Genomic DNA, 56,792 nt, shown 5'->3' with positions numbered 1-56,792 from the left:
AAAAATATAAATACGTAGGTCAATTTGTATATGGAATATTTTCCTCAGTGAGATTATTAATTACACCCCTTCAAAAAAAACATAGTAAAACCTATAAACATTTAAAGCATTTTTTCTCTAAAGAATTGGAAAAGGAATCTATTATGAACACTTAGAGGGAATAGGTTGGAAATATGACAGAGTACAGTACTAAAAACAAATTAAATTAGGCTACGAAGTCTTGTATATTTTTAAGAAATAATACTTCATCAATATAATAACACATTTCTGATAGTAAGATTTTCCTTCCAAAAAAACATACAATTGGGATTAAAAATTCCTTTCAGATTGAATATTGTTTCATCTAAAAGAGAGAATCAATGTAGTTTTATCATTGCCTTTTTCCGTTGAATGACCAATCAATACACCATATTGGATTAAATCATTGGAAAATTATTAATAAATACCACAGGACTTCTAAAATGGCCATTGGAATCCTATTCTTGAAACCTCAAGACTCCATCTTCCCTTACACTTTACCTTGGGGGAAATCCCCATTCTAAGAGCTCCATACTGAACACAAGGCTGTGGTATTTAAGTCTGAACCTTCATTCTAGGTTCCAAATATCAACTTCCCTTTTAATAACCATTTCACTGCATTCTGCGCAGTGTGGCTACCTGATGAAATGAGAGTGGCAGTGACAGAAGTCCCAGTGTACACATTCCAAGAAACCACTTCTCGCTGGCATCCCTGCCCTGCACTCCTACCGCCCCCCAGTAACACTGGATGTTTTCTGTGTATTACCGGTGGGGGAGACAATGAGTACAGACCGAAATGAGAATGCAACAGGGGCCACACCTTGCAGTCTCTTCCACAGTCTCAAGAGGACCTCCTGTCCATAATTTTCAGCTTAGAACTGTCAAATGAAATTCTGCTATACTAAGAATGGGGATGGGGGCTACACTGGGCCCAAACTGATCAAGGCATAGCGCTGTCACAAGATCAAGTGGTCACAGTATGGCATTATCACAAAGAGCCCGGTCCCATTCAGTCACCTAATCACAGATTAATCACCTAATCACAGTCACCTAATCACCTAATCACTAGGCACACCACACACCGAGGCAGCCACGCATTCCCACGAGCATCTGACAGCCACGGGGTCCCAAAGTCCCACACTGGGTCCCAAGTTCCAGGAACTCGGAAGAACCACTTCCACTCGGACCCGGGGTCAGCTCAACTCAGCACACAGGGAAAAAGAAAGAGAAAAAAGATGACCACGACAGAGGAAGGGGATCCTGAAGCCGAGCTTTTCAGTCCCAGCCAAGAGGACATCGGTTCAGAAGCAGGGAGAGAGACAGGCGCCGAGCATCTAACGGGCTGCCCCAGAGGCTCCTGGGAGTGCGAACCCCCGGGATGCGTGCGCAGGCGCAGACGACTGAGCCGCGGCCGGGAAGTGAGGCTGCTGGCTACTGGGGCGACTGAAGAAGCTGAGGACCGCAGTGGATGCTCCGGATCCCGAGAGCGACAGAGAGAGCGAATCCAGATGGGGAGGCCGGGGAGGAGACCGGGAGGCCGAGCTGGGCCTGGTAATTTGGGGGGTAAGGAAGCGGGACCTGGACACTCTGAGCCACAGCACAGGGCCTCGGGCGTGGTCCGTGGGCGTGACCCTGAGGATGACTGCTGGTCACCGGAGGGCGCAGGGGTACTTTGCGTTTCTAAGTGCAAGGAAGCTCAGTGGCTGGGAGCAGAACCTTGGGCAGCACGAGCGTTGCCTGTGAGGATGTGGGGCGCATGTTGGGGTTTGTCTCGCCCCCCCCCCCTTTTTTTTTTGGTGGGGAAACGAGTGCGGTCTCCTTGGATGTGTGAAACATGGATGATGGAGACTTGCTTAGGGTTACTGCGCCTTGCCTCTATTTTTAGATTAGGTGTGACTCGTACTTGAGACAGGATAATTGAAAATTATCTGTGAACGTGATTGTGAGTGACTTTGCCTGGAATTGTACCACGTTCTGTGGTCATGAATGACATGCGAAGCTGTAGTTTGGTGGGTTTCTGAAGGATGTTTGAAAGGCTAGCACTAAGCGCATGTGTGTATTCTTCTGTTGTTTCTCATGGTTTTATGTTTGTAGTACCCTTAATATTTTCAATGATTGAGGTATGCTGTATGACCACATGTGTAATATTTTTTAAAAGACAGAGATTTCTTATGTATTCCAGCTGTTGGGCTTCCAGGTGATGTGTGCACCACCAAGCCTGGAAGTTACGTACTATTCAATTATCAGATTAGTAGCCAGCAAGCCTGCCTCACGAATTTCTAAGTAGGAGCTTAGCAAATATGACATTCATGTTGGAAAGGAATAGGTAAGATTTTCATAATCCCCAGTGGCGAAGCCCAGCACGATGTTAAAATGAATGGTGTTGCTTGGGAGCCTGCAGGAGGGGTAGCACTTTCTGCTCGTAGCCACCACTTTCCACATATTTGTGTAAGTGGATTCTTCTGCTCCTGAAAACTATAAAAATAGTTAGCACACTTTTACTTCTAAGACCAGCCTCATCCTAGTGATGAAAGTAACTCTGGCAACCAGAATTCCACTGGAGCAGTCAGCACTCCAGACTTAGCCCAATGGGAGCCTGCAAACTGGCAATGGTGGCCAATTTCTTTTTTGTGTCCCTACCTATACTACTAAAACGTGTTGTGCAGCATTTACTTCTAGAATTAAGTATTAGTAATAAGTCATGTTTATTTATATAACTATGCTTTTTAAAGATTTGTTTTCATGTACATGAGTGTTTTGCCTGCATGAATGTATTGCACCGTGTATGCCTGATGCCCATGGCGGTCTTAAGAGGTTATCCCCACTGGAGCTAGAGTTACCAGTGTCTATGAGCTACCATGTGGGTGCTGGAAACTGAGCCTGAGGCCTCTGCAAGAGCAGCGAGTGCTCTTAACCACTGAGCCATTCTCCAGCCCCTAACTATGCTTCTGAAATGGTACGATACAATGAAATCAATAAGGAGATAAAATGGGAATAGAAAATCCAGATATTTTCTGTCTGTGGGGAAATATAATACATGACCATGTTGGGGAATATTATTTTCAGGTGTGTGACTTTTTTTTACGCTGTATTTGTTTAACTCTGTGAAGCTGTGCTACTGTGCTTGTTTAAAACACATGATGGTCCTAACAAAGAGATGAACAGCCATAGCGAGGCAGGAGCAAGGATAGGCGGGGCTGGCCAGCAGAGAGAATAAATAAACATGGAGAATCAGGAGCAGAAGAAAACAAGGAGAGGAGGATGTCAGGAGCCAGCCACCTGGCCAGCCACGGAGTAAGAGTGAAAATAAGATATACAAAAGTAAGAGAAAGGTAAAAGCAGAAGCAAAAGGTAATTAGTTAAGAAAAGCTGGCAAGAAACAAGCCAAGCTGGATGTGAGGGCGATCTGGCTGTGACATCTGTCACCCCATTGATCGCCAGGATTGATTCAGCTGATCTGGCTGGCTAGCGGGTGTCCCCTTCCTCCCTCACCACTCCATGTGGTCCCTCCTGGAGCTGCACACTCGGTAGAAGAGGAGGACCGGTCTTTGGTCAAGCGTACACGAGTAGCTGTCTCCCCTGCTAGAACCTCCAAACACGCTTCAAAGAAACAAGCCACGCTAAGGCCGGGCATTCATAACTAAGAATAAGCCTCCGTGTAAGATTTATTCGGGAGCTGGGTGGTGAGCCCCCCCAAAAGTCAGAAGAGTAAAAGATCACACAACATGACCAGATCTTTTGAAACATGTGAAGAAGTATAATATGTGATGAAGGTGGCATTTACTTGCCAGGCAGTGGTGGTGCAGACCTTTAATCCCAGCACTTGGGAGACAGGGGCAGGCCTGGTCCACAGAGTGAGTTCCAGGACAGCTAAGGCTGCACAGAGTAACCCCGTTTTGAAAATTAGAAAAAAAAAGATGGCATTTACTATTAGTTAAGGAGACATCGATTATACAATATGAAACACAGCTAAACAGTTTACAGGAGGAGATTTTCACAATGAAAGCCAAAGACACGAAACTAATAAAAGTTATTTGACTCTCAAAACGATTTGCATCTTAAGCAGAAAATAGGATCTGAGAATATAGTTCAGTGATAGAACACGAGGGAAAAAAAATCAGAAGATGGAGCCAACCAATTAGGAAATACCCGTGGCAGAGGTATAACAAGCCAGACATCATTACAACACGGGAAATGGTCAACGTAGTAAAGAAAGCTGATCACAGTAAGAAATAGATCCCTTTAGATGGCAGTACAGATCTGATAAAGATTCGGGACTTCTCACCTGGATCCATCAGTGCTTGGGAAGGTAATGTTATGTACTGCTGGTGATGGCACAGGTCGATGGACAGGACGTGAAGAAGCTGTGATTTGGGCAGTGCTGAGCACAGTAGTCAGAGTCTTGCTTGTACTGTCAAGTGCTGTGCTCGGAGTCACATCCCCAGACCTGGTCAGCAAACCTGTGTGCCCTGGGAAATTGATGAGTGCAGAACAGAACGTTGCATTTGCAAGCTACAGCAGCTTCCACAGAATCCTTCCTAGCTCAGCAAGACAAGGTTTCTGGTTTGGGAGAGAATGCAGGACTTGTTTACTCCTACACAGACCTTTGTCCTGGGTTTTGGAAGTGCACTCAGAGAAGGCATGTGCAGAAACACTGGGAATGTATGCGGATCTAATGGAGTTATTCCAGGAGATCTAATTTGAGCATGCCTTTTTCCTGGCTCCTCACCTAACTCCATCTTTGCCTTCATAGGACTCTTTCCTTTTCCGAAAGAGGAGCCCAGACGACGAGGTTCATCTCTCACGAATCTCAAAGCCATGCCTAAGGTGAGATATTTTCTTTCTTTTCTTTTGGGAAATAGGAACATTTGCTTAGCAATGTCTTTTCTGCTGCCTGGATGTTAGGATTTGCTGCCATAAAACATTTTTTCAGTTAGGGCCAGGGTTTCTAGTTACGGTCTAGGCTGGAGAGATGTGTGACACCGTCTATAGTGCTGAAGGGGGTGCTTTCTCGAATAGTCTCCTTTAGATGGCTCACCTGCCTCCCCGATTCCAGTCAGATGAACTGAGCCTTCCCTAGGTATACCTTCTGTGTATGGCCATTGTTTACAGACTGGCTCGTTATATTGCTCACTGTCCCTTTGTCCACCTCCTTACGGCAGTACTGCTGTAATGAAAATGTCTTGATTTAGAGAGAAATAGATTATTGTACTTGAATGAATCCATTTTATCTTGACACTGACTTGAGATCTAAGTTGTGAGTGCCCAAGAAGCAGGCATGGGTAGGGGGTAAAATTGTTAGATCACATGGTTAGTTTATGGGAAGATGTCCTGTATGTGAGGGTTTCAGGGTAGACGTTTGAATATGAAGTGGTACAGAAAACAGAGGTTACAAAGCTGGCCACGGTGGTGCACGTGATCCCGGCACGAGGGAGACAGGTAAGAGAATCCTGATTCGTGGTGGGTTCCAAAGTGAGGCTTGTAAAAGACAACGATTTTAAGATTTTAGTGCTGACTGTCCTGGAACTCATTCTGTAGACCAGGCTGGCCTTGAACTCACAGAGTCTCACCTGCCTCTGTCTCCCCAAGTGCTGAGGTTAAAGGCATGCACCACCATCGCTCAGCTTAGATTTCTAAAGAAATGTTTTGTTTGGGTGTTTGTGTGTGTACCATGTGTGTGCCTGGTGCCCTTGAAGGTCAGAAGAAGGTGTCCATCCTTTGGAACTGGAGTTAGAAACAGATATTAGCCTCCATGTGGATGCTGGAAACTGAACCCAGGTCCTCTGTAAGAACAATAAGTGCTCTTAACTACTGAGCCATCTCTCTAGTTCCTCCTCTCTAATTTTCTGATTCTTGTCTGTCCAAAATGTCTACCAACTGTGACCTGCCAGGAGAAACCTGTTCAGTATTCGACACTTTTTGTTTGTTTGTTTGTTTGTTTGTTTGTTTGTTTCTTTGACACAGGGTTTTAGAGCCTGTCCTGGTACTCGCTCTGTAGCGCAGGCTGGCCTCAGTCTCACAGAGATCCACCTGCCTCTGCCTTTCGAGTGCTGGGATTAAAGGTGTGCACCACCACCGCCTGGTCAGTAGTTAGTACTATTACAGGTTTATTAGTATCTTTTATCTGTCTTCTAAAATTTTGCATTCGCTTTCAGGAGAAGAAAATGTGTTGCTAGTCATTCTTGAAGTCGTTTGTCCTGGAGTCAAAGGCAGGACCTTGTCCTTGTCCTGTTTCCTATCTTCTTTCATAATATTCCTCATCTCCCAACCTTTAAAGTGTTGGTTTTCCCCGTTTTAATTGGCTCACTTTTTTGCATCCTCTTTTTCTGTATACACAATCAGAATCACTTTGGATTCACAGATTCTGTGACTATCAGACCCCTCTGTCCATGCTAGACGTCTGTCTGGACAGAACATCAGAACCATGTGTTCAACATGCAAGGACTGGGAGTGTAGCTCAGTCAGCAGTGTTTGCTTAGTGTGCATGGAGCTCCGGGCTCAGTCCACAGCACCACATCACCTGGGCATGGAGCTCCGGGCTCAGTCCACAGCACCACATCACCTGGGCATGGAGCTCCGGGCTCAGTCCCTAGCACCACATCACCTGGGCATGGTGGCACAGGTCTACAGTCTTAACATTCTAAAGGTGGAGAGAGGAGGATCTGTAGTTCATCCTCAGCTACATAACAGGTCTGAGGCTCACCTGGAATACGTGAGACCCTGTCTCAGAAACAAACGACCCCATAGCAATCAGCACCTATCCATTCCATGCTCATCAGTTCCTTTATAACCTGTGATCCAGCTTGTTATTTCCTGTTTCCTGGTTTGCTGGGGTTAAATGTGCCACAGTGCTCTGTTGAGTCTATTTCTAAATTTGGTTATTTTAATTTGTGTGTGTGTGCGTGTGTGAGTCATGTGTGTGCACCGTATATGCTCTGGGAGGGCAGGGGAAGGTACTGGAGTGCCTGGAACTGCATTTAACGGCAGCTGGGAACTTCCTAATGTGAGTGCTGGGAACCAAACCCAGTTCCTCTGAAAAAGCAGCAAGTATTCTTGACCGCTGAGCTGTCTCTCGTTTTTAAGGTCAGTGCTTCCAAGGAAAGTGGTTCAGTATCACTCCTACTGCACTCACGGCTGCCTTCCTGTAGCCTTTGCTTTTTTCATCTCAAACTCTTTCCTAGCATGCTGTCCCTTTTGCTGATTTTTAACTGACTAAGTGGTCTTCTTTTTCCTGTGAATTTTTATTTATTTAACTTTTGTTTTTTTGAGACAGTCTGATTGTGTAAATTTGGCTGGCTTGTCTTGTAGCTCACTCTGTAGACCAGGCTGATTTTGAACTCACAGAGATCTACCTGCTTCTGCCTTCCAAGTGCTGAGATTAGAGACGTCCCATGAGTTTTTAAAACCTAGTGCCTTTTATTCCTATAATACAGACTTAATCTTAAGTACAGAATTGTATGTGCTCAATGAAGCTTCAAACTGCAACATGACATTTTCTTTGTTCTGTGACGCATTTTTCTGTGTAAATTTCCCCTCTTCATGTGTTTGACGCCTGTTGGGTGGACGTTTCTCATATGCTTCTCTCGTAACTTCTCATGAGCAGAATCAGGGTTTTATCTGTCGGTCCACCAGTAAACCAGCTGCATTTGGGACAAAACTGGCTGGTCTAAGATTATTTGTATTTTTAACACGAGATAAAAGTCAATATTATTACTGAATGTATTTTTAGAAAGTGTGTTTGTGTGTGTGTAGATGTGTGTCTGTGTGTGAGAGTGTGTGTGAGAGACAGAGTGTGTGTGTGTGTCTGAGAGAGTGTGTTTGTGTGTGTGTGTGTGTGTGTGTGTGTGAGAGAGAGAGAGAGAGAGAGAGAGAGAGAGAGAGAGAGAGAGAGAGAGAGAGAGAGCGCACAAACAGCACAATTAAGGGGCTGGAGAGGTCGTCCAGGGATTAAGAGTACTGGTTGCTGATGTCAGGTTGGTGACACACACCTTTAATGTGTGTCTGACACACATTAAATGTCTGACAGCACTCAGAGGCAGAGGCAGGGCCAGCCTGGTCTACACAGTGAATTCTAAGACAGTTGGAGCTACATAGAGAGATTAGTCTCAAACCTCCTTCCTTCAAGAAGGATCACTTGCTGCTCTTGCGGAGGGCTTGATTCAGTTCCCAGCACTCATGTAGAGGTTCACAACAGTCTGTAACTCCGGTTCCAGGGGACCTAACACCCTCTTCTGGCCTCCTCAGACACTGCAACTGTGTGATGCACATGCTATATCCAGGTAAATACTTCTACACATAAAATCAGCATAAAAAACTACCTCAAAATAAACAAATCTTTTTAAAAGATAGAATTTTTAAAAACTAATTCACCCAGTGATCATTCCCAGACTAGCCCCCAGCATTTAATTCTACCCCATTTCCAGTAACTTCAGGATGAACTGCTACAGTGTGCCCTTACAGGGACCCGTGTCCTTCAAGGATGTGACTGTGGACTTCACCCAGGAGGAGTGGCAGCACCTGGACCCTGCCCAGAAGGCCCTTTACAGGGATGTGATGTTGGAGAACTATTGCCACTTCGTCTCTGTGGGTAAGTGTCTCTCATGTCCTTTCAGGAATTCCAAAATCAGGCCCTCACGCTTGAGCAGCAAGCACATCACTAACAAACATTTCCTCTGCCAGAGTGACTCTTTTAGATAGCAAAATAGACTATTTTGTTTTTGAGACAGGGTCTCTCGATGCTACATAGACCAGGCTAGCCTTGAACTCACAAAGATCCTTCTGCCTCTGCTGGGATTAAAGGTATGCACCACCACGCCTAGCCCGATATACAATTTTTAAAGACTTATTTAATGTGTATGAGTGTTTATTTAATGTATATGAGTGTGTATTTAGTGTATATGAGTGTTTTGCCTGGATGTGTATATGTGAACCATGTGTGTGCTTGATGCCTGCAGAGGCCAGACATCCAATCCCTTGGAACTGGAATTAAGGAAGGTTGTGAGCTGCCACGTGGGTGCTGGAAATTGAACCTGGGTCCTCTGGAAGAGCAGCCAGTATTTTTATCTGCTGAGCCATCTCTCCAGTCCCAGAATATATGATTATTAACTGGTAGGACATTAATTTATACCCCATGTACCACCCTGAGGTTGTGTTTTTCTTAGTAGTTTAGAGTCCCAGCAGTTTAGATCAAGTCTCACTTTTCTTTTTGCCCTCCCTCCCTCCATGCCTTCCTTCCTTCCTTCCTTTCATTTTCTTCATTATCAGGATTTCACATAACAAAGCCTGATATGATCCGCAAGTTGGAACAAGGAGAAGAGCTATGGGCAGAGAGAGTTTTTCCAAATCAGAGCTGTCTAGGTGAGTCGTAGACAGAAAACTTGTGTGGGATGGGTGAAGACATAGCTCGGTGCTGGCGCACCTAAGACATTCAAGGAGCTGGGTGTGGTCTCTGATGCTTCACAGGAAAATGGGTCCAGTGGGAGTGGTCGCACAACTGCCAAAGCCCAGACAACACATCCTCTAGGCGCTGATCTCAGCGTCTGACGGCTTTGAATGTCGGGAACTGCAGTAAGGTGCAGTTTGCCGTGGTTAGCGACTCAAGCACCTGGTTCAGTGGCGTGCGCTACATCCGCGTTGTGTCAGACTCCAGAACTGAAACCCTGCCGGGCGGGGGTGACACTCGCCTTTAACCCTTCACTCGGGAGGCAGGGCCAGGCGGATCTCTGTGAGTTTGAGGCCAGCCTGGTCTACAAAGTTTACAGAGAGAGCTCCAGGACAGCCAGGGCCACATAGAGAAACCGTGTCTCAAAGAGCCATTAAAAAGAAAGGAAGGATGGATAGAGGGAGGGAGGGAGGGAGAGAGGGAGGGAGGGAGGGAGGAAATGAGGAAGGGAGAAATACTGACTCCTGCTATCTTACCAAGAATTCATTGTCAGCTTGTAGGTGTGATGGACATAGAACAGAATAGAGGACCACCGCATAGCTCTTCATCTGACAGATGTGTAGACCGTGTATTCCAAGCCCCAGCCAAGATAAAGAGTATTTCTATTAACTCAGTCATTCCCATCAAGTCTCTTGAGCATTTCCTCCCACTAAGTTTTGAATTTTACTAGAATTAGTTTTATCTATTCTAGACCATTTTCTTCTTTCCAGCTTTATAGTTGAAAGATTCATACATGGTTTTTGATGTTTAAGTCTTTTCTGGTTTTTGTTTGTCTTATAAAATGAGATAGAAAGCAACTCAGAAAGACAGCAGTTTCAACCTCTGGCCTACACACAGACACACATACACACATGTGCTCACTCACACCCACACAAACGTGCACGCCTACCCCATCCCCATAAAATGCACTTTTTTCAAAAAAATATTTATTTATTTATTATGTATACAATATTCTGTCTACATGTATGCCTGAAGGCCAGAAGAGGGCACCAGACCTCATTACAGATGGTTGTGAGCCACCATGTGGTTGCGGGAATTGAACTCAGAATCCTTGGAAGAGCGGGCAATGCTCTTAACCACTGAGCCATCTCTCCAGCCCCTAAAATGCACTTTTGAAGTAAAAACATTTTATTTATATTTTCAAGCTAGTGTTTTCATTTCCTTTGGGGTGTGTGTGTGTGTGCGTGCGTGCGTGCGTGTGTGCGCGCACGCGCGCATGCATGTTCATGTGTGTGAGGATAATGCAAACACTGGCAAGCGTAAACACACAGGAGATACAACACAGTGACCTCACAGCTTTCGCTCTGAAGATGATGGCAGGAACCAGTACAGTGCAGTACTGTACCCATCCTTCCTGGATGACAGGTATCTGCTCTGTTACGTGGAAAGCGTCTGTCAAGTGCTAGGGAGGGAACCCAGGGTACTCACATATGCCAGACCAGTGCTTTTCCACTGCGGTTCCTTTCACCGTGGAATCCTAGGAGCCAGATGTGGCCGTCTTCTCTAGGACCCATCGCTTTGAAAACTGTTTCTGAAGAGCTGCTTCTTCTCAGCACAAACAATTGTGTTAGTGATCCTGAGTTCTTTAGTGTTCCCCACAGGGTTAGGGAGCCTGAAGTCACCTGTAGCAGCTGGAGTGGAGAGGGGGTTCTAGCATGGATGAATAGCGGTATGAAAAGGCAGAGAATCGAAGTGGGACATAGTAGTGGAGTCGCGGGAGTTGAAGACAAGACAGAGGATGGTAAAGGAGGAAGCAGTGGAAAGGAGGGGGTGGGCGAGGTCGTGCAGGGGCTGCCAAGCCTGAGGACCTGAATTCATCTCCCAAGGGCTCCATGGTGGAAGGAGAGAACCAGTTCCCACAAATTGTCCCCTGATTTCCATGTGTAAATATGCACTCAGGTGCATGTGCACACAAAAGTAAATAAGTATAATTCTAAAAACTAACTTCAAGGTCATCTTTGGCTACATAGCGAGTTTGAGACTGCTGGGTAGTGTAATGTCGACTTGACACAAACTAGAGTCACCAGCGAGGAGGGAGCTGCAATTAAGAAAATATCTCCGTAAGATTGGGCTGTACACAGCCTGTAAGGCGTCTTCTTAATTAGGGACTGATGGGAGCAGGCCCAGCCCGTGGTGGGCGGTGCCATCCCTGGACTGGTGATCCTAGGTACTATAAGAAAGCAGGCTGAGCAAGCCAGTAAGCAGCACTCTGCCATGGCCTCCGCATCAGCTCCTGCCTCCAGGTTCCTGTCCTGTGTGAGTTCCTGTCCTGACTTCCTTTGGTGATAACAGTGCTGTGGAAGTGTGAGCCAAACAACCCCTCTCCAACCCAGGTTGCTTCAGGCATGGTGTTTCATCACAGCAGTGGTGACCCTAAGACAGAGTTATCTAAGAAAAAATGCTTCCAGATCAAGGGAGACAGGGAGTTTACCCCTTGTAACAGAACCTAGAATGAAGACTAGAATCACCCACATCTCCTTACTTAGAGGCAGATGCCACCATGCCCAGTTAGGAGACTCTCATTCCATCAGTATTGCGTTGGTGTCCTGATGTGTTTGTTCACGAAGGGACTGTCTTCACTCTTGTAGTGACACGTCTTTAATCTTAGCACTTTCCATGTATGCGTTGTGTGTGTCCGTGTGTGTGTAGAAAAGAATCAGAAATCAAAGTCACCCACCTTTGACTACATGTCAAGTTCAAGATCAGCATCTACATGAGACCTTGTCTCAAAAACAAAAAGATTTATTATATATATTTTATGTATATATACACATGTATTGTATATCCACTGCTTTTATATGTACATCTAGAGACTTAAAGTATTGCTAATTAATTATATTGTCTTCTAGAAGATGAAGATGTTTTGGTGAAGTTCAAAGACTGCCAAGACAAGCATTCTAAATCCATTGTAATCATCAACCACAAGAAACTAATTAAGGAGAGAAATAGTATTTATGGAAAAACACTTACACTAGACAAGAACCATATTATTTCCAAAACACTATTTGAATGTAAACCTGATGGGAAAGTTTTGAAAAATATTTCAGAATTCATTAATAGAGACATAAACCCTGTAAGAGAGAAGTTGGGTGACGGTGGATGGGAGAAATCAATCCCAAATTGCAGGCGTGAGAAAGCTCACCCTGCAGCCTCTCTCCACAAACCAGCGGAAAGGGCCCTGAGTTCCAGACAGCCGGCTCAGCAGCAGAACACCCAGCTTCCAGAGCAGCCTTTTGGATGTAATGACTGTGACAGTTCCTTCTTTACGAGAGGAATGGTGTTTCCAAATAACAGAGCTCACAGAGGAGATGCAAGCCTCAACTACAGTAGAGACGAAATGCCTTTCGTAGAAAAGCCAGACCTTGATATTCATCCACATAATCTTCTGGAAAAGAAATCCTCTGTGTACAACAAATACGGGAAATTCTTTTGCAGAAAGTCCGTTTTTATTATGCACCCCAGATCTCAAATGGAGAAGCCCTTCCAGTGTCCTTACTGTGGGAACAGCTTTAGGAGGAAGTCCTACCTCATCGAGCACCAGCGCATCCACACGGGAGAGAAGCCCTATATTTGCAGCCAGTGTGGGAAAGCCTTCCGGCAGAAGACAGCCCTGACGCTTCATGAAAAGACACATATAGAGGGGAAACCCTATCTCTGTATGGACTGTGGGAAGTCCTTCCGCCAGAAGGCAACCCTCACCAGACACCACAAAACACACACGGGCGAGAAGGCCTACGAGTGCGCTCAGTGCGGCAGTGCCTTTAGAAAGAAGTCCTACCTCGTCGACCACCAGAGAACTCACACAGGGGAGAAGCCCTACCAGTGCACAGAGTGTGGGAAGGCCTTCATCCAGAAGACAACCCTCACTGTCCACCAGAGGACGCACACCGGAGAGAAGCCGTACATCTGCACCGACTGCGGCAAGTCCTTCTGCCAGAAGACAACTCTCACCCTCCATCAGAGAATCCACACCGGGGAGAAGCCCTACATCTGCAGTGACTGTGGGAAGTCCTTCCGCCAGAAGGCGATCCTCACTGTGCACTACAGAATACACACAGGAGAGAAGTCCAACGGCTGCTCCCAGTGTGGAAAGGCCTTCAGTAGGAAATCCAACCTCATTCGCCATCAGAAAACCCACACCAGAGAAAAACCCTACGAGTGTAAGGCGTGTGGGAAATTCTTCAGTTGTAAGTCAAACCTCATTGCCCACCAGAAAACTCACAGGGCAGAGAATATTCAGTGAGTGCTGTGATTTTATTTTATTTTTTATTTTATTTTATTTGTTTTTTAGGTTTTTGAGACAGAGTCTCATAATGTAGCGTTGGCTGGCCAGAACGTAGACCAGGCTCAGCGGGCCACCTGCCTCTGCCTCCCGAGTGCTGGGATTAAAGGTGTGCACCACCAAGCCTGCAGAATTTTTGGTACTGAGTGCTTCAAGTTCGATTCCTTATGTTTGCTGCTTGTTAACCTGTCACACATAGAAATACCACTGGGTAAATTAAATTACCAAAAATGGAAAATAAAGGCTTCATTGTTGTATTCCTGGGTTCAGCAGACTAAACTGACCTCTGATGAACTGCTGTAACCATTCACATTTGCTTATTTCCCATCTCATGAAAGACATGCATTTCTTGTAAATCAGTAATAGACTACTGTCCAAATGCAGTTTGTCTGTATGAAGTAAAAATTGTTACCTCCTCAATGTTAACCACAGTTCAACTTGTAACATTGTAATTGGGTTTTACACATTATAAACCTTGATATAAAATGGATTTTCACTCAGCTCCATCCACTCATTGTCTCTGAGTCCAGTCATGAGTGCATGCGGCAGAAGGTCATCTTTTCTTCTGTATAGAATTCCATTATATAAGCATATCATTTGTACTCGTTCTGCTATCAGTGGGCTTCTACTTTGTTTACTGATCAGGTTCATAATAAAAATGTACACATATGCACTTTTCTGTGTATATTCATGGAACGGAATGGCTGTGTCTTAGGATTCGGTCAGCTTTGCTAGATACTACCAAATAATTCTGAACTTTCATAGCATGAGATTATTTTACTCAGAAGAAAGATAACTACAAATACCCCCAGTATGACAGAGCTTCAAATGACAGGATTCTGGACTCGAGGGACGGTTGGTTCAGTGGTTGAAAGGCTTGCAGAGGACTCAGGTTTCGTTCTCAGCACCCACTTGGTGACTCACAACAGGCTCTAACTGCAGCTCAGAGGGTCCAGTGCTCTCCTCTGGCTTCTGCAGGCGCCAGGCATTCATGAGGTTGCATACACAGGCGAGCAGGCAAAACAGTGATTCACTGACCCCCCCAGATGTCATGTGAGAAGGTAGCTCTAGCTGTACCATGGTGGAAAATGGGAATAGACATGTGGACAAAGGCTTCTAGTCATAGCCCGAGTCTTAATATAGTAATGTAATAAACTTGGGCTGCCTTTAACCACGTTAATTATTTGAAATGTACTAGATAGAGAAAGAGGCACATTCAGCATTCCCTTCCATCAACACAGGAAAATCTACAAGATAGTTGAAATTGGAGGTGGATAGAAAAAATACAGCTTGTATCATATTGCTCATATTCAAATGTTGAAGTGTGTGTGTGAGAGAGAGTGTGCATGTGTGCATGTGGTATATTCCAGAGAACAACCTCAGTTCTCAGAAGCTAGCTTGTTTTATGAAGAAGGGTCTCAACAGATTGGAGTTTAGCAAGTAGCTAGGCTGCCTGGTCAGTGAACCCTACATGTCTCCACCTCCCAACCACCAGGGTTACAAGCTTGCACCTCTGCACCTGTTTTTTTTCACATGGTTTCAGGCATGGAACTCGGGTCCTATGCTTGAATGGCAAGCACTGTACCAGCTGACCTATCTCCCCAGCACCTGGGAATTGGTGGGATTTCAAGGCCAGAACTTGCAGCAAGCTCAGGAATTGATGGGATTTCACATCCTGATCTTGGGATTTTCACTCTAGTGCAGGGGCTGGGTCCAGCTGTTAGGGATGTTAGAGTGCTGTGTGTAACATGAGGGGGCCAGCTTGTTGGGGTTTCTGTCCCGCCTGGTACCCCCCAGCTGGCAAACCCCAAAGAAAATCACAGACGGGACACCATAAGGTTATAAACTGATTGGCCCATTAGGTCAGGCTTCTTGTTAACTCTTATAACTTATATTAACCCATTATTCTCATCTATGTTAGCCATAATGGCTCCGTACCTTTCTCAGCTGGGCAAGTTACATGCTGCCTCTTCAGTGGTCTGCGCAGGAGTGGCTGAGGGACCTTCCTGCTTCCCAGAATTCTCCTGTTCTCATTGCATCACATCTACTTCCTGTCTGGCTTTCCTGCCTATACTGCCTGCCTGGCCAATCAGCGTTTTATTAAAATATGATTGACAGAATACAGACAATCCTCCCACACCAGCTGTGTGGGTGGAACCAGATGGCTGGAGGTTCTCAGGGGCAGGGCCTAACCACTCATGGGCCTCGAGGGGCTTACATTCTCACTAATGCCAGGGACCAGCCTGAGCAGAAAAGAGGGTCTCGAATCTGGGATGTCTGAAAGGCAGAGCAAGTACACGACCACAGGATTCTGATGTCAGCTGACAGGCCATCAGCTGCAGGGGAGGTTTCTCTCTCTCTCTGACCCTGAGCTTCAAACCTTAGTCTTTTATTGTAAATTTTACACAAGGAAATTGATTTTTTTTTCTTATCACAGGTTAATCATTACCTGGGCAAAGCAGTTCACAAAAAATACAAAGATCCCTTGAAATCAGAACATCATCATTCATTATGACATTTTCCCAGTTCCCAAGCCCATGCCAGCGCACTGTATTCTTAATTCTTAGCTGAGTTAATCATAAAACAACTTTTGAGGATTTCATCACAGAGGCTAAGTACCCGCAGTTTACAGAAGCATGGTTCAGTGGGTTTTACTCCATTGCCATACCTTTCCCATTGTTGTTCCTCACAATTCCACTTTTAATTTATAAGGCCATAGGCAGTCAACCCTAAAGCCCCAGGTTCTTCAGAAACCTTATCATAGCCAAGTTCCTTCCTGTTTCAGTATAATTCTTTTGCCAAGTTTCATAATCAGGCAAAGAACAATTTCTGCATTTTTTCCCCAAATTTCCCCAATTTTTTCATCAGTCAGGTTTACCCCATAACCTGCTTTACAGCTTCAATGCCTGCCCGCTCTATCAGATCAGGAAGACTCAGTATTGTCCAGCACATCCATATTTTCAGAAGTCACTGGTGTGGAAGGAGAAAAAGAACGTGAAGAACAAGCACACTGGTAGAATTGCTATAACCAGAATCCACTGTAACTTTGCCAAATGTGTATGCAGACGCCATGGAAGTGGTCCTGGGGCATGTAGGTGTTTTCTCCTTGGTCCTCAAGTAACATGCTCATTTAACTGCCACTGGGTTGTCTGGAGGGAATTGCTTCCTGCATCTCAGGAACAGTGCATCAAGGCGGGGCTGTGCTTTGCTGTCTCCAGCACACTGAAGGGTTGAGAAGGGATGATATCATTAGACTACTTCCTGTTAAATGGGGGCATCAAAGTCCTTTGGCCACACTTGACCTTCACCATCAAGGTATAATTGGGAGGCGCAGGCCTCTGCCTTCTTAGTTGGGGCTGGTAATCCTATAATAGCAATTGATTAAAAGTCTGGTTAAAAATCTTTTGGATCTGTTGTTGAAGAAATCTAGACAAGAAGTCTATAAGGTAGGGATGAACTAGTAGGATTAAGAAAAGGAGGTATTGTGGGATATTTTGATCACACCCTGATACTCCTGAGACTGCCCAATAACTTGATGCCTTGAGCCAGCGACTAGCTGACCAGAATCAGTCATAGAGAAGTCAGCATCGTGGATGGAGAAGAGACACAGGAAGGAAAAGGTGGGAACTTGAGTTTGAGCTTCCTCTCGGTTCTGGGACAAGAGACCTGTCTCTGTGGTGCATCTGACCAAAAACCAAGGTCAGCTAGTTGCTACTCAGCCTCTCTGAGCTAGCAGGTTTTCACCCCAGCCTTTGACATCTGAGTCTTATTGATAAACAGACACATTGTGGCACATGGTGGCCACTGCAGAACCCGAGCAGCAGAACCAGAAGCCCTGCCAGGCTGCCAGTAAAAGGCTGGCAGGGAACTGAGTGAGGGACTTTAGGGCGGCGGATGATAATTAAAATATCAACAGATTCATGTGCAGCCCCTAAGCCAACAGAAAAACATCAAGAGGAGAGAACCGGGTTGTGGAGGCACACACCATTAATCCCAGCATTCAGGAAGCAGAGACAGGTGGATCTCTGTGAGTTTGAGCCCAGCCTGGTCTACAGAGCAAGTTCCAGGACAGTTAGGGCTACACAGAGAAACCCTGTCTCAAAAAAGAAAAAAAAAAAGGAAACGAAGAGACTAGGGGTTAAGAAGGATAGTATCCAGTCCATATTGGACTGTCAATAATCCACTAGCCAAAGGCATCGAGCTTTTATGGTTTTGGAGATCCATCTGAACTTATTGGATCTGGTCTTTTGCTGTATCCAGTTGGTTAACACAGAGGCAGCATTCCTCCCCGAGGAAGAGATAAAGGCCACCTGTCTCTGCTGTTAGGAAATCTCATCCTTGTTGGGTTTGTAGCACTATGGCGGCCAGTGAGTCTGTTTGGCCCTAGAAGGTAGGGATGCTCTGAGCCACCTGTTGGCCATCCTGGATGAACTTACATGAAAGCTGATGGTAGATCGCTAGGGAAGTAGTCAGTCTCACAGCTCCAGTGGCGATGCCAGTGGTTATAGCCAGGATTTCAAGAAAGAGTGGGATCTGCACTATTTGTCATGCCGTACCACCGTAAACCCTGTGATGGGGATGCTGATCTTCACCAAGTACCACTCCTAATGTTGGAAAAAGAAACACCATGGTACAAGGGCCAGACCACCCAGCAGGTAGACAGTAGGAAGTCTTAGTGCCACAGCGGATAGAGGTACTGAGGACGTTCAGACATAAGGTCTGGGTGGCAGTGCAGAGTCAAAGTATGATTACAGTCTGAGGTATCAGTGTGCCCATAAAGTGTGCCCCCGAGGAGTTAAAACAGTCTGCAATATCAAAGGGAATCAGAGGCGGTCATGATATTTGGTTGGGAGCAGTTGGAGACAAGGTAACAGCGTCTAGTAGCCCAATGGGTGAGGCTATGGATGATGGTCAGGACTCTGACCCCAGAGGGACCCAAAACCAGCGTTCTCCAAAGCGACCAGGCAGTGTTATTCAGTAGTTGGTGTGCAATTAGGATGGCCCAGGTCTGTCCCATGGTATTTGCAGAATGTATATTGGTAACCTCTTGAAGTTTCTGGCTAAGTTTACAGTAATCTTCATTTTGGTCATACAGAAAACAGAAAGGGTAAGCCCTGGTGAAGGAGAGATGGATAAGGGAGTTTGTACAGGACCGAATCAGCCTTTGACAGCCAGATATAGAGCAATTTCCTTACCCTGTTAGGACGGGCTGTTAGTTAGAGGTGGGGGTCTCTTGGACAATAAACATCTATATGGAAGATCAACCCCAGGCAGGTGTAGATTGGAAGAAAACAGGAAATTGAGATAGATTTTCGGGTCATTTGTTTGCGCGGTGGCAGAAGTCACCGTTGAAAATCGAGTGCGCCAATTTTGGCCATCAGACCGTACAGAGGCCGAGCTGTTTATAGTGACAGACGGAGGCGTTACTATCTGAGTCCGTGGAGGAAGAGCCACAAATGAACTCCACCGGAGGGAGTTTCTATAAGCTCCAAGCGGGAGCTGAGAGACAAAGAAGCCCAGGAGGGCACAGAGAAGCTGTGAGACTTCCAGGGTGGAGCTGAGAAATTAGAGGGATAAGTGGCAGAGGCCCATTGAGATGGTTGTAAGGAAACTGTGGGGCTTAGCAGGCAACTCCGAGGGAGACGAGGCAAGGAAACAGGAAGGTTGGTTCCAGCAGAGGGAGAATAGGGTCTTAATAATTAGAAAGTTGCCCACATAGTGGAGCCAGAAAGGGGACACTTAGCAAGTAGGCAAGGAGAGATGGGTAGACAGAGCAGGCAGAGGGAAGGGATGGCTGAAGAGGCAGCGTCTAGATTTGGAATCCATTATGATGGGTGGCAGAAACCAGCAGAAGCAAATGGTTTGTACATGCGTTAGGAGTCAACTCAGCTGCTTGAGTCAGTTTGAAATGTTGAGGCGTGGGCAGGGCTGAAATAAGTGTGCATCCTTATTTATTATGGATGCTACCCAAAGGTAGAGAACTCGGGAAGGGAGTTGTGCCTGGAGGCCCTCGTTTGTTAGAAGGTGGGACAGGTGGTGAGGAGAGAAGACAGGAAAGGTGACCAGAAAGTTCATTTCTTTGTCTCACATTTAAGAAGATAGCTGCGGGGGCTGGAGAGATGGCTCAGAGGTTAAGAGCACTCGCTGCTCTTCCAGAGGTCCTGAGTTCAGTTCCCAGCAGCCACATGGTGCTCACAGCCATCTGTATTGAGAACTGGTGGCATACAGGACATTGTATACATAATAAATAAATAAATCTTAAAAAGAAAGAAGTTAGCTGCAGCCAAAGGTACAATCTTGATTATGGATGTGTGGAGGTGTAGCTTTAATATCTTATTAAATAAGTATTGTTTTAAAACTCTATCTTTGTAAACTGAATCCCAGTCACCAGAAAGCCCAGAGATAAATTCTAAGCTCCTGTCATCAAAGCAGACACAGCAAGCAGTGTTAGCAGGATTTCTTGGGAAGGAACTTTCCAGGTAGAGATTGGTGGGATTTCAAGCCCAGAGCTTGGGCTTTTTACTCTGTATGGCATGTGCTGGGTGCAGCCCTTATGACAGTTAGAGTGTTCTTGGGTGGAACCTGACAGATGGAGGTCCTCAGGGGTGGCACCAGGACACTCGTGTGCCTCAAGGGGTTTACAGAGGGGAAGGCAGGGTTTGCAGGGGAAGATAACGGTCAGTCTTTGCACATGAAAACACACATCAGCTTGCATATACGCCCAGGCTGGACACTGGCCAGCCCACCTGGCTGCGTCTTATTTTTTTTTTCTCTCAGGCCTTTAGAGATCCCTTCTCCTGCTCCCACATGCTTGCTTCAGACAGGATGACATATACCCCAGGCTGGCTTCCAACTCACTATGTCATATAACTCAGGGTGTTCTTGAACTCCTAATCCTCTTGCCGGCCCTTCCCAAGTGTTGTGATTATAGATGTGTGTCACCATACTAGGTTTGTAAGGTCACTCAGGAGCCTTTGTACAGATACGCTATGGTCATTTTAAAAGACACATAAGATCCCACGAAACATACCCATGTCACGTTTTAATTAAAAACAAAGAGCATGAGGCGATGGGGGATGGGCAGCAGCTGCACAGCATCCAGACGCAAGCCGCCCGCTGTTCTTAGCGCTTTGTGTCATCATTCCGCAGACTGTTGTCTCTAGACTGAAGGCTGTGTGAAGCTTTGCTGCGTGAGTGCTCAAAGCGGAAGTCTCTGCACAAATCCTCTGGTCTCTAGTTCCACAACCAAGCCAGGTAATGAGTTAAAGTCCACTAATATCAAACTGGTTTGGGGGGGGGGGCTTCCAGCATGAAGATATTACAAGAGTTTTGCAGTCTATCTATAAACTAACTCCATTCTCGATTGCTATGTTTGAATAAACATGTCTCTCTGCGTCCCTAGTCTGTCAGTGCACAGTGCACCTTAAACACAAACCTACCTTGTGAGCTGATGCTTTTCCAATGCAATTTCAAATGGACAGGTTTCCAATGCCACACTTCACAAGAAATAAGCAACAATGAATATTATGACCCTCTGTTTTTGTCTCCAACATATACAGTGTTAAATGAATATGAATACATTTGGGGGACGGTGAGATGACTCAGGTTAAAGCCCTTGCTGTCAAGCCTGAAGTCGTGAGTTACATCCCTGGAACCTACGCCACGGATGGAGAGAACTGGCTTCTGCCTGCCATCCTCTTCCATGCATGCTCCCACACATATGCACACACACAAACAGAATTCAAAGTTTTTGTTTGAAAAAGTATCGGGTTGAATGTGTATCCTGCATCCTAGAGGATCCTATTCTATCCTGGCAGTGCATAACGTCTGAGATTCTCTTTTAATGTATTTTGAGGCAAGGACTCACTCACCTAGGCTGCCTTCAAAACTTCTCGCCTCAGGATCTCAAGTTATGGTTTGAATGTAAATGGGTCTCGACAGGTCCGTGTGTCTGAACACTTGGTTTCCAGCATTTGCTGCCGTTGGGGGATGCAGTTTGTGGAACCTTGAAGAGGACTTGGTTGAAACTAACCCAGTGAGCAGAGAGAAGAAGCTGTCTTCAGATAGTTTGCTGTTACTTTCTCAGAGCTTACTGTACAGCCTCTGAGTGCATGTCAGAGTGAGGTTGGGCTGTCAGAGGAAGACTGGGAGAGCTCAGCAAGAGTGCAAATAAACAGGAAGGAGACACGTCCACTACCATCTCTCCATCATTCTACAAAAGCTTACCAGTGTCCCAGCTAGCCCAGGAGGAATACCTGTGGAGCCCAGTGGCAATACTGCAAAGCAGGGGCTGGAGAGACAGCCTAGGGGTTAAGAGCATTGGCTTCTCTTCCAGAGGTCTTGAGTTCAATTCCCAGCAACCACATGGTGGCTTCCAATCATCTGTTATGAGATCTAGTGCATGTAAGTAGAACACTGTACACATAATAAATAAAATCTTTAAAAACAACACTGCAAAGCAGGAAGGAAGTAGATGGAGTTGAAAGGCAGCAAATTGATAATGGACAGTATGTTTTTTGATTTTTCAGAGACAGGGTTTCTCTGAGTAGCCTTAGCTGTCCTCAAACTCGGAGATCTGCCTGCCTCTGCCTCCCGAATGCTGGGATTAAAGGCATGAACCACCATGCCGAATTTATTAACATATTTTTTAATGCACAGATATATTAAAAATGAAAGATCAAGGATAGTGATTCATTCCTTTAATGCTAGCACTTGGGAGGCAGAGAGGATCTTTGTGACTTTGAGGCCAGCCTGGTCTATACAGGGAGTTCTAGAACTGCAAGAGCTATATAATGGAGAGACTGGACTCAAAAACAACAACAACAAAAGACCCCAAAATTTGGCATCCAGACGGGCACTCATTCTACTGATAGCTGGCTGTATTTAGTCAGGTAGTGGAGGCCAGGAGTCCCCTGAGGAAGACAATCAAACCATGCTTTATTGGAAGTCGACTGTTAAACATAAATAAAGTCTGTAGTCTTCAGGGAGTGTTCCAATAGGCTCCAAAACAAACTGGAACTGCAGAAATGAAGCTCTGCTCCATTCCCCAGTCAGTATCACACCAAGTCAAGGCAGTCTTATGATGCATGACTTCAAATACATCACAGGTAACTACGGTCGCTCAAAAAGTCCCGCATCAGAGCCCAAACACACACCTAATCATGGTCTTATCACACAAACACACGCACATATGCACACACAAGCCTGAGCTTCAGCCCCGGTACACCCAGGGAGATCTCTGTTTACCGACAGCAGAGTTATACTGACCCCAAAACTGCAAAGTTTAAACGTGGCCCGGTGGTCGGTGGGAAATGTAGTTTAAGGTCCGCAAAACCCGGATGTGGGGAAGGCGCCTGCAGCCAGCGGCCCCAAAAACGCACCGCAGAGACCCCTGGGAGAGATCGACCGCGGCGGAGGGTGCAGGCGCGCCATAATGGCTCGCGAGTGGTCGGAGGTGAGCGCGGTTGGGTCCCCTGTGCGTGAGAAATGGGCGGGAGATGGGCGAGGCCGGCTGGGATGTTGAAGGGGGAAAGCGCAAGCCTGGGTTAGGAGGGATGAGGCGAGACAACCAGGCCTTAGACGCGAGCGGGGAGCGCGCACCCGAAGCCAGGAGTCGTGACTTTTATGGATTCTTCCCCGCGAGACTCCACTTGTGCGTCTCTGTGCTCCTGTCATGTTTTGCCGATTGTTAACCCGAATGGGAGGGGGAAATGCCTGTGTTTGGGTTTGATTGTAGGGAGGAAATTTTGTTCCTTGTTAAGGCTCTGAGATTGCGTTTGCCTTGGGGACCTCTGGAACGTTGACTACAACGAGCAATACGATTAAGTCTAATTTGGAAGTGTTTGTGTTCGAAGTCCATGAGAACTTGTTAAAGTTGCCCATTGAGAAAAACCTCGGTCTCGGCTACTTACCACAGTTTAAATTTTCGGAATAGTTGCCGTTTTATTTGCCTGTAGAATTTGGTGGGCAATTTAACAAGTATAATAGGTAGATTTGTTTTATTTTGAGACAGAGTTTCTCTGTAGCCCTGGCTGTTCCAGAACTCATTATCGGCATATGCCACCGCTGACTGGCTGATCTATTTGTGTATTTTATTTTACTTTTTTTGAGGCAAGGACTGACTATGGAGCCATGGTTGGCCTTGACCTTGTAGAGGTCTACCTATTTCTGCCTCCAGAATGCTGGGATTAAAAGTGTGTGCTGAGATTTTTGTTTTAATTATTTTTCATGAAAATAAAATTTTGAGGGAGTAGCTCTGTATATTGAGAAACCCCATATTGAATGATTGTAACATGAAGAGGAGCCGGCTTGTTGGGTATCTGTTCCGCCCGGTACTCCACAGCTAACAAGTCCCAAAGAAAATCTCACAGAGTCTACATTAGGTTATAAACTGATTGGCCTATTAGCTCAGGCTTCTTGTTAACTCTTATAGCTTATATTAACCCATTATTCTGATCTATGTTAGCCATATGACTTGGTACCTTTTTCAGCTGTCAGCTCACATGTTGCTTCTTCGGTGGTCTGGGCAGGAATGGAGGAATGGGCTTCCTCCTTCCTAGCCTTCTCCTGTTCTCATCACCCCTCCTCTACTTCCTGTCTGGTTGACCCGCTTATACTTCCTGCCTGGCCAATCAGCATTTTATTAAAATACATTATTGACAGAATACAGGTAAATCTCTCGCACCAAATGGTGACCAATGTGTTGAAATAAGCAGGAACACCTTTGAGAACATAGTTTTTAAAAAAGAAAGAAAACGGGTGGTAGTGACACACACCTTTAATCCCAGTACTTGGAAGGCAGAGGCAGGAGGATCTCTGAGTTCGAGGCCAGCCTGGTCTACAAAGAGAAAGGACAGCCAGGACTATTAACCAAGAAACCCTGTCTCAAAAAAAAAAAAAAAAACAAACAAACAAAACCAGCAGGTCATGTAACTCAGTATGGTAAAGCACTTTCCTAACATGGTGACGTCCACCCAAGGCTTCAGATAAACAAGAAGGGAACCCCTTACCCCTTCAGATAAACAAGAAGGGAACCCCTCACCCCCTTCCCTTTTCACTGCCACTTCAAACTTCAGTTTGTGTGAATTTTTTTTCTCCTACTGCTGTATGAATTCACAGAGAGCTCAATAATTTCTGCAAGGCATCTTTTAAAACTTTTTATTAAATCTTTGTGGATTCTGCATCATGCATCCTGGTCACACTCAACTCCACGTCCTCCTGCTTCTTTCCTCTCTGCCAGACATTTTAAGATTCTAAAAAAAATTGGGCATTTATTGACAGATCAGTTTCATGGTCATCATTTAGATACTCAAACTTGCTTAAGCTTTTTGTGTGAGCATAAGTGTGTGCCCTCAGAGACCAGAAGAGAACATCAGATCCCTGGGTCTGCAGGTACGGGCTATTGTGAACTGCCCACTATGGGTGCTGTGACCTGAACTCAGGTCCTCTACAAGATCATCAACCACTGCGTCATCTCTCCAGCCACTAAAACCCTTCTCTTTATGTACTTATTTGTTAGTTTTCGAGTAAGGGCTTCTCTGTGTAGCCCTGACTGTCCTAGAACTTGCTCTATAGACCAGGCTAACCTCAAAGTCAGAGATCTGCCTGCCTCTGCCTCCCGAGTACTGGGATTAATGTCATGTGCCACCACCAGGCTTAGTTTTATTTTTTTAAGGCAAAATCTTGCTGCTTTTGAAAGCCTACAGTGTGAAAGGTACATGATCTTCCCATCCCCCAACGCTCCAATCTCCATTCTGTGCTTTCTACAGGTGAGAAGTCTCCAGCTCAACTGGAGTGGTAGCTGGGAAAGGGAAATCAGAGGGTAAAGAACAATAGGAGGCCAGAATAGCTGGCAACTCTGTGATTTAGTATATCTCTTCTCTTATTTCCCAAGAGAAGCTGCTTCTGGACCCTCTGTTCCCGTGTGTACAGCGCTTCTATGACTGCCACCTCCTCTTCCCCTGGACATGCAGGACCCCTTGTTTGGATGGTTCCTGTTTGTCCCATGAGTCCTCTTGGGTAGGATCCAACACAGCCCAACCAGCAACCACCCTTGGGGTTTCCATCCAGTGTGAAGGTGAGAATTACTGCCTTCTGGTCATGTACATTTTTCTCAAACATTCTCTCACAACTTTAGTTCCTAGTGGCACCTAAAGGAAGGCCTTTGCTTATGAAAAGGAAGCATACATTTTTATTCCCCCAGGGAAATTATATTCTATAAACAACTTACCTGAGTTCGAGGCCAGCCTGGTCTACAGAGCTAGTTCCAGGACAGCTAGGACTGTTACACAGAGAAACCCTGTCTTGAAAAACAGCAGCAGCAGCAGCAGCTGACCCACAAAAAGGTGTATTATTCTCAACTTCCCAGACTGTTGTGAGTTAAATTAATGGACATGAAATTTTACAGAGGAGAAAATCGGGTTTATGGTTTGAGTGAAGGACGCTTGACATTTGCCTCATTTGCTGTCTTTGGGAAGTCACTGTGACTGACAGAAGGTACCATCCTGTTAAAAAGGCAGTTGGTGGCTGCAGAGCTGGCTCAGCTGTTAAGAGCACATGTTTGCTCTTGCCGCGGACCTGAGTTCTGTTCCCAGCACCCTCGTGGCAAGTCACAACTGTCTGTAATCTTCTGTCTTCTGAATACACATGGTGCATATATATACATGCACACCAAAAACTCATACTCATAAAATAAATAAATTTGAAAAGGGGATAGTTAGGTCAGGAGTTCCAGGTCATCCTCATCTATATAGCAAGTTTCCAGCCATCTTGGGCTACATAAGACAATGTCCGAAAAAGCAAACGAATACATATCTATAAAATAAAAATAACCCAATAGAAAAATGTAAATGAATTATAAAAGCACATTTTCAGGAAGAAACGAGTTGTTTTTAAACTTAAGCTTTTCTTCTCCAATAAGTAGAGAACTCAGATTACAGCTAGAATTGGTGCCTGCTTGATAATCCTAGGGAAGTCTGTGTCCACAGCCCTCCTCAGGTGTTGTAGTATGGAGTTGCGGGCAGGCCTGCTTTTCATCCTGCCCAGCTCCCGCACGGCTAGCTTAGCCCCAGAAATAATAACACACAAATTGTATTCATTTAAGCACTGCCTGGCCCATTATCTCTAGAGAGTTAGTTACTGACTAACTCTCATATCTTGATATTAACCCATTTCTATTAATCTGTATCACACCACGAGGTGTGGCTTACCGGGAAAGATTCAGCATGTCTGACCTGGTGGCTGGCTCCATGGCATCTGCCTCATAGCCCTCTTCCCAGCATTCTGTTCTGTTTACTCCGCCTACCTAATTTTCTGTCCTATCAAAGGGCCAAGGCAGTCTCTTTATTGACCAATGAAACTAACAAAATAGACAGATAACCATCCTCCATCAAGGTGTGGGGTGTCAGTGTTCCCATACATTATTATACACGGTTTAGCCTTGTTAGGGAGCAGGCAGTAGTCATCCATAACTGTAGGTTCTTCAGGGTGGGGTGCAGCTTACCCAGATCCATTGTGTTACAGAAGCCTGTATCTTTATATTTGGGAATGAAATAGCTCCTTAGCTCCAATATATCTTATTCATTAGGATGTACAAAGGAGACATGAGCCAACACAGAGATGATTTTAGGTTAATGTAAGCAGTGAGAGCCAGCTGCAAGGGAAGTAAATTCTCACCCACCCTTACCCTTCTTGGCTTTGCTGTTTTAGGTTGTATCCCATCACTGCCTGAAGAGGAGCCCAGATCTCAAAACCATGGCTCAGGTGAGGTAATGGCTTCCGCTCCTTGGGAAGTTGCTTGTTTTGCTCTACGTTGCCAATGCCTGCTTGTTTTCTGAGGATATTTGGGTGTTTGTCCTTTTCTGTCTAAACCGTCTCATCAGGCTTTCTCTGCAGGAAGTGTGTCCCCTTTGGTCTCTCCCAGAAGCTGTGCTGGGACAAAAATGTATTTGTTTTCATCAGTGAAAATTATGAACACACAAACCTGTCACATATAAATCTTAAAATGATACAGAGCTTGCTAACATGCATGGATGCTTTCTGGGAGGAACACAGGAGATTCCCAGCCCTGTGGCTGGTAATGTAGACACATACACCCAGGAGGTAGAAACAGGAGGATAAGAGGGTCGGGTTATCCTTGGTTATGTGGCAAATTCGAGGCCAGTCTGAGCCACACAAGACCCTAACTGAGACGACTCATCAGGTTAAGGAACTTTCTGCCAAGCCTGATGACCTGAGTTTGATTCCCAGGACTCACATGGTGGAAGGGAACAACTGACGCACGTCATGGACACCCTGGTACATATACACCCATGACTACATGAAGAGGAGCGGTTTCTAAGGATGTGGAAGCCTTTTGCCTTATCCACATGCCTGAGTAAAGGTGACAGTAAAACCGACAGGATGTTGCTACTAAGTGACAGAAGCATTTTGTCTTAAATGTAAGGGTAGAGGCCTGAGGAGGAGTCAGGAATCCTGTTTCTTCCATGTCTTCCTTTCATGTTTCTCACAGTTCCTAGAAGCTTGTGACCCTCTAATAAAACCTTTGCTAGGATACTAATGAGCATGGTGGCATGGGCCTTTCATTCTAGTCTTCCAGAGGCAGAGGCAGAGGTAAATGGATCTCTTGAGTTTGGGTCAACTAAGGCTACATAGTGAGACCCTGTCTCCAAAACAAAACAAAACAAAAAAACTGTTGTAATGTTGTTGTATTTGGATGCAGAAGAAATAGCTGTACACAGGTCAGAATACACTGATACTGGAGTGTAGTTCACAATACTCTACTCTTCTCTGTTTGACTCAGAAAACTCATCTTTATGCAGTGTAGACTTTTGTTGTCATTTTAGACAGGGTCTCACTATGTAGCCCTGGCAAACCTGAAGTCTTGCTGTCTCACCTGTAGGAAGTAAACTGTTTTCCATCTGGAGACCTGCCGGGTTTCAGGAACCTTTCAGGAAGAAGCTAGACCATGGACAGTTCTCGTCACTGCAGTTGTTCATCAAGCAGTGACATTTCCTGCTTTCTGCATGGCTCAGTGGTTTCCCAGGGCCTTCTGGAGTTGTTTATTATGTACTGTTTCCAAGTCTCACAGTGATTAGCTGAGCACCTTTCTCAGGCCATTTATTCTTTCATTGCCAGCTACTAACCCCGCCATGCTTCCGTTTATTTTGAGCAGCACCTCATTAATTTGCCCAGGCTGGCTATGAATTCACTCTGGATCAGGCAGTCCTCAAATCTGTGAGTCTGATGAGATTCAGCCTTGCAAATAGCTAGGATTGCACACCTGTGCCAACAGAGCCTGACTAAACCATTCATTTTGAAATGGAGAAAATTTACATCATTGGTGAAGCCAGAGTCTTTTTTCTGTCTTGAGAGACTGCATGCCTGGTGTGTGTGCTGCAGTGGCTGTGGGTTTATATTTGTATATTCTCGCCTGTGTCAGTGCCCAGAAAGCATGTGTGTTAGGTTCTGGCTCCCAGGAAACAAGTGCGCATTGCAGGCAACGAGCAAGTTCACAGTAAGTCACGGTTTAATTAATGTTAACCTGTGTCTGTATGTGTGTGAACACGCAAGTACCACAGCATCCACGTGGATGTCAGGGCAACTGAGAGGAATTGGTTTCCCCCTTCTACCACGTGGGTTCCAGGGACTGAACTCCCATACCAGGCTTGACAGTAGTGCTTTTGCCTGCTGAATCACCGCGGGAGCACAGTAGCTTACAGTTTAAATCAAAACAAGGAAGAGTCGTCATTCTTTGGCAAAGTTTATCTGTCACAAAGGAACAGGAATAAGAGTCCTTCCCAGGGCTGGAGAGATGCTTAAGCACTTGTTGCTCTTTCAGAGGTCCCAGGTTCCCAACACCCACATGGTGTCCTACAACCATCTTCTAACCTCCAAGGGCACCAGGCACACATACGGCGCACAGACAAACATGCAGTCAAAACACCCATACACATAATAAAATAAGTCTTTAAAAAATGTTTCAAGCCAGGCGATGGTGGAGCACATGCTTAATCCCAGAACTCAGGAGGCAGAGGCAGGCAGATCTCTGTGAGTTCAAGGTCAGCCTGGTCTACAGAGGAAGTTCTAGGACAGCCAGGGCTGTTCCCGATATCTAGTTAATCTGTGCCAATCACCCTTCCAAATTCTGCCCTGCAGGGACCCGTGTCCTTCAAGGATGTGACTGTGGACTTCAGTCAGGAGGAGTGGCAGCACCTGGACCCTGCTCAGAAGACTCTGTATACGGATGTGATGCTGGAAAACTATGGCCACCTCCTCTCCGTAGGTACGGGAAGCAGGCACACTCTGCGTGCTGTATATTTCCTACGTAATGTGCTCTCAACTCCAGTAATGGGAGCCACAGGACCCTAGTTTGCAGGAGGAACATCTGCTCTCCCCTCCTAGGGCAGGAGCCAAGGTTACTGTCACACAAATAAGAGTCATTCAGCTATGCACCTTGGTCATTTTCAGTGTTTCTCAAGCTCCCGTCCACGTGAGATTTTACGTTGCACGTATTCCCGCCCATATCCCCACACCTGCCCTCTTTTTGGCTGGGCGAGCGTTTTACCACTAAATTCCTTCCCCAGATTACTTCTCTCCCTCCTTATCAGGGTGTGACATGTCTAAACCCGATGTCATCCTCAGACTGGAGCGAGGGGAAGACCCCTGGACATCATTTGCAGGTCACGTCTGCTTAGGTGAGTTTCTGACATCCAGACACATAGAAGGTAATGGGAAGTAAGCGTGAAGGAATGGGAAATATCACGGAAGTGCTTCAAATGTTCTTAAAGGTTCCTGAAATGACCAGTTTACCTACAAAACTTAAACAAAATTCTGAGCAAGCATGTCAGAAACAACTAGAGTCCTTAGAGTCCAGGAACTAAGGCCCACGGGAGGTCATGCTTGAATGAATGAATGAATGAACGAACAAACGAACAAATGAAGGGATCCTTGCAGGTGTCACAGAAGGCAGGGAAGTGACCTGCAAAGAGGTGGAAATAAAAACTTGGATGCCCGATGTAGCTGGCCAGGCTGGATCAAACTTCCAGAGAGTCTGATCCAGGCAGATTACTGCCTGAGTATTTAAAGACAGTACAATTTGGAAAGGTTTTCTGGTATAACAAACCGAGGTGAGTGAGGAGGCATAATTACATTGAAACTCAATGTGGGGTACATGTCATTTCTTCCAAGAAGATGGGTTCTGAAGATAGGCTCCCTATATTAATATAAGGACCTAGGGAAGCATCTGGCCTGGACTTGGTCATATAGATTGCTCAGAGGTCATATAGCTACTAGCCACCTCAGCTTCTGGTTGTGGAAGCTTGGAGAGTCCCTGGCTGTACACGTAATGTAAGGGTCATTTAAATTACTAGCCACCTCTGGTCCTGGTTGTAGGGGCTTGATGTGGTGTGGCCTAACAGATAACAGTTCACCAGGCAGTTAATCACCTCCAATTCCCAGCCTTCTGGAAAATAGACCGTTCCCTTTGAAAGGACAACCCTGGAGATCTGTGAGAGCAATGAATAAATAAATGAATAAACAAAGGTGTTTAGGGCCAACAGAGGATCATGTCTAAGGAAAGGAACAATGGCCACGATCTGTGGTAAAGCCTGAGATGGGCAATGGTGGCGCATGCCTTTAATCCCAGCATTCGGGAGGCAGAGGAAGGCGGATCTCTGTGAGATCGAGATCTACTAGAGCTAGTTCCAGGACAGCCAGGGTTGTTTCACAGAGAAACCGTCTCAAAAAAAAACCAAAAAAAAAATTAAAATAAAAAAAACCTGACATGCTAAAGCCCCACAAAACAACCAAAAACTGAGTATCATTTCTTCCCAAACTTGCTTATTACTAAAGATATTTGCCACAATGTAACAAAAATGCATTGTGTATTCTTCCTTCCAGTGTTCAGTTAATGTTTTCTCTTTGCTCTTCTCTTGCTATTTAGCCCAGGCTGGCCTTGAACTCAAGACCTCCTGCCTCAGCCTCCCAGCTGCTGGGATGTTAAGCCATGCAACAGCACACTCATCTGCGTTTCTTCTATGTTGTTGCAGGTTCTCTTTTCTATGCACTGCTTGTGAATTACTTCCTATAACATTTGTCTGTTTCCAATGCTGTGCACCATTCATATAGATACACAGTTATTTATAGAACTTGGTGTAGGTTGTAGATACTTGATGCTTCAGGATTCTTTCTCCCAGAGATAAAATCGATTGAAGTCAAGTTCGGTATACAATGTGTAGAAGGTTCAGTAAGTAAACCATTAGCCATGGAGCATGAGGCCCTAGGTTAGCCCTACCACAGGGGGATTGTGTGAATGGAGCTGTGTAAAAGATCTTTCTCATCCATCAGAAAGCATGTGCTTCTAAGAGAGATCCCTTTCTCATCCATCAGAAAGCGTGTGCTTCTAAGATAGATTCCTTTCTCATCCATTGGAAAGCACGCACTTCTAAGATAGATCCCTTTCTCATCCATCGGAAAGTGTGCACATCTAAGATACTTTTCTCATCCATTCGGAAAGCATGTACTTCTAGGCTTTCTGCAAATACACCTGCGTAGGTTGGGACCCTGTTCTGACCAGAGTGGTTTAATCCCATAAAACATCAACTCTCCAAGGTACACAATAATATTGTGAACTCAGGCATCCAAAAAAGGTAACGGCATACATCACTGTAGGCCAGGCCGGCCTGGTGCTCATAGAAATTTTTCTGCTTCGGTCTCCCCAGTGCTAGAAATACAGGATGTAAGCCACCATTCCTAACCAAAACATTATTTTTTTTAACTTAGATTTATTTATTTTTATTTTACGTGTATGTGTATTTTGCCTGCATGTAGGTATATGTGTGCACTACATATGTGCCTGAGTCCAGAAGATTCTCAGGAACTGGAGTTATGAATAGTTGTGAGCCACCATATGGGTATTGGGAGCTAAGCCTGGGCCCTCTTAACTGATCAACTCCAAAACATCCTTTTTAATAAAAAAGGATGCTATGCAGTGTGTATTTTATGAAACATTTATGACAAAATGCAAGCCTATTTAAAGATCTGCTGCTGAGCTTGGTAATCATGCCTGTACTCCCAACACTGGCGGAATTGAATCGGAGGACTGCCAAGGCCTATCTAATAAATCAGTGCTTCTTCTATGTAAGACTCTCAAAGAATGACGAGGTCCGGGACCAGCCCGGACCATAAATTATTTCTCGAGCCAGTGTGGAGGTATAGGATTAATTGAGGCACAACTCACATGACTTTATTGGGAGATTCTCAGTGATCCCTCATGAAATACTGAGTTCACATCACGAAAATTCCCTCGCATTTATTCTCCAAACAGCTTTTATACCAAAACATAAACTGAGGGAGAATTCATTAGCATTCTGTGTCCTAGGTAGCCGGGAGAATGACTGTGGTCACATGCACACCTTTCTATTCCCATTTTGTCACGCCTTCCTATCTGTGCCTGCTCTGTCACGTAGACTGAATTAACATATCTTTCCCAGGCAACCTCGGGAATTCCAATAGAAGGAGCAGAGCGACGTAGCACATCCTTACCATTTGTTTAGGATGGCTTCAGTGTGTCTCAAAAGGCTAGGTGACCACCTCCTGTGTGGCAGGTGCAAATTGTGCCTTGAAGGTTGCTTAGAATTCTGACCGCCATATAATGTAGAAATATGGGCCTGTATTATACAACCCTACAACAACAACAACAACAAAAAAAAAACAGTCCAATAAGGGTGCTGGAAAGATAGCTCAGAGGTTAAGAGCACTGGCTGCTCTCCAGAGAACGTGGGTTCAGTTCCCAGCACCCACTTAGTGGCTCACAACTATTCATAACTGCACTTCTAGGAGATCCAATACCCTCACATTTGGTGCACATACATGAAGGCAAAACACTCATATGAAATAAATCTAAAAGTTAAAAAGCAGTTCAGGTTTATTTTTGGTACAAAACAAGTTTGAAATGAACCTGGGCTACATGAAATCCTATTACATCTCAAAAGATTTTTGTTGTTGTTACTCTTGTTTCGTTCCTGTCTGCGAGGTTGAGGATAGCTCCCCCAGCCTTGCACTCTGCTACTGAGCTACACACCGTGTAGTTTGTTGATCTGGTGCTCACCATGTAGCCAAGACCGATATCACTCAGTTCCCTTGCCTGCCTCACAAGTGCTGGGCCTGCACATGTACACCCTACACTTGGCTATATGGAGCGCTTCTGAAATCACAGAATAGGGTTTACTTGAAGATTCTCTAAAGATGAGTGGGGAAAAGGCTGAAAATTGATTACTACAGTATACACTTGGGCTCTTGTCACTTGGCTCAGGCAACGCAACATTCTAGAGGGTGTAATTTACTTTCTGCCTTGGACTTCTTGCCAGCTAAAAATCTTTTTACTTGTTCAGACCTTGATTATGTGTAAGATAAAAAGATAAGCGTCTGATAATAAATGACAATCAGTTACCCAGGAGTTCGAGAGTAAGTTCAGCAGGGTGAGGACAGCAGCTGTGCACACCAGTCTATTTTAAGGTTCCTGCAACAGGTATTTTCCTAGCTGTCGTGTTACATGACAAAGTAGTTCTTCTCGCTCTTCATTGGCTACACAGTAGATTACAGGATTGCTTGCCAGATTCCAGGAAACTAATACTTTAAGAGATTGGTGAGCCGAGGTGCTTCACGTAGAGGGGACTAGGTAAATATAATCCCTAAGAGATCAGTGAGCCATGGCGCTTCATGTAGAGGGGACCGGGTAAATATAATCCCTAACAGATTGGTGAGCCGTGGTGCTTCACGTAGAGAGACTAGGTAAATATAATCTCTAGGAGATTGGTGAGCCGTGGTGCTTCATGTAGATGCCTAGGTAAAATTATTCACCATTGTTTCACCACAGTAATTGAGATTCACATATAAAAATTTGGGTGATCTGTTCCCTGCAAAAGATGTATTTCCCGCAATTTCTCTGAATATACACATCTGCTTTGTTTGTTGTTCATCTTACTTTACTTTTATTCCCGTGATAGAGTCGTTTCATCATTTAATCTTTTCAGGCATGAATTCCTCTTGTATCATTCCTTATCTGGTTTCTATTACTTTCTGTGTATAACTATCTGTGAATCAAAAGGTATGGACAGTGATTCCATTTCATTCTTTTCCACACTGAAGCATACTGTGTATTTATGCTTTGTGCTTGTTGTTAGGTTTTTTATTTTCATTTGTTTTGCCTTGTAACCTGGAAATGGTTTGCTGTAGGTTTTCACGTTAGACCGTTTCAATTCCTTTCCCTAGCAAATTTGTGGAAATTCACTAGTTCGTTATTCTTTTCTAGAAGAAAATTGGAGATCAAGAGAGTTTTTAATGAAATTCAAAGAACACCGTGATAAGTACCCAAGATCATTTGTGTATGTGAACTATAAAGAACTGACTAAGAAGAAGAGTAGTCCGTATCCTGTCCATCCCAAAGACCTACCTCCTGAATGTGTCACCTGTGGAGGTATTTTAGAAAGTGTTTCAGAATTAATCAACAGTAATCTAAGCCCTGCAAGGAAGAGACAGAATGAGTATGATGGATATTTGAAATCTTGCCCAAATTCCATGCGAGACACGGGACATCCTGAATTCAAATTCCATACTCCAAGGGGCAAGGCTTGCGGTCACAGTGTTGAACTCAGACAACAAGAGAAAGCAGGCGCTCCAGCACAGCCATCTGGATGTGAGGACTGGGAACAGTCATCTCTTAGAAAGGGAAATCCGTCTGTATGTAACAAAAAGAAAAGAGCAACAGATCCTGAAAAGAAGCATATCTGCACAGAATGTGGGAAGTCCTTCTGCAGGAAGTCAGTGCTGGTTCTGCACCTGGCAGTTCACACAGAGGAAAAGCCGTATCAGTGCCCTCAGTGTGGAAACGCGTTCAGAAGGCGGTCATACCTCATTGACCACCAGAGGACTCACACCGGGGAGAAGCCCTTTGTTTGCAATGAGTGTGGGAAGCCCTTCCGCCTGAAGACAGCCCTGACGGATCACGAGAGGACTCACACAGGGGAGCGGTCATATGAATGTCCACAGTGTCAGAGTGCCTTCAGGTTGAAGTCCCACCTCATCCGCCATCAGAGGACTCACACGGGAGAAAAACCATACGAGTGCACCGCCTGTGGGAAGGCCTTCCGCCAGAAGACGACTCTCTCCCTCCACCAGAGGATTCACACAGGTGAGAAACCCTACGTGTGTAAAGACTGTGGGAAATCGTTCCACCAGAAAGCAAACCTCACCGTCCACCAGAGGACTCATACAGGGGAGAAGCCCTACATTTGTAAGGAGTGTGGGAAGTCGTTCTCCCAGAAAACAACGCTTGCTCTTCATGAGAAAACTCATAGCGAGGAGAAGCCCTATATGTGTAATGACTGTGGGAAGTCCTTCCGCCAGAAAACAACCCTTGTGGCCCATCAGAGGACGCATACTGGGGAGAAATCGTATATGTGTCCTCGCTGTGGGAAGGCCTTTAGAATGAAGTCGTACCTCGTTGACCATCACAGAACTCACACTGGAGAAAGACCGTACGAATGTGACAAGTGTGGGAAGTCCTTCAGTCAGAAGACCAATCTCAACCTACACCAGAGGATTCACACTGGGGAGAAACCCTACGTTTGCAGTGAGTGTGGGAAGCCCTTTCGGCAAAAAGCAACGCTCACCGCGCATCAGAAGATCCACACGGGGCAGAAGTCCTATGAGTGTCCGCAGTGTGGGAAAGCCTTCAGCAGGAAGGCTTACCTCATTCATCATCAACGAACTCACACGGGGGAGAAGCCCTACCAATGCGATGACTGTGCAAAGTGCTTTCGCCAGAAGACAAACCTCATTGTCCACCAGAGAACTCACACGGGGGAGAAGCCCTACGTGTGTACCGACTGCGGCAAGTCCTTCAGCTATAAGAGAAACCTCCTTGTCCACCAGAGGCTTCATAGGGAAAATACGGAAATGGAATAGGAGAGCCAATTGGCGACTGTGCAGTCTTCCCGTGACTGGAAGCCTGCCATTCCAGGAGGAGAAACAGGCTTCCACATGGCGTAAGTGACTAATGTTCCACCCTCAGCACTGTTTACTGCTTCCCAGTGTGTGCAGTAGATACAGGCATTGTCGAACTGGTCAGCTGTGAAGATGATCTGTAACCTTTGGACGGTTCGGCTGACTTTGAATACTTCATCAAAAAATACTTTTAGTTTTAGAGTTACCTGACCTACACACCAGCCTCCAGGCCAGCCAGCGCTCTATGGGGGAGACCATCTCAAAGCAACAACAACAACAACAAAATGTGTAATACATGTAGAAACACGTTAGAAAATGGTCATCAGTATTAATTCTCATACGAGAATAAGAATGAACCATCTCGCCGGGCAGTAGTGGCACACACCTTTAATCCCAGCATTTGGGAGGCAGAGGCAGGTGGATCTCTGTGAGTTCGAGGCCAACCTGGTCTACAAGAGCTAGTTCCAGGACAGGCTCCAAAAGCTACAGAGAAACCCTGTCTCGAAAAACAAAACAAAACAAAAAATCTCATTGTATTTTATATTAACTAGATTGGTACATCACTGCATGTGTCATTAATAGTACATTAATTTTAATATTTTATTTAAAGTATATTTCTAGTTGTCTTATTTCTGGATATTTATATTTTTAATAACTGTCATAAAAGTACTGCTATATTCTGGTATATGTCTTCTGGTGTTTGTATATATGTATGCATTTCTTATTACTTAATATCTAACAGTGGAATTTTTCCATGCAATATGTAGGTCTTTTTAGTTATGGTATGTCCTACCATATATCTCAGACCTTCCACAAAATGATTTCATTTTTTTTTTTTTCCGAGACGGGTTTTTCTGCAGTTTTGGAGCCTGTCCTGGTATTAGGCGCTGGGCTCTTCCAGCCCTAAACATTCACGCTATTCCAGCTTAGAGTTTCTTCCCTCCAACTCCAACAAGCCCCCAGCCCTTTAACTTCTCTCTCCACTCCGAGAGGTAGACATGGCAGCTTTGAACACCTGCAAATGCCTCTGGCTATTCTCGCTACCACCTGCAAGATAGGCACTTGACAGTTTAAGGATTATTTAAAACAAAAAACAAAAAACTTTCTTTATACCCATGGAGTGGCCCATTTCAGTGGCTTCACCATGCCCTTACTTACAGATAAAACTTACTAAAAAGGAACACTGAAGGCTGGGTGTGGCTGCACAGCCTGTGATGCCAGCAATTGGGAAGCTGAGGCAGGACTGATGGCTACATAGTATCAAGCTCTTATTCAAGGAAATTGCTATAGTTTTAGGGGTGCTTATACTCCTCACTTATTCCTAATAAGTCCCAGAGAATTCATGCGAGAGGAAGGGTTAATACGCAGAGCATGAAAACAGTACCTAGACTGGAATTGTTTCCATACTAACCAGGTCATTTCAGGGCAGACCAGTAATCCAAGATATTTGGAACACTGAGGCCAGAGGTTCATAAATTCAGAGCCAGGCCAACCAACCTAACAAGACCAGGTCTTCATGTAAAAAGTACACTGGAACTATGGCTATAGCTCAGTGCTAGAGCATTAGCCTACCACATGCAAGGCCCCAGTTTTAATCACTTATACCGGCTGAACATCTGTTAGGGGGAAAATGGATCCTGAAAACCCCAATCTCTGGGGGTTGCTGGTTTTCTTAACCGTGTGTATGGATTGTTTTGCTTGCATGCTTGTCTGTGCACCATGTGCAGTACTCTTGCAAGCCAGAAGAGGGCATCATTGCATGAGATTTGAGTTACAAACACTTGTGAGCTGCCACATGGGTGCTGGAGCTGAAACCCAGCTAGTGCTTTTCTGAGCTTCACTCCAGCCCATTTTCCAGTTTAAAAATTACTGGGGTCTGTGTGTTGCATGTTTATGGAACTCAAGAGAAAACCGTGCTAGTCACATCTGTCCTCCCACTATACACCAGTTCTAAATCTCAGACTGTCAGGCTTGGCAGCAAACGTCTTTACCCATTGAGCCATCTCTAGATTCGTAAACATATATGTACATGTGCACTCAACATATGAAAGTGTGCACACATGCATGCTCACGAACACACACACTACACACACGAGAAAGGAGAAAGACTCAATTTCTTGATGGCATTGATGCTATGAAGGCATCATTTACCTTCCAAATGGAAAGATTTGCAATATTGTCTACATGCTTATGATTTCAAAAGCACAATTTTGTGATTTCTTATTTCTAGTGAATTTAACTGTTTATTTAAGTGAATTAAACATGGGTCTCCAGGGTAAAGCCAGTTTATGAATGTAAAGTTACAAATCGTACAGCTTTCCAAATCAAACTGCAATTATGGCAAGCTATACCAAGGCAAACACTTTATGCATTTCAACACACTGTAAGCATGGTCCCAGGAACTGGAAATGCGTAGCCTTAAGCTTTTAAATTCGATGTAAGAATGAGAACATTTCAAGATTTCTGGGAAATAATACTTTGGTATATTTGGAGCATCATTAGGGCTTGGCATTTATGTTACATACCAGTTTTTGTTGCAGTTGTTGGTTTTTTTTTGGGGGGGGGTGGTTTGAGACAGCATTTCTCTGTGGCTTTGGAGCCTGTCCTGGAACTAGCTCTTGTAGACCAGGCTGGTCTCAAACTCACAGAGATCCGCCTGCCTCTGCCTCCTGAGGGCTGGGATTAAAGGTGTGTGCCACCACTGCCTGGCTACGCGCCAGTTTTCAAATGCAACAAATTTTTTGAATTGACATTCAAATTGAATTGGCATTTTTTAAAAAAATCTGACATTCACCTTAAAGAAAACATTTCTCTTTTTTTACCTGTATGGAAGAAAATGCACGTGTATGTACGCACATGTTAGAGGTCTGGTATTCCTGGGGTGCTGCTCACTTAGTTCTGTCTGTTCTCTCACTGCAGCCTGGCCTCACCAACTAGGCTGGGTTGGCACTGGTGAGCCCGAGGTCCTGCCATCTGGGCCTCCCAGAGTTGGAATCGTAAGCATGTGCCACCGTGACCAGCTTCTTCTCGGGGTTCTCAGTGTTGAACTTTGGTCCTCATACATGCACAGCAAGCTAACTCAAGAGCTCCTCAGCGAGGGCTGGAGAGGTGGCTCAGAGATGGCTCATTGCCTGCTCTTCCAAAGGTCCTGAGTTCAATTCCCAGCAACCACATGGTGGCTCACAACCATCTGTAATGGGGTCTGGTGCCCTCTTCTGGCCTGCAGGCATACACACAGACAGAATATTGTATGCATAATAATTAAATAAATATTTTTAAAAAAAGAGCTCCTCAGCAAAAACTGGACACTGATGCATTAGGTTCCCAAATGTGATGCAGTGTTGCACTAATGTTCTTTTGCAAAACTATTATATATAAATATAATATATAATATATATTGCCTGAAAGGCCCAAAGAAGGCATTGGATTCCCCCAGAACTCTAATTACAGGAGGTTGTGAGTTGCCTGATGTGGTGCTAGGAATGGAACTCTAGTCTTCTGGAAGAGCAAGCACTCTTAACCACACCGCTAGTTCATTTTCTCTGCCAACATCTGCAAACTAGCATTGAACTGATCAACATAAGATTCTGTGTTACTACAGACCCAGTGAAAGGCCATTGGGAGGTCACAGACCCTGATGGGACAGTTAGTTTTGTTAAATGAACATGGTGCGTCTGCCAGATTGCCTTCTATGTAACTGTATTTATGCCCATAGATCACTGTTACCATCAGCTTTGGTCAGAGAAGCTTCTTTTTACAATAGGTAGTGGTGCTTTCAGAGACTTAATAACTGCTCAAAAGCCAGGCGGCAGTGGCTTACACCATAAAGCCCAGCATTTGAGAAGCAGAGGCAGGCGGAACTCTGAGAGCTCGAGGCCAGCCTGATTACAGAGCATGCTCCAGGTCAGCCAAGGCTACAAAGAAAAGCAAAGAAATAAGTGCTAAGAAAAAGAAAAAACTTAAGACCAACTGTTAGAATGCCTATGGCCGAAAACACACACACAATGCTCAGGGAACTTCGTGGAACTAGGCCAGAGAGAGTGTAGGAGCCATATACCTGCCCAATTCTACATTTGGCTCATACAGTTGAAAAGATCCATCAGACGGTCACATGGCTCAGTGATTTAGTGCAAAGCTTACTCCCTGCTCCAGGGAATCCAAGGCCCTCTTCCGGCCGGCCTCCCAGGGCACTGCATTCACAAGTGCAAACACAGAGACAGAAATTATGTAATTGAAAAGTGCAAACTGCTAAGGAAGCAATGAATGCCACATCACACAAATGACGTGTGCATGCCGTCTCCATTCTCCTTTTCTCTAAATAGTTCTTACACCGTATGGGTAGGGAAACCTGCGGAAGCCTCAGGAGGGCATGGATTCTCTGGAACTAGAAGCGGAATCCATCTTCGGGAATAGCTGTAAGTGCTCTTAACTGCTGAACCAGCTCACCAGCACCTCTCCCCTTTGTAAAATATAGACTTACTCTGCAGCCCATGATGGCCTAGATTTTATCACACAGCCCAGAGTGGTCTCTGAGTCTCAGTAATCCTGCCTTTGCCTCCTGAGTACTGTGATCACAGGTGACCACACACTTGGCTCCACTGAACTCACAACAGAGTAACACAAAAGTCATAGCATCACAGAATCTCAAAATCCACCTCCTCCACATAAACTCCAGAGGTGGCCAGAGCACCAATGAGATGGTTTAGCATAGGAAAGTTCTGGGTGCCAAATTAGTTCCCAGAGACCTGTATGGTGGAAGGTAAGATCCAGTTCCACAAAGTTATCCTCTAACCTCTACCTATGCTGTGACATGCCATGTGGCCATACATATACACATAAAAAATAAATGTGCTTTTAAACACCTTTTTAAATTTCCAAGGAAGGCTGGAGAGAATGGAGCATGTGCTCATGCTCTTGCAGAGGGCCGTTCCCAGAATCCACACGGAGGGCTTACCCAAAACCCCAGCTCCCGATCAATTCCACGGGCATGTGCACATATGTGCATATCTCTTCATAAACACATATATACATACATGTATAATTAAAAACATTTTTCAAAAATCTAGTATTGACTAAGAGAAATGGCCAAGCAAGCTCTCAGTAGCACATCTTCATAACCACACACCATGTCACCACAGTGCACACACATCCTCCACACCCCACCCAAGCCGTTTGCTCCCTGCCTAGCTCATTCATGGCCAGATCATATATGTCTTGCCAAACACCCCAATCCAAGCTTCACACCGAATCACCTTTAGGCTTCTAGCAAAGTATTCCTCTCATCTTTTACATTTTTATTTTTGAGAATCACGTGTATCTGTGTGGGGGTATGTTCAACTGGCTATAGAGGACCAGAGAGGACACTGGATCCCCACGGAGTTATCAACAGTTGTGACCAGCCCAGTTTGGGTCCTCTTCCAGAGGTCTGCACTAGAGTCAGACCCTTCCTGTCTTCAGTTCACTGTAACAGCAGCAATCATTTACTGTACGCTATGTAGCTAAGCACTGCTTAGAATTTACATGCACATTTAACCAAGCCTTTGAAACGAGGAGCTGGAGATAAACTACGGCACAAATGCTGTCTTGTCATATGTGACACTCCACACTCACAGTCTTCTCTGTAGACCAGGCTGGCCTTGAACACACCTTATTCTACAAAGATTGATCACACATTTTTGGTGCAGGAGAATTATCTGTATTCTGTCAATCATATTTTAATAAAACGCTGATTGGCCAGGCAGGCAGTATAGGCGGGAAAGCCAGACAGGAAGTAGGGGTGGAGCAAAGAGACTGGGAGTATTCTGGAAGCAGAAGCTCTCTCAGCCACTCCTGCACAGACCACCAAAGAGGCAGCATGTAACTTGCCCAGTTGAGAAAAGGTACGGAGCCATTATGGCTAACATAGATGAGAATAATGGGTTAATATAAGTTATAAGAGTTGACAAGAAGCCTGACCTAATGGGCCAATCAGTTTATAACCTTATGGAGTCTTGTGTGTGATTTTCTTTGTTGCTTGCCAGCTGTTGGGGTACTGGGAGGAACAGAAACCCCAACAAGCCAGCCCTTATGTTACACATTTTGTCCTCTTGGTTTCTAAGCCAGCACTGGAAACTACAAACCCCTGACCAGACCACACTGATATTGGAGACAGCCGCTTCTTCCTCTGGACGAACCTGACAGCTGGCTACTACCAACACGGCAGTGCAGACCACCGTTCTCTAACTGTGCTCACCCCAGGCTTCTTCTTGGCCTCTACTTTTAACATGACTTCATATCAGAAGCCGTAAATTCTTACCAGGGAAATCTGATACCAAGTCTGATGGATTCCGGGGACACACATGGCGAACAGAACTGATCCATGCAAGCTGTCCTCTGGCCATATGGTCAGACCCACCCCAAAATCTCATATGTGCTGGTCAGGAATTCTGCCACTGATCTATACTCACAGACCTAGGACACACATTTGATTTTGCAAAGCTTTCTTTTGCTCTAGTCATGTTAAGTCAAAATTTTTTTTTGCTCTCCACAAAGTAGACGTGAAAAGTTCGTTCTCTCTCTCTCTCTCCCTCCCTCTCTCTCTCTCTCTCTCTCTCTCTCACACACACACACACACACACACACACAAGACTTAGAAATGGTTAGACTGGTGGTTTCTGAACTGTCTCTTCAGAACCCCTTAGGATCTTGTTAGCAATGCAAATAGCCAGAACCCATCCAAAACCTAATGAATCACAAGTCAGAGGACAATAAGACCAGCAGTGACTACTGTGCACTGAAGTTGAGCATCTGTAGAGGAAAACTCCAGGAAAGGAGAACTCAGTGACCTTCTGGTTATGTGGTCACTGCATTACTACAGTTATGGCTGACTGCATGACAGAATCACACAGCTAAGCAAAGCAGGACAATTAAAGGGGGACAGAGTCATCATATTTGGAAGGATAAGGATTTGTTTATGTATCTAGACATATAAACCAGTTATTCCACCATAATAAGAAAAGATACATAGTAATGTAGCCACAAGAATAAATATTTTAAAAGTTCTGAGATTAACATATGTAGATTTATATTTACATTTGATATATGGGGAGGGGACAGCAAGACAGGTCAGCATATAAAGGGGCTTGCCATCAAATTTAAGGACCTGAATTTAAGCTCCTGGAATCCACATGGTGGAGGCAGTGAACCGAATTCTCCAAGATTCCCCTAACCTGGTATGTATCCCACCCATCCACCCACGTACCACACAAAACATAAAAGAGCCCCAAGGCGGCTGGGAACTGTCAATAAAGTCCTTGCCTCGCAAACATAGGACCTAAACCCCATTTCCTTGAAAACATGCTAAAAAAAAAAAAAAAAGAAAAAACTGGTTATAGTCCCAGTCTTGGTGAAGAGGCAGAGATAGGCAGATCCCTGGGGCTTGCTGTCAGTCAGCTTAGGTCTACGGCAGCAATACATCAATATGTGGCCACAGCACAAGCAACACCACCACATGAGGCTGTGCTCTGGCTTCCATAAACATAAACATCCACATCCCCAATGCAATGCGTGTGGACCCACCCCCATTCATATATATGCTGTACCAAATTATATTATGATGACAAATATGGAATTTTAAAATCTTCAGGAAGGCCCAAAAGGCCTGAGCCACTCACCCAGCACCCCTTGGGAAAAGAAACAGTGTCAATCAAAACAGGGGAATGATATATTGAATGTCAAAATGATGCCCATACACTAAACTTAAAGTTCTTTCAAGTCGCTACACTCAAATGATCTTGCAAAACTAGAAATGTAATGAGACCATACTCAACATAGTAAATAAAGTTGAAAGATTTAAGAATATGCTGTCATTTTAAATTTTAATAAAATAGATAATTTCATTACATAGAGTGTCAAGTCCATCCACTCATTGTTAAAGTTTTAGAAATATCTTCTATAAAAGCTTGGTATTTGCTTGGGAATTAACTGACTATAACTTTTCTACAGGTACAGAGTTCCCACCTTTACCTCCATTCTTATTTTGAAAAATACAGAAAAGTACAAAAAATAAGACATGATATCCATATAACACAACTGAAATCAGCCAGCATCTCCATATATTTACTTAGTCTTTAAGAGAATGCTGCTTATATAAAGCTGAAGCCCTCCCACCCGCCCACTCACTCCCTTCCCTTCTTCACTCTCACTCAGGAGTTGGTCTGCATTCTGCTGCATGGCAAACATTTACATACAGATATTTATACCATAAGCTGTTTCAAGAAGGAAATTTTAACTTGACAGGTCATTGTAGTATATGCATGATTCTGCAACTTCAGTTCCCCCATCACTTCTGAAGTCTTCCAGTTACACACACCTCATGTGTTGTATCTGCCAGCTGTCAGCACAACAGTCCACCTAAAACTTTCCCACTCCATTCCCAACAGGTGGTTCAGTTCTTGTATTTGACTAATCTAATGGTAAATTTCCTGGTGCCTAACCTCCTGAGCGTAATGACTCATGAGAACTACTACATGTTTTCAAATGTTACAAGGAATGTTTTCCAACTCCCAAGGTCATAACCTTGTATAATGTATAGCATTTCTGTATCTCTTTCAGTTTCTACACATTTGTCTTCTACTGTTGTTTACAGTTTGTGGTGCGTGACTTTGCTCCTCAGAGAACAATGTGCATCTAAACAGTCTTGGTATTCATCTGAAGCAATTCCTTCCATGTTCTAAATCCTGCATAGTTATTCTATAATATCTGTCCTCTTCAAATCACGTTACATATTACTGTATGATCATAATTTACTTCGTTTCTTCTAATACAGCTTACTTATTAGACTGGCGAAGACGTCTAGATCTATGCTGACAGTAGTAACAGCCTGTTTTCCATTCTCAATTGTACATAACTGTGTTTTAAGGTTTCAGCATTGGTTTTGTTTTGTGTTCCATTCGTCGAGTGCAGGCTTCTACTCACACAGACTTCTTCCCCTTCAGTAGGAATTCTCCAGTGCTCATATTTTATGTTAAATGTGTGGCTGGTTTGTGGGGCTTAGCCTCAGAATGATTAATTGATGCATTATGGGGTGTAAATCTTAACAAACACGTCCCCATTCTGAAGATATTTAGAGCTTTAATGAGTATGGATTTTCTGGTGTCTGATGTGGTGTGACTTTTGGCTGAAAGCCTTCCCACACTCACTACACTGGTACGGCTTCTTACCTGTGTGTATTCTCAAATGCAGGGCCAGGGTTGAGAACTGAGAAAAGGCCTTCCCACACTCATTACAGCCGTAGGGCTTCTCACCCGTGTGGCTCCTCACATGCACTGTGAGAGAGGAGCTCTGAGAGAAGGCTTTCCCACAGACATTGCATTCATAGGGTTTATCACCCGAATGAATCCTCACGTGCACAATAAGTGACGTTCGCTGAGAGAAGGCTTTTCCACATTCATTGCATTCATAGGGCTTCTCTCCAGTGTGGATGTTTTGATGCTTTATGAGGTACTTTTTCTGGCCAAAAGCTGTTCCACATTCGTTACATTTAAAGGGCTTCTCACCAATATGAATTTTCTCGTGCTCAGTAAGATTTGATTTGCCACTAAAGGTTTTCCCACACTCCTTGCATATGAAGGGCTTCTCTCCTGTGTGAGTTCTCTGATGTCTGATGAGGTTTGACTTCTGGATGAAAGCTTTCCCGCAATCTTTGCACTCAAAAGGCTTCTCTCCAGTGTGAATCTTCTGATGGGTGAGCAGATTTTCCTTCTGGCTAAAGGACTTTCCACAATCATTACACTCAAAGAGCTTCTCTCCAGTGTGAGTGTTCTGATGCTTAATAACATACTGCTTTTGGCTGAAGGCCTTTCCACACTCGTTACATTCAAAAGGTTTCTCCCTATTATGGAAATGTTCATGCTCTGTAAGATTTGATTTGTGGCTAAAGAGTTTCCCACATACCTTACAGGCAAAGGGGCTTCCCCCACTTAAGATTCCCTGCTGACTGAGGTGTGACATCTGAATGCGAGTTTTACCACATTCACAAGGTTTCTCTCCAATTAGGAAACTTTTGAGAACTGAGGAATTACTCTTGGTTGATAATATTTCCACATTTCTTACAGTTCTAAGGCTTCTGTGTCTGACCTCTCAGGCGAAGGCAGAGAAGGACAAGGGTTAAGAGCACAGTATAAACCTTTCTTCCCAGTGTACCTTTCTAAGAGTCAATGCTTTTGCAATTTCCCTTGTTTTTCCAACATGAATTTTCTGAGATTTGTCATCTAGCTAAAGGCTTTTCGGTATTCCTTAGAAACACGGGGCTTCCTTTCAGCATGACTTCTGCATTCAGTGAGATGTGACACTTGCACAAATGCTTCCCCGCAGCTGGTAAGTTCATAGGCTTTTCCTCTAGCCTGTGTGCTCCACTGACAAACTGCAGGCGTTTCCACACCGGACTCTACTTAGAAGATAATTCTTACCAGGAAGAGTAGGCTATGGTAGAGGACTTCCAAACTCTAGAAAAACGCATGATTCTTTCCCATACAACTTCCTGTTTAAATCTAAAACTTGTTTCAAGTTCAAAGCTTGAACATTGAAAAACGTTCTGCCTTTTAAAAAGCGAAGTCTACTCTGGAAAAAAGAAAAGAAATGAAGTCTGTGAGCAGAGAAAGGAGCATCCAGTTTCCTTGCATTCACCACTTTCTTTGGTGGATTTACTGACCTCTCAGATCTTGACGTCGCTCTACATACTTGGCATTTCTCAGCTGTGTCTACAACAGACAACAGAGAATTAGTTAAAGGAGCGTAGGTAGTATATGGTGAACACTCAAAAATAATTCCTGTAGATTGCTTAGTATGACCTAAATAGCCCCCATTATCTACTGCTAGTTTTCATAGTATTAGATGGTGCTATGCAACCTTCTGAGAGAGGGAAGCAACTAATAATCCCACGCAGCTACATCTATGAACCATAACAATAACCAACATGTCAAGATATCTCTGAGGGTACAGTAGCAGTACTCATACCTTGGTAGTAGCCAATAGCTGTTTAACTGGACTTAAGGCATGCTCGACCGGGGGGGTGTCGGGTACTGGAAACCTAGTCAACTACCTGGGGTCTTAAGAGGAAAACTTACTACTCCCACTTTACTAAAGCAGCCCAATCCCTAACCATATATTTATCCTTATATACACAGCTAAGTGTGGCTCCCGCCATCATCAAATACACTTCTCTTCACATAGATGGGAGCATCACAGAAAATGCAACTGGTCAAAATGCAGAGAACAGTTAATCGTGGAGTGCCCAGCCCCAAAAGACACATCTCTTGCACCTCAGGCTCCAGGAACATCGTGGAAGATGGGGTGGAAAAACCATAAGAACCAGAGGATTGGGAAAACTGCTGTAAGACTGTCTCCTAGAAATACAGGGAGGCTTTACCTTTGATACTCAACAAAGGCTGTCTAAACAGGGCTTGAACAGGTATGACACCAACAGACATGCAAGGGAGAAACTTCATCAAACCCACCCTAAACAAAGGAGCACAGGCAACTAAGAAGGACTAAGAAGAAGAAAGTTGTCTTCCCCAGGGATAAGTCCTCTCCTTGGCGAGTCAATTCCAACTGGTCATCCCTGAAATCATATACATACAAGTAACACTATAAATGGACTGAGCACATACATATATAAATATAAAAGAAAAGGAGGCCATGAATCTGGTAGGGAGCAGGGGGAAAATGGGAGGGGCTGGAGGAAGGGGGAGTATGTAATTAATTATATTAATTATATTTTCACTTTATATTCCCCATTATGAACAATAAAATTTCAGATTGTTTAGTATATAGTTCAGAGGCATAATGTTTGCTTAGCATTCGTGAAGTTCTAAATTAAACCCTCAAAAAAAATAAACCCCAGCACCTAGGAGGTGGCAGGATGACCAGCTCAAACCACCTTTGCTCCAAGCCTGAGCTACAAGACACTCAGTCTCAAGAAACAAAAATAAAACTGTGTATGAGAATTGTGCTTACAGAGATTGTGATAGCCCATATTCCAGAATGAAGAAAATCCTTGCAATTGCTATCTCTAAATTTGAGACAAAAACCCTTAAGAGAGACTATCTGGGTAAAAACAAAACAAAAAACAAATAAACAAAAAACACTGATATTCATGAGAATACTCCTTAAAAATAAGTTTTTCCGGGCTGGAGAGATGGCTCAGAGGTTAAGAGCATTGCCTGCTCTTCCAAAGGTCCTGAGTTCAATTCCCAGCAACCACATGGTGACTCACAACCACCTGTAATGGAGTCTGGTGCCCTCTTCTGGCCTGCAGACATACATACAGACAGAATATTGTATACATAATAAATAAATATAAAATAAAATAAAATCGCAAAAAAAAGAAATGCTTTAAAAAAATAAAAAAGTTTTTCCATTTAATTAGTAAACTGCATAACAATGAGAAATTATTCAACAGGATTAAATGACTACACAAAAACAGGGTGATTATCACTCGGCTGACACAAGCCCACAGAGAACACTTTGCAGAAGTTGGTTCTTTCCTTCTACAGATGGAGCTCCAGTTGTTAAAGCTTGGTGGCAGTACCTTTACCCACTGAGCCATCTCCTGACTTTCTATAAATGCAAACCATGTGGCAGATTTCAAAGCATACAGGGCTTACTGGAGGAAACAGAAAACATAGCCACAAAGATGCAAATGTCAAACAAAGATAAAAGCTCTCAGCTACTGCCCCAGCACCATGCCTGCATGCCTGCCTGCCTGCCTGCCTGCCTGTAAACGTGTTCCCCTCCATAATGGTCATGGACGCCCTCAGAAACTATAAGAAAGACCCTAGGTAAATGCTTTCTTTAAAAAGTTGCATTGATCATGATGTCTCTTCATGGCAACAGAAAATGAACGAAGATGGAAATCATGATCCACACTGGACAAGAAAAGCCTATACTGCCAGATGGTGGTGGTGCAGCCTTTAGTTCCAGCACTCTTGAGGCAGAGGCAGGCAGACCTCTGAGTTCAAGGCCAGCCTGGTCTATAGACAACCAGAGCCAAACAGAAAAACCTATGGGGGGGGGGGAGTACAGGTGGCTGCCAATGTGGCTCAGTGGCAGTTTGTGGCCTAGCAACCCTGTAGTCAATCTCCAGCACCAGAATAATTTAAAAAAAAAGACAATGCAGGGCTGGAGAGATGGCTCAGTGGTTAAGAGCATGAGCTGCTCTTCCAGAGGTCCTGAGTTCAATTCCCAGCAACCACATGGTGGCTCACAACCATCTGTAATGAGATCTGGTGCCCTCCCCTGGTGTTGTATACATAATAAATAAATAAATCTTTTTTTAAAAAAAAAAAAAAAAGACAATGCAGAAGCTATTTAAATTATAAAAAAACACAATGATGTTCCATCTCAATATTATTTAATATAAACAATAACACAGTAAAACACAGTAAGCTGAGCTAAGAATAAAGTTACTACAGAAACCAAGAAGCTTCCTATGCCCCAAGATTTATACTACAGTCACTGTAGTAACTCAGGGGGAAAAAAAACAAAAACACTTAGAGTTAAACACTGTAAGACATTTCTCGAATACTTAAAGCTTATATGATCTGGAGCCTGAGGTAGGAAGAGTGTAAATTCAAAGTCAGCCTGGGCTATATACATTAAGATCGTGTCTCAAATAATAATAAGAAACCCTGTCTCAAAAAACCAAAAACCAAAACAAAACAGAAAAAAAAACCCACATTTTTTTTAAAAATGTAAACACTCACACCTCCAAATGACACCCAAATAAAGCCCATGCTCACGGACAGGATGTCTACCATCATAAAGATGCTACTTCCTCTACGTTACTTTATAAATCTAACACAGTCTCAATAGCTTTGGGGGACATTCTCCTTCTCCCAGAACTAGACAAGCAAATCCTAAGCCTATAACCCTAGCTTCTCGGGGTCTGAGACAGGAACAACCTGAGTGAGCCACCATGCCTGGCTTATTATGTGGGTGCTGGGACCCACACTAAGGCCCCCATGATCACATGGCAGCACTCCACTGAAAGGAACCAGCAACCCAGCCTCTCCATAGTTTCTATAAAATAACAATTAAACAGCCTGGGCCTGACGGTCTATAACCTTGGGTAGGGACTCATCCCTCTCCCAGACATTTTCTGGGGATCTTAAATCAAACTATTAAATTTTTACAAAGAAGCTACCCTAAGTTACTGCATCCCTGTGGGCAAGTTTCACTTTATCTCCTGGAATCCTGTCAGGTGCCCCTCAAGCCCCTCAATGAACACCCTCTGAGGTCCCTTAGCATCATTCGCAGACAATGGCTCCAAACCCCACCAAACGGTATCTATGACAAGCCCACACACATGCTCTGGAAGTCCCGGGTGCCTTTTTTCCTCTTGTGATTTCTAAGTTGGAATTAAAATATCTTGAGGATAAGGATGTGTGGCTCAGTCGGAAGACTGCTTGCCTAGCATACAGGAACCCCTGGTTCACTCCCTAGCAATATATAAACTGGAGGTACACCCCTGTAATTCCAGAGTTCAGGAGGTAGGCAGGAAGAGATCAGCCTCAGCTACCACACTGCCAGTTCAAAGCCAGTCTATGCTAAACAATACCCGTCTCAGAAAAATTTTAAAAACAGCCAACTCTGCAGCAAGCAAGGTGGCTCAAATAAAGGCACCTGCTTTGCTACCAAGCCTGAAATGCTGAGTTTAATCTTCTCTACCCACAGAGTGGAAGGAGAACCAACTCCTTCTAGTTATCCTGAGTTCTGCAAGCACAATGTTGTACCTGAGCGTCCAAATAAAGGGAGGAAAGGGAAGACATGTAATTTAAATTATTTCAAAAATAACAGAATATAGGCCAGGTGATAGTGGTGCATGCCTTTAATCCCAGCACTAGGGAGGCAAAGGCAGGCGAACCAGAGTTCAAGGCCAGGATGGTCTACAGGGCTAGAGAAACCCTGTCTCGAAAAAGGAAAGCAAAAGAAACTCCCCAAAGAAAAGCAGCGAGGATGTGAGCGTTGGCTGCTACCACTTTTTGGTGGTGCTGCAGACTGACTAGGCACCTTGTGCATGCTAGACAGGGGCTCTACCGCTGGTGAATTTAGACTTGCAAATTTTAATTAGGTACTCAATTGTTTTACTTTTACCATTTAAAGAAAGGCCAAGGCTGGTAAAGTCTTCAATGGCCGCAATCTGCAATAGCAGGCAGAAGTTTTTTCCATATGCCACACAATTCACAGAGTTAGACTCATGAAGGAGTTATGACTTCTATGATCAAGAACAGCAACAACTACATTATCTTCAAAAAAACGAGGAACTTGGGCCAATGAAATGGCTCAGCGGGTAAAAGGCGTTAGCTTCCAAGGCTGACAACTTGAATTCGACCTCAAAATTCACACCGTGGGAAGACAGAACAATCCCAAAATTGTTCTCAGACCTCCACGCAAGGTTTAGGCAAGCATGCCCATGCACGTAAATAAAACAATCTGAAGTGAGGAACTGTTTCTAACCTAAACCTCGACTCTCTAATCCTGGGTTTTTAGTGGAATGACGCTCATAAAAAGGAAACGCGAATTTGCCTGGCAGCTCTATTAAAGTACCTCAAAGTCAGAAATGAAGTCTGCGGCAACACCCCCGAAAGAAAAAAAATCCCAAATGAATTGTTTTTATAATTAATCATGTCAGAGTAATCTCCATTATTAACTGCGTTTTAGGATAAAAATCGTTTTTGAAAACCTAAACATTTATATTAAGGTTTTATTATCAAATTCAACTGCCTGGCTATAAAACTCACTCTTAATAAATATTGCTTTAAAATTATTCACTCCTTAGCTTCGTCCTCCTCGCAAGTCTTCAAATAAAACGGATGCTCTTCGGGAAGATGGCCCCGTTATAATGATCAGCACTTTCGACACAGGAACTACGGCACAGACAAGATCTTTCAACCCCGGTCCCCACGCCGCCTCGTAAAGCACAGCCACCCATAATCCACACCCAGCTGCACATTCACTCGACAATCCCAAACAACGGGTCCAACTCTGCGGTCAGATTTGGTCTCCAATGTATAAACGCTCCCGAGGCTCCCACCTCCGTCCCCCACCAAGGCCCGACGCGCTAAGCCCACCCCGACCCCCGCGCCGCGCCACCAAAGCTCGGAAGCCCTCCCCTCCAACCTCCCCGGCCCCACCGACCCAGGACGCCCAGATCCCACCTCCTACTTTGGCGCCACGTGGATCCAGAGGCCGCGATGACCCGCGGACAAAGACCAAAATGTCCACTCGCTGCCCTGCGTCTGCGCACTCCGAGAGCGAGCGAGCACTCCCAGAAGTCTCCGCGACGCTCCGGGATTTGTTCACCGAAGCTCGGCTAGGCTGTCGTCTATTATCGGCAACACGGCTTTTTCCGGCCTTGGACTACATTTTCCACAAAGCATTGCGGCTGCCTCTTCTTGTGTTTTGGGGTTTCTTTGGGTAGATTGTCGTCATTTGGACCCAAAAAAGTTCACATCTGGTGGGATGTTCGGAGTGGGGGCTTCATCTTTGATACCTCACAGGTGCTATAGAAACAGACTGAGCCCAAACTCCAAGGTAAAAGGACGACATCTTGTCCGTGGCTGGTGGAGTTCTGGACTACGCTTCCCAGAGTCCTTAGCGAGTTGACTTGGTGAACTCTTTAGCTTTGGCAGAACCGGACGCGCGCGCGCGTTCTAGGTGACCGTAGGTGAGGGGTCTGGGAGTCCTGGGCGAGGACCGGGAGTGTCGCGAGCCTTAGGGCTGTGTACTTGGGAGCAGTCCCGGGCTGCAGGATTCTAAGTGTCGCTTTGATTGTGGCAGCGTGACCGGTTATGAATGCTTATAAGTGTGCGGTTGAAATTACCTGTCTCCAGCTGATCGTTGCTGTGCAGGCGTATTGTGATGCTATGTGTTGTGGTGCCGGAATCTTGTGATTGTGGAAATAGCATCGCGTGGTCCTGTAGTGTGTTATGTGCCCAAAAGCCTTTATTCCTGTGGGGTGTGAATATAGTTGTAACTATCACCGGTGTTTGTCTCTGTGGGTTAAGTGACCTTGTATAGCAGTACTGTGTGTGTATAGCAGTATTCTGTGTCTGTGGTTCTGCGTCAGCACTGCGTGGGCATCCTTACTGTGTCCTTTGGGGAGAAAGGAGAGCGAAAGGGAAGGACTCTGTGGCAGTGTGACGCTGTGCATGCAGGTGTGAACTGTCTTTGCTAATGATTGTTTCTAGAGTGACTGATCAGTTATGGCTGGATGGCTGTGCTTTCTGTGTGCCACCATGTGTGATTGTGACTGTGTAGGGAGAGCCTTTATGGATGTTAGTAATGGATGAGGAAGTGACTGTATCTCAGTGCTGAGCAATCTGGCTGTGGAGTGGATGAAGGTATCTAATGGTGACTGATTCCTTTTGTGTCTCGAGAATGGATGAATGAAGCTGAGTGTTGTGATATATACTCCTGTAATCCCAGTATTTCGGCTCCTGAGGCAGGAGGATCTCAAAATCAAGGCGGCCTGAGATATACTGTAGAACAAACCCTGTGTGGGGGTGGAGGTGAAAGGTGGGTGCTGGAGAGATGCCTATGTGGGTAAAGTTCTTAGGGCGAAGCATGCGAATGTGAGTTTGGGTCCCCAAAACCCACATCAACGTCAGTTGCTGTAGTGTGTCTGCAATTCTCCTTAATCCCAGCTCCTATGGGATTCTAGGACGGGGTCTCCAAAAGCTCTCAGATAAACTAGCCTGCAGTATGTAGCAGTGTTAGACCACAAGTTCGAAGGCTCAAACCAACAGCCAGGACTCTACTCTGCCCTCCACATAACTGGCATGGAACACATGTGCCTGTATATGTGCACACACACAAAGATAAAAAAAAATCTAAAGAGTGATAAGAGTTGACATACTGTTTGTTGTATTGGTGTGACATACTTGCAGCAGCCAAGTGTGTCAGTGGGTGTATCTATCTATGACTGCTGCTCCAGCCCCAGCAGATCCTGTGAAGTTTGGGCACATTCTGGCCTTGGACAGTAGTGACCTCAGTTTTACCGTGTGACACTGAGCTTGGTCTGAATGCCAATCTTCTCTGACCTCCATCCACTGTATAGTACAGCTATCCAAAACTGCCCTGGCCACTCATCCCTTTCTTCTGACCCTCTTCTCCGAAGGGGACGAAGAGCTGAGCCTAAAGCTGAGTGGCTAGCTGTTGAACATCCAGAAGCCACGCTGAGAGTGCATCAGGTTTCGTTCTCCTTCCCCAAAAGTCTTGCTTCTCTGAGCATGCTTTCTCAGCAGAATCCCCTCACCACCCCCAGATGATCTGACATCCACCAGCTGAGCGGCCTGAAGATGAACTGAAGGTCTCATGTCCTCCTCTTTGCTTCCCTAATGCGGGTTAAATGTTTTTCCCTAAAGTTTTGAAATTGTTTTAGACTTGAAAATGTTACAAAGATAGAATTCCATATGTTCTTTTTTTGCCGGGTGATGGTGGCACACGCCTTTAATCCCAGCACTCGGGAGGCAGAGGCAGGCAGATCTCGGTGAGTTCAAGACCAACTTGGTTACAGAGTGAGTTCCAGGACTGGCTCAATAGCTACTGAGAAACCCTGTCTCAAAAAGCCAACAACAACCACAACAAAAGAATTCCATATGATATGTTCTCTTTTTTTAATTTTTGGATTTTATATGTACAAGTGTTTGCCTACATGTGTGTAAATGCACCATGTGCTTGTCTGGTACCGAGGTCCCCTTTTCCTAGGTGACTCTAATTTGAGTCAGGTTGATGTGGCATGTACACCACATAGTACATGCAGGTGCCAAGGAGGCCAGAAAAGCACACCAGATGCTGTGGAACTGGAGTAGCCAGCTGCCTAGCAGGAGCACTAGGAACTGAGCCCACGTCCTCCACAAGAACAGCAAATGCTTTTTGGTACACTAGTACCAACTACTTTCAAACCTTCTTCATCTTTTTTTAAGTTTTTTAAAAAGATTTTATTTATTTATTATGTATACAGTATTCTCAGTATTCTGTCTGAATGTATCCCTGCAGGCCAGAAGAGGGCACCAGATCTCATTACAGATGGTTGTGAGCCACCATGTGGTTGCTGGGAATTGAACTCAGGACCTCTGGAAGAGCAGGCAGTGCTCTTAACCACTGAGCCATCTCTCCAGCCCAAACCTTATTCATCTTTCACCAACGTCCCGATTTCTTTTTTCTTTTTACAGTTAATTTTTGGTGATCCATGTGTATGCGTCCCATGGCACTGGAGTCTGCTGCAAACTGAGCTGCACTTTCACCAATAGCCTCTGCTGGGCTCTCTTCCTGGTCCCACGTCTCAGCTATCTACCTCTTCAGTGCTGGGCTCCAGCTGCTACTGAGGCTGCGTCTTCACTAATGGTCTCTCCTGGCCTCTCCCAGTGCCAAACCCCAGCCGCTCTCCATGACGTTTTCATGCCTTCAGAACAAGTACCACTGGGAAGACTCTTACACATGCCAGCCTGTGGTTCAACCTTGGCCACCTCTGGAACACAGCTTCTGTGTGCTCACCCTGAGGAAACACTTTCCCGAAGGTTTCACCTCAGTGTGGCCAGTCTCTCCTTAATCCCCGCCAATGTCTCAGCAGCTGCTGACCACATCAATTATCCCAGTAAAACAAAGGTTTCACTTCAGTGGTTCTGGTCTCTTGTTAATCATGGCCGATTCTTCAGCCCCAGCCGACCAGACCTTACAGATTCTCAGTTCAAGATAGTGTCTTTACGTTTCCCAAGCCAGGCCTCCATCATCTGCGTGTCTCTCAGCATTCTGATCTCCTAAGCTCCCAAAGAACAGCCCATTGAGCTCTGAACACTCAACAGCTTTTCCAGTCCAGAGTCCTTCTCCAATCCTCCAAAAGCCAGCATAGTTAGGTGTGTTACAACAATACTCCGTGATCCTGTCTCCCATTTCTATCTTAGGGTTTTTATGCTGTGATGAAACACCATGACCAAAAGCAACTTGTGAGGGAAAGGGTTTGTTCTGCTTACATTTCCATGCTGCAGTTCTTCATCTAAGGAAGTC

The 56,792-nt window shown here is 44.8% G+C and overlaps 3 protein-coding genes and 1 long non-coding RNA gene across 18 annotated transcripts; 3 read left to right on the top strand and 1 right to left on the bottom strand.

The window, feature by feature from the left end:
* The first annotated feature begins 1,398 nt into the window (after positions 1-1,398).
* On the top strand, positions 1,399-14,415 carry Znf382 (zinc finger protein 382). 7 transcript variants are annotated; one of them, XM_048438843.3, is made up of 5 exons: positions 1,399-1,581; positions 4,772-4,845; positions 8,479-8,605; positions 9,283-9,375; positions 12,313-14,415. In XM_048438843.3, the coding sequence occupies exons 1-5, from the start codon at positions 1,527-1,529 to the stop codon at positions 13,701-13,703; spliced, it is 1,740 nt and encodes a 579-aa protein (XP_048294800.2). In that variant the 5' UTR covers positions 1,399-1,526; the 3' UTR covers positions 13,704-14,415. The 7 variants fall into 7 exon arrangements, with proteins under 7 accessions (XP_048294800.2, XP_048294814.2, XP_085547942.2 ...); XM_085691816.2 differs by having other exon boundaries at positions 1,400-1,569; XM_048438849.3 differs by having other exon boundaries at positions 1,400-1,569; positions 12,310-14,415.
* Positions 14,416-23,071: 8,656 nt separating this feature from the next.
* Znf567 (zinc finger protein 567) lies at positions 23,072-37,208 on the top strand. 3 transcript variants are annotated; one of them, XM_085690642.2, is made up of 6 exons: positions 23,072-23,196; positions 25,636-25,818; positions 27,450-27,503; positions 29,898-30,024; positions 30,350-30,436; positions 35,053-37,208. In XM_085690642.2, the coding sequence occupies exons 3-6, from the start codon at positions 27,495-27,497 to the stop codon at positions 36,705-36,707; spliced, it is 1,878 nt and encodes a 625-aa protein (XP_085546768.2). In that variant the 5' UTR covers positions 23,072-23,196; positions 25,636-25,818; positions 27,450-27,494; the 3' UTR covers positions 36,708-37,208. The 3 variants fall into 3 exon arrangements, with proteins under 3 accessions (XP_085546768.2, XP_085546806.2, XP_048294783.3); XM_048438826.3 differs by lacking the exon at positions 25,636-25,818 and having other exon boundaries at positions 23,106-23,196; XM_085690680.2 differs by lacking the exons at positions 25,636-25,818; positions 30,350-30,436 and having other exon boundaries at positions 23,105-23,196.
* Positions 37,209-44,900: 7,692 nt separating this feature from the next.
* Positions 44,901-53,096, bottom strand: Znf146 (zinc finger protein 146). Of its 7 annotated transcripts, none has more exons than XM_048439222.3 (4): positions 52,943-53,041; positions 48,242-48,345; positions 47,437-47,485; positions 44,901-47,345 (listed from the first exon to the last, which is right to left on the bottom strand). In XM_048439222.3, the coding sequence occupies exon 4, from the start codon at positions 46,734-46,736 to the stop codon at positions 45,858-45,860; it is 879 nt and encodes a 292-aa protein (XP_048295179.1). In that variant the 5' UTR covers positions 46,737-47,345; positions 47,437-47,485; positions 48,242-48,345; positions 52,943-53,041; the 3' UTR covers positions 44,901-45,857. The 7 variants fall into 7 exon arrangements, with proteins under 7 accessions (XP_048295179.1, XP_048295199.1, XP_048295180.1 ...); XM_048439242.3 differs by having other exon boundaries at positions 44,901-47,340; XM_048439223.3 differs by having other exon boundaries at positions 52,950-52,968.
* Positions 53,097-56,404, top strand: LOC148123359 (uncharacterized). The gene is made up of 2 exons (XR_015738053.1): positions 53,097-53,318; positions 55,961-56,404. It is a non-coding gene; the product is annotated as an uncharacterized LOC148123359 (long non-coding RNA).
* The last annotated feature ends 388 nt before the right edge of the window (positions 56,405-56,792 follow it).

Source organism: Myodes glareolus, chromosome 1 (assembly GCF_982192425.1).
Source record: "Myodes glareolus chromosome 1, mMyoGla1.1, whole genome shotgun sequence".
Classification (NCBI taxonomy): domain Eukaryota; kingdom Metazoa; phylum Chordata; class Mammalia; order Rodentia; family Cricetidae; genus Myodes; species Myodes glareolus.
This window is presented reverse-complemented; position numbering and strand designations above follow the sequence as displayed.

What these genes read in the sequence shown, in the direction of transcription:
- Znf146 (XM_048439210.3), bottom strand. Translation starts at nt 46,736, where the DNA reads ATGTCACACCTCAGTCAGCAGGGAATCTTAAGTGGGGGAAGCCCCTTT.
- Znf567 (XM_048438826.3), top strand. Translation starts at nt 23,176, where the DNA reads ATGGCTCGCGAGTGGTCGGAG. An exon ending in ATCTCAAAACCATGGCTCAG is followed by an intron (nt 27,504 to 29,897) that starts GTGAGGTAATGG and finishes TCTGCCCTGCAG; the next exon opens with GGACCCGTGTCCTTCAAGGA. An exon ending in TGGCCACCTCCTCTCCGTAG is followed by an intron (nt 30,025 to 30,349) that starts GTACGGGAAGCA and finishes CCTCCTTATCAG; the next exon opens with GGTGTGACATGTCTAAACCC.
- Znf382 (XM_085691703.2), top strand. Translation starts at nt 1,527, where the DNA reads ATGGGGAGGCCGGGGAGGAGACCGGGAGGCCGAGCTGGGCCTGGTAAT. An exon ending in TGGGCCTGGTAATTTGGGGG is followed by an intron (nt 1,582 to 4,771) that starts GTAAGGAAGCGG and finishes TTGCCTTCATAG; the next exon opens with GACTCTTTCCTTTTCCGAAA. An exon ending in TTGCCACTTCGTCTCTGTGG is followed by an intron (nt 8,606 to 9,282) that starts GTAAGTGTCTCT and finishes CTTCATTATCAG; the next exon opens with GATTTCACATAACAAAGCCT.